Below are 72,089 nucleotides of genomic sequence, written 5' to 3' on the forward strand. Positions count from 1 at the left end.
TGAAAAAAAAGGAGAGAGAGGATGCATAAAACAAATATTTAAAAAGAGTTGAGTGTTTGAAAAAAAAAATTGAGATTATAATTTTAATACTTGATTATAATTTTTTTTCACTAATTTAGTTTATTAGTTAAAATTACTAAATCAATTATATAATTAAAACGTGCCTATATATTTGTAATATTTAATGTTTGAAGTTGTGCATATATATATTTTTATCCCCAAATATATATGAAGCTCCACCATTATTACAAATGTTTATCTATCTTAATTCTTTTCTCTTTTCTATTATATATATTTCTCTCCTAATAAATATGTTTAAATTAATTATTTTATAAATTATATAATTATATATTGTTAGGATCTAGGTCGCGGCTGGGGAACCGGGGTCTGGTCGGTCAGCGCATCTCACTCAAAGGATGGTGATTAATCCGGTTAGAGATTAATACCGGGGTTTCAATACTACACAAACTGTCACAAACCCTTGAACCGAGTTCAAGCGCGGAAGTGGTTTGTTTCAGGTTAAAGCAGCACACACACGAGATAGGCAAAACCGGATTTTAATAAGACAGGTTTGGAGATTGCTGGGTCGGTTTTGTTGCTTAGTAATTCGGTTTAGATGATGTTGAATCGGTTGGAGCGGTATTAGTAGGTTAGTGCAGATCGGTTAGAATGTAAAGCAGGCGGAAAGTAAATGACAAGACAGCTTTTTATGGATGTTCGGAGATGAAACTCCTACGTCACCCTTCCTCTCGAAACCGCGAGAAGGATATTCATTAAGGAATACACACACAATCCGATCGAGACTTATTTTCTGTTCGATAACACCCGTACAATTTTAACCGAAATTGTAAATACTCTTCAAATAAACTTTTAAGCTCTTTTGAGAGATAGAACACGATTTTTGACTTAGGCTGTAGAAAACTTTCAGAACTTGTAACCGCATTTATTCCACTTCAGCTCCTTCTTTTATAGGTGAAATGTGTCAACGGTCACATTTCATTTCCTTGAATTTGATTGGTTGAGCAGAGGTTCAATGATTCAGACATGACAGTCTAGTCTTCAGACCTGGCGATCTAGTCTTCAGACCTACGGTCTAGTCTTCCGGTGTGTAGATTTCCAGTTATATATATATTTAATATATAATTGCAAATATACTATAAATTAAATTATTTGATGTTGTTATATATATATGTTCTTTATCCCCAAATATATATGAAGCTCCACCATTATTACAAATGTTTATCTATCTTAATTCTTTTCTCTTTTCTATTATATATATTTCTCTCCTAATAAATATGTTTAAATTAATTATTTTATAATTTATTAACAACATATTTAAAAATTAATTTATAGTATATTTTAAAAATAATTCTCTCTTTATATAATATATATACACATACAAAAAAAATTATAAAATAACTTAAACAATCACAAGTAGGAATAACAACGGGTAGGATACCCGCTGGGTAGTGAAGTACTCATCCCCGAACCCGGTTTTCAATTTACTACCCGACTCCGAACCTGACAGGTATCTTTATTTATATCCTCATCTTTGATTCGTCGGATACCCGATCCCCGACGTTACCCCATTACCCGATACTAAATATTAAAAAATTATATATTTTAATTAACTCATTTAAACTAAAATTATATAAATTTAATATATTATATTAACTAATATGTTACACCAAAATATAATTAGAAGAATGTCAATTTTATTATTGAACTATAACGCAATATTCATGTATATGAACTAATTGTTGTTCGTTCATACCATTGAAGTTGAGTTTAATGTTTATCTATATCACTATTTGAAAGAACATTCAAGTCCGTTAAGTTTTCTGTTAAATTAGATAACATGTGTGATTGACATGTCATTTTTTTAAAAATTAATATATATATATATATATATATTATTTATTTTTATTTACAATTCTAAATAATAAAACATATTTTAGGAGACAATAACAATAATTCATTTTTTTTAAAATTAATATATTTTTAACATTTTTTTATTAACATTCCTAAATATGTTTTTTAATTTATTTTAGTGAATTAGGCTAACAAAAATGAGAAAAGTAAAAAAATTGTTTTATTATTTAGGAATGTGAATAAAAATAAATATTGAAAATGTATTAATTTTAAAAAAAATGAATTATTATTGATTGATAAAATGTTGTTTGGTTAATTTTCTAAAATGTAAATATTTTATTATTTAAAATTTTGAATTATAATGCATATTAATTTTAAAATAAATGACAGGTCAATTACACGTGAATTTAACGGACTTCAATGTTTTGTTAAACAGTGACAAAGATGAACATTAAACTCAACTATAATGACATGAATGAATAAAAATTAGTTCAGTGATATACGTGAATATTTCGTTATAGTTCGATGATAAAATTGACATTCTTCCCAAATATAATTAACTTAAAACTATTAATAAATATTTTATCCTTAAACAATAGACCGCTAATCATCTACACTATATAATATAAATTCATTTATATTACAAAATACAAATAAATTTAAAAATGATAGTAGAAAATTCTTAATTAAACACAAACTTAAAAAATCATTAAATTAGTTTTCTCACAAAAAAAAAAAAACATCCTTCTTGAATACACTTCTTTAACACATAAATTACAACCTACAAAATTAATAAAAAAAACAATCAACATTAACAAATAAAAAATAAATAAATTTAAGATTAAAGTATTTAACTAATAACCTACTTCAAATCTTCTACCAACAATTCATTACTAATATATAATATTTATAAAAATAATAAATAAATAATATATTAAACTTTTATTCTCTAACATAAACATAGTAATAAAAGAATTAGGTGTCTTGACCCATTATTTTTTTCATAAAAAATTAAGCCTTTATTTTTGGCTTAAAAATTAAGCCTTTATTTTTGTTTTAAAAAATTGACCTTATTTTTGCCTTAACAAATTGACTATTTATTTTTGTCTTAAAACACTAACCCTTTTAAGAATTAGTTTATCTTAAATGAAAACAATATAAACATGTTATGAGGAAACAACAAATTAGTTATTTTTAATCAATAACTTTAAAAATAACAATATTGAAATTATAAAAATATATAATAAAAGTATTACTTACCTTTATATGTATCTTGTAATTTTTGTAGGAGTTACTGAGGAAGAAACTATAAAAATAAATAATGAAGATTAAATTAATAAAAAAAGTATAAGATTGTAAAAGTTGAAGAACAATTATAACTTTATTAAATAAAATTAAAAAAATAATATCAAATTTTAAAAACATAAATGAAAACATTACTTACAATTTGTTTTGTTATTAAAAACTTGAAATTGAACAAAACTTAGAGAAGATGAAAATAGAAGTTGAATAAATTAAGAGTATTTGTTTATGAGAGAGAAACATTTATTACAAATTAATGAATGATGTGTGAGTAACGATAAAATAATTAATATATTTATTTAATGATGACTATGACTTATTATTTGGAATTTGAAAAGACATTTAAATTTTATCATTATATAATATATATATATATATATATATTTGTAGACACCCCATTTTTACACCCTAGATACCTAATAGAAAAACCCGGCCCAAAATAATACTCATGTTTGTTTATTGAACCGGAAAAACAAAAATAGAATCACCTCGTGGAAAACTGACCCGGTAAAGCTTAAAAGATAACGATCCAAATGTCGAGTTTCATAACGACTCTGTTTTCCCAACCCGAGACACGTTCATGTTGTACGTTTTGAAAAATCTTGAATTTTGAGTATAATGTTATTGTTTGCAAATTTGTGCAGAAAATGCTCAAAAAGAAGGAAAAACTACCGATTCAAGTCCTGGGAGCTAGCTGAAGTTATGTTGTACTTCTAAAAATCATATCTTTTGCACCAATGATCCATCTTCAGTGTATGAGCTACCGTTGGAAAGCCCATTGAATTACCTTTCCAACGACACCAAATACTTCTCCCAGTTCTCCCTGAAGCTCAGTCCAAGTCGGCCGCAGCGAAGGTGATGCGTGAACTGACACGTTTTTGTGAGGCTAGTCTCCTGACCAACACGGACCATTTCGTAAGCAAAGGAGAACATGGGGATGTAGGCAAGAGTCTTTCCTTTCCAATGGTACCAACCTCATTGTGGGGAAAGCTCTGTGCACAAAGTTATGGGCTATTAAAGTTATGAAAGTGAAAACCACGGGATTGAAAAGATTGAAATGGAGGGGTGGCTTTAAAATATCATAACTTTGGATAGGAAGGTCCGTTTGGGTTCATTCAAAAAGGAGATTCATGTTCGTGGTGTTAAGAACTGACCATAAAATTTTCACAATTTTCTGAGCAAAAACGCGACCGGGGTGATTTGTTTAGTGTGAAGGTGCAAAGAAAGAAAAATGGAAAAGGAGTAAAACGAAAAGAAAAAAAAGGGGAAAATATATATTTTTTTTTCTTTTCTTCCAAGCGTGCCCTTCAATTTTTGGGCTAATTAGAAATGAACCCCTGTAATAAAATTAAAAAGGGGGGAAGTTGGTGAGTTTTAGAAAAAGAGGGCAGTTTTCAGGAGTAGAGGGAAAGTTACAAAAAATCCAGGGAACGGTTCCATCGCGAAGAAGAAGCAGTTCCGATTCCGTCCAGAGAGAGAAGAACTCCATTTTCGGATTTGGTCAAAGGAAACGAATACAGCACGACAGCAGAACTAGAAGGAGTATTCACGCGGAAGATCCAGGAGAGCTCCGATCCGTTATCCATTCTGTCGATTTCTTCACTTCAGGTAATTGTCTATTCGATGTAGATCGTAGTACTATGTTTGAGGCATCGGTTTTGTACACCGATGCCAGTCAGTATTGAAGCTTGAACCTGCAGTTCACTTGAGTTCTTATTGGATTGTTTACTTTGCTGAATTAACATACTGTATTGGTTAAACTTTAGCTGTTAATTGCATTGATTGAGAATAGCTTAGGTCGAGATTAGGATTAGAATTCTTCTGTTTTAGGATTCCAGTCCATTTTTGCTGGAATTCCGAAATCTGCGTTCGCCAAAAGGAAAGAGGTGCAGGTGCTGTGTTCTAGTTATTCTGCAGTGTCTTCTTCAGCTGTGGAAGATTAGGTGCGACTTCAACTTCAGGCGGCTAGGCGAACTGTCGCGGTGATCACAGCTGCGATGAAGGATAAAAAATTTAGGTTGCGGCGGTCTTGCAGTTTGAAGAAACAACATCAAGCTCTCTCTCTCTCTCTCTCTCTTTGAGATTCGTCGAATCAACAGGACGAACTACAGTGGGAAGAAGATGGAACTCAGACGGGATGAACGAACCAGTGGAAGATTCGCCTTCAGAACGATCTTCGATCTCAGGCGCAGTGTCGCCGGAAATCGTCTGGCCGGAAATCGCCATTGCCGGAGGGGTCGCCGGAGACGAGGAGTATTTCTGTTATATCCTCTTCCCTCAACTTCTGTTGAAGTTGCAAAGAAGCCCCCAGGCCTCTTTTATTTTTAAATATGCCTAACAACTTTAATTTCGAATTAATTATTTAATTCGAAATTAAAGTAGTCCCTGAACTCTTTCCCTCCTTTCAATTGGACCTCTAAACTTTCTTTTCCTTTTATTTTAATTTAAAACTTTCAAAAAAAAAAAAATTAATATAAACTTAGGTCATGTTTGTTTCCCAATTTTAACAAACCACCTTAAAATGATGATTCTAACATTCAAGCCACTTTCAAACTTTCTCAAATTTTCCCAAAAACTCCAAAATATTATTTTCTTCAAAAATGATTTTTCTCGGAATTTTTAGGGCCCGTTTGGAAAAATGTCTATCTTTGCAGTGTCATATCGGGGGTTCTATAACTCCGAAAATTCCAAACTCGATTACTATGAGCTTTTAATAATATTTTTGACTATCATATGAAACTTTTAGGAATTTTGGGAATTATTTTTGAAAATGACTCATTTTAATGTGTTGTGTTCGGAGTTCTCTTTAACTCTGAAAATTTTAAATCGGGAAACACTTGGGACCTTAAGTTAATCCACTCCCTTCTCTCCTTTGAGCAAAAGAATAAAATTCTAGTCCTCCAATCGAATTGTCATTCTCCTCATCTATCCTCATTTGATTTTTCTCGGGAATTCTGATTATCATTTTTCTTTGACAAGGTTGCTCTATGCCTTGCGATGCTCTTTGATGTCTTTCAATGCCTTTTAATACTTTTTAATGCCTTATCCTTGTCAGATACCCCATGAATAGGACTAGCCCCTTGCAAAATGATCAAGATTTCTCACACAAGCAAAAGAGTTCTGAACTCAAAATGAAAACGTAATAATCTTTCAAACATCATATGGCCAATTACTTAGGAGTAGAGACTGTCTGTAAAGACAGACGTATAGGACATAGCGTCGTAGGCCCTTTCCTAATACGTAACCAAACACCGGACTCTTAAAATGAATCTCTGATTTTTCTTTTCCTTAGTTTCTTTGGGAAGTAAACTAAGGTGGCGACTCTCAAGTCAATTAGATCGACAAATATGCGAGTGTGTCGATTTAAAACCTGTACGGGCCAATTCAATTCGAAAAAAGGGAGCGTATGCCAATCAATTAAAAAAATGGGCACGCGCGCCGGAAAATCGAAAGGGAACGAAACGAACGCGTACAGAAAACTGGCGACTCTGTTGGGGATTACCTGAGATGTTTAGCTCAAAACATGTAGTTGGCCAAACTACCACAAAATTTCCGAAGGATGTTACGTTTATAACTTCACAACTTTTTTTGCTTGAGGGTGTGAGAACCTGTGAATAATGTGAATCTTACATTCACATTTTGCTTGATTGCTTACTTGTTCAAATTGCATGGGGGTAAAACCCGACGAAGCTCGACGCTTTTAATTGAAGGGGTGTGCAAACAGAAGCGTTGTCGTAAACACTGTTTGTACATGAACGGGCTCAAACGCTCATTTTACTTCGAAGTCGTGTAGTCAAGGAGTATCTATAGGATGCTAACTACACCGACAGGCTGTGTGCCCAAAATGTATCGACTGAAACACTAAGATACATTAGTCTCTCTCATCTTACTTCTTTTTTATTACAACGTTCTCCACGCCGTAAGCCAACCACAATGTTTAAAAGATGAATGTTGAGCATGTTAGTGGAAACGTAGGCATTTATAGGGCTATCCTTAAAACGAAAAAGAGAAAAGGGGTGTTAAAACGTGAGAGTCTATTAAACTTGTGTTCCAAAGAGCGTCATGGATATATCAGAAGAAAGACTGAGGAGTTTTAGAAAGTTGTTCGAAGGCAACACTCTCACATTTACACCTGTTGGTGTGAATGAGATTCTACATTTGATGAGCACCATGATAGACGAGCGGCTTATGGCGCACATGCAAGGGCATTGGAGCACTGCATCCCGGGCATTCATCATTGGTGGGGTGCACATATGCCCTACTATGGAAGACTTCCAAGCCATTCTTCGGCCCACATCTGAGGACTTGTTGCTGATCCCCCGCTCGACTACGTGACGAGACACATACTTCTTAATTTCTCCAGGTGTACTCGCACTTACGTTGCACGGTCCATCGTAGGTAGGACATGCTTATATTGGTAGCCTATTTCTTATTGTGTCCCTCTAAGGGGACGCTCCTGTTACTTCGCCTCGTTGGGGTCATCCATTTCGTGGAAACCTACACTTAGAGAGCCTAGTCGGTCTCTTCTTGTTCGAGACCCTTCAGGGTCTCCAAGTGTTCTCTTCGGGACCAGCTCACTATTCTCAATGGGGGTCTCCCCTCGTGCTATTGTTTGAGTGGTGGATAGACAATCTTTGCTCGACTCCCCACTCTATCTTTACCCTATATTCGCCTCATGCAGCAGGCAAGACTTTCTAAGACCATGATGGTCACAGTATCTTAGACGACCATCATATCTTTTTCATCATCTTGTAGTATCACTTCGATGTCGTGAGGTTCTAGATGAGTGGTCTCTCGTTTATCATGATTCTAGAGTTGGAAGTGATCACCATTTACGATATCGCCCGTTTATTTCGCCAATTCAGCATGGTCCACACGTCTTTGTGAAGATACGTCTCTCCCAACAATAAGAGTCCCTCCTCTTAGGAGCTCTACTTCGATTATCAGTACATGTGGGAGACCGTTACATCTGTCTTGATTCCCGCAGAGCATGTTAATGCCATTGTTTATGCACTTTCACTTCATCAGCTAATAGTAGAGGGGACCATTGACATCAATTCCGATAGTAAGAAGAATCAGATTTCATGGGAGGACTCGAGGAGCTTTTCCGAGAGTCCCATACATCCCCACAAAGTCGAAAGCTGTCAAGAAGCGCTCCGAGGCCATGCTCAATGGAAGCCGACCCTGATGTTTTGATCAATTCCGACTCAGATGATTCAAGTGACAATGAAGAGATGACACCTACATCTAAACAAGTTTCCAGATCCACCATGGCACTTGTCCTCGACACTAGGAAAACAATAATTGAAGAGGTCATATCCGAGAAGTTCACCAAACAAGAGTCTTCTTCTGTTGCTTCCTTTTCTTCTTCTTCATTCTTTTCCATCTTATTAAAACTCCAGTTGATTCTCACTCTTCTACTCTCCTTTCATTTCTGAGTTGGATGTCGTTATTGAGGATTCTAGTGTCAATTTTAATGCAATGCATGATTCTTCTTCGAATTCAAATGATATGTTTGTTGATAACGATTTTCCGTTTGAAATTAAACGATTATTAGAAAATGAGAATCAAGTCTCTTCTGCGGAAGAAACTATTGAAATTAATTTGAATTCGGGGGAGGATCCACAAATTGTCTTGATAGGCCAAAGCTTAGATGAAAACGAGCGTCATCATCTAGTTGAGTTGTTGAAGCTTAAAAAAGACGTCTTTGCATGGTCCTATGAAGACATGTCGGGCATTGACCCCGAAATTGTCCAACATCGTATTCCGTTGTACCCGGATGCCAAGCCCGTCAAGCAGAAGCTTCGGCGTATGAAACCTGACATGGTCGACAAGATTAAGGAAGAGGTGCATAAACAATTGGAAGCCGACTTTCTAGATGTTGTCGAATATCCAGAATGGGTCGCCAATGTGGTCCCCGTGGCTAAGAAAGATGGAAAAGTCTGTGTGTGCGTGGACTACCGTGATCTCAACAAGGCTAGCCCCAAAGATAATTTCCCACTCCCACACATTGACGTGTTGGTTGACCACGCGGCTGGTCATGAGCTCCTATCATTCATGGATGGTTTCTCAGGCTATAATCAAATTTTGATTGCGCCTGAGGACAAAGAAAAGACTATTTTCATCACTGAAGTTGGCACCTTCTGCTACCGTGTGATGCCCTTCGGGCTGAAGAACGCTGGAGCCACGTATCAGAGGGCGGCCACCACTATTCTCCACGACATGATCCGCAAGAAGTTGAAGTCTACGTCGATGATATGATTGTGAAATCCAGGAATCGAGCGGGACACATTGTAAACCTAGAGAAGTTCCTTCAAAGGATTTGGAAATACTAACTTCGTTTAAATCCAAAGAAATGCACATTCGGTATTACTGCCGGTAAGATGCTGGGATTTCTAATTACTCAGAGAGGAATAGAAGTCGACCCTAGCAAAATTGCAGCCATCACGGCCATGCCAACATCCCGGAACGAGCGAGAGGTTCGAGGATTTCTCGGGAAAATCCAGTACATTAGTCGCTTCATCAGTAAACTCACTTCCACTTGCGATCCTCTCTTCAAGCTTCTGAAGAAGGATCAAAAATTCGTCTGGAGTGACACTTGTCAACACGCCTTTGATAAGGTGAAAGCTAATTTGCAATCCCCTCCTATCCTCATGTCTCCGAGGCCAGGAGTTCCTTTGATTCTTTATCTCACCGTCACCGAGTCATCCATGGGGAGCATGTTGGCCCAAGAGAACGAGAACAAAGAGGAGGTAGCCATCTACTACTTCAGCAAAAGGATGACCGGTTACGAGTTGAACTATTCTTCTGTGGAAAAAGTTTGTTGGGCACTAGCCTGGGTAACGAAGAGGTTGCGCCACTACATGCAAGCCCACCCAATCAAGCTAGTGTCGAGACTCGATCCCATTCGTTTCTTGTTTCAAAGAACTCTTCTTTCGCCGCGTCTTGCTAAATGGATGATGATGATTTCAGAATATGACATCACATATACCGTGCAAAAGTCGATCAAGGGGAGTATAGTGGCTGATTTCCTAGCTGATCAACTAATCACCATTGAAGACGATGACAAAGAAATGGTCTTCCCAGATGATGAGATCATGGTTGTTCAATCCGAAACGTGGAAGTTAATGTTCGATGGCGCGTCGGGCAGACATGGTTACGGCATTGGTATCCTTTTGATCGATCCTGCTGGCACGTATAATCCTACTTCTGTTAATTTGAGTTATAGTGTCACCAACAACGAGGCTGAGTACGAAGCATGCATTGCTGTGATCAAGTTAGCTAGCGAGAAGAGGATTAGCAGATTGGAGGTTATTGGAGACTCGAATCTTGTAATCTCACAAGCCAATGGGGATTGGCAGGTCAAAGGCGACAATCTTAAACCTTATCATTCTTTTCTCATGCGTTTAATCGCCAAATTCGAAAGTGTTGTTTTCATCCATGCTTCAAGGAGTCAGAACCGTTTCGCTGACGCACTTGCAACTCTCGCGGCAATGACTCAAATTCCCGAAGGAATCAAGATCAAGCCACTCAAAATCCAACAAAGGTGCAATCGCATCTATGAGAAACTAGTGGTTGCTAACACTAGTATCTCAAGCAAACCTTGGTTCGAGCCCATTCAATCATATATCAAAAGGGGGGAATACCCTGCCCACTTTCAGAAGAAAGAGCGTCGCGCTCTCCGTCAGTTTGCCACTAGCTATGTGGTTGTGGCGGGATGTCTCTATCGACGATCTTTTGATGGACAAAACATGCTTTGTGTAGATCAGGCGGAGTCTACTACCATCATGGAAGAAGTGCATGCTGGGAATTGCGGTTCCCACATGAATGGCATGGCTCTTGCTAAGAAAGTTCTTCGGCTAGGCTACTTTTGGCAGAACTTGGAACAAGATTGCATTGCGTTCGTCAAGAAGTGTCACCAGTGTCAAATTTATGCTAATCTAAAGCATACTCCCGCTTCTCTCCTCTATAACATGACTTCTCCATGGCCATTTTCTACATGGGGAATCGACATCATTGGGAAAATCCACCCTCACGCATCCAATGGCCATGAATTCATATTGGTCGCTATCGATTACTTTACCAAGTGGGTTGAGGCTTCTTCATTCAAAATCCTCAAATCCTACCACGTGGCAAAGTTCATTCGCAATAATATCATTAGTCGATACGGGGTTCCCCATTCGATGATTTCCGATAATGGACGACACTTTCAAGGTAATGTGCTCGAACTTTTAAGAGAATTCAAAATCGAGCATCATAAGTCTTCACCATATCGACCGCAAACCAACGGGGCAGTCGAGGCTTCTAACAAGAACGTGATCTCAATCTTGAAGAAAACCACACAAACATATAGGGATTGGCATGAGAAGCTACCCTATGCTCTGTGGGGTTACCGAACCACCGCTCGGACCTCTACAGGCGAAACTCCTTATTCGTTGGTATATGGCATGGAGGCAGTTCAACCCATTGAGTTGGAATTGCCTACTCTCAGGGTTCTTTTGGAGAGCCACGTCATCGAGGAAGATTGGCTGAAGTCCAGATACGATCAACTATCACTCATGGAGGACTGAAGGCTAGATTCCCTATGCAAGACACAAGCTTATCAACAACGCATGGCAAGGGCGTTCAACAAGAAGGTTAAGCCTAGGCATCTTGTTGTAGGGGACCTTGTTCTTAGAAAGACCCGAGAGCTGCAGGACCCTAGAGGAAAATTTCAGCCGCCATGGGAGGGACCTTTCATCATCAAGCAGATTTTTTCAGGTGGAGCTGTTCGCCTCGGCACTCTCGATGTCGATGAGTGTTCATCACCCTTTAATCTTGACACGCTCAAGAAATACTATTCCTGAGATAAAGAAATCAACGACATGGTTTTGATTTGTTTCAAAAAGAAAAAAAATCATGGGGGTTTTCTCATTTCACGTGTTCCGTGATTGTCAAAGATGTTCCAAATGAGGTGAACGCCTAAGCCCATTTGCTTTCTACAAAAGGCATTTCCGGAAAATGCATATCATGAATTCAACATCTTTTCTCTGCATTCGCATACAAGCATGCATTTCATGACATTGTCGTCGAACCCCTAGTTTCTATACTAGGGGCATTTTTGCAAATGCATTTAAAAACAAAAACGAAAAAAAACTTTCAACGTGATTGTTAAAGTCAAGTTTCTAAAAAAAAAACATGTTGAGGACCTGTTAACTAGCACGTTGAGAGAATTTCTTTCATTTTCCTTTCAATCCATTGCACTCAGAATTGAAAGAAGAACTATTGAACTACCTTTGGACCTGATTCCCCATCCTCAGGGGATAGGTAGGCAACCTATCAAATAGGTTCGGTCAAAATCGTTCAAAACATTTTTATCCTTAGTGTGAAGAAGACAGTGATCTCTATTGTCATGAACCAACGAGGACATTATGAAATGAGTAAGCGTTAAGACCAATTCTTAATCGAGGACTGTTTCCAAAAGCGATTTCGAAGTCTTTCTAAAAGACTCACGTAGGGAAGTCTAGTCTGTCAACTGCCTTCAAAAATACCTTGCGATTGTTGAAAAATCTTTGTTTTCAAACCCTTTGAGACACAGCAGAACCCGAACCTAACCTGAAAGCTGAGTGGATTAGGAGAATTGTCTGGCTTCGCGAAAAGAGACATGCTCAAAAGAAAGAAATCAAGGAACAAAGTATTCATCAAAAGGTTGAGACCTTAAAATCACCGCTGAGCGATCTTGCTAGGCGTATCGATTCGGTCAGATATACCGATGATGCTATAAAAAATCAATGAGCAAAGTATTCATCAGAAGGTTGAGACTTTGAAATCACCGCTGGGCAACCTTGCTAGGCGTATCGATTCGGTCAGATATACCGATGATACTAAAAAAAAGAGAAGAGAAATCGATGAGCAAAGTATTCATCAAAAGGTTGAGACTTTGAAATCACCGCTGAGCGATCTCGCTAAGCGTATCGATTCGGTCAGATATACCGATGATACTAAAAAAAAATGTTGTGAGGGAAGCAGATGAAACTCTGAAACACTCGGCTCAAGGTGGTTCTAAAAAATGAATACCAAAGCCCTACCTCGAGCCAGAAATTCGGTCACTTGATGACCATTTCACAACAAATCGTTTGTGCAAAATGCGAGGTTTTATCAGTCAGATCTTTCTGCGTTGAGAGGAAAAGAAAGAAGTCGGATTTCGTCTTGGCTGAGACAGTCCAGAACCTTCCGCAAGTCTTATTCGCTGAAAATGTTTTGATCCAGAGCTAACCACGCGACATAGAGATCGAAGTCTTCTTTCACTGTTTGTGCATCATTTTAATAAAAGACCCTAGTCTTCACTAGAGGCATTTTTTTAAAAAAAAAAAACAAAAAAAAAACATGCATTCACATTTTCAAATCCTTGTGCAAGCTGCTTCATTGTATTTGCATCACAGAGGTAAAATGCCCTAGTCTTCACTAGGGGAATTTTTCAAAAAAAAAAAACATTCATTCACATTTTCAAAGCCTTGTGCAGGCTGCTTCATTGTATTTGCATCACAGAGGTAAAATGCCCTAGTCTTCACTAGGGGCATTTTTCAAAAAAAATAAATAAAAAAAAACACGCATTCACATTTTCAAAGCCTTGTGCAAGATGCTTCATTGTATTTGCATCACAGAGGTTAAATGCCCTCGTCTTCACTAGGGACATTTAAAAAAAAAAAGCAACAACATGCATTCATATCTTCAAGCCACGTGCTGATTGTGTCTTTATCTTTCACTTCATGTGGTCCGAATACTCTAGTCTTTGCTGGAGCCATTTTCAAAGTTCCATGCTAATACTAGTCTTCCGTTTTATGTGTTTCTTTTGTAATCCTTGGTTTAGAACCTAGTCTCTGCGATTCGGATGTTCTAATTCCTTTACTCGAGAAACTCCCACTTCGATTGTGCTTATGGTCATGAGACGTTGTTCTCTTTACCCTTGTCCGTGAACTCCATCTTTTGGGGTGATTACGCATTGTTGTCCCTGAGACTCTACCATTAATTGGAGAAGACCCAAACTCCGATCTGCTCTTGCAGTCGGAGGGGCGATTGACTTCTTCATAGCCGTTCATTGGAGAAAACCCCTACTCCGATCTGCTCTCGCAGTTGGGGAGGCGATTATTTTCTTCATTGCCGTTCAACGGAGAAAACCCATGCTCCGGTTTGCTCTCGCAGCCGGGGTGGCGACTGTTTTCTTCGCTACCGTTAATTGGAGAAGACCCAAACTCCGATCTGCTCTTGCAGTCGGAGGGGCGATTGACTTCTTCATAGCCGTTCATTGGAGAAAACCCATGCTCCCATCTGCTCTCGCAGTTGGGGAGGCGATTATTTTCTCCATTGCCGTTCAACGGAGAAAACCCATGCTCCGGTTTGCTCTCGCAGCCGGGGTGGCGACTGTTTTCTTCGCTACCATTAATTGGAGAAGACCCAAACTCCGATCTGCTCTTGCAGTCGGAGGGCGATTGACTTCTTCATAGCCATTCATTGGAGAAAACCCCTGCTCTGATCTGCTCTCGCAGTTGGGGAGGCGATTGTTTTCTTCATTGCCGTTCAACGGAGCAAACCCATGCTCTGGTTTGCTCTCGCAGCCGGGGTGGCGACTGTTTTCTTCGCTACCATTAATTGGAGAAGACCCAAACTCCGATTTGCTCTTGCAGTCGGAGGGCCGATTGACTTATTCATAGCCGTTCATTGGAGAAAACCCCTGTTCCGATCTGCTCTCGCAGTTGGGGAGGCAATTGTTTTCTCCATTGTCGTTCAACGGAGAAAACCCATGCTCCGGTTTGCTCTCGCAGCCGGGGTGGCGACTGTTTTCTTCGCTACCATAAATTGGAGAAGACCCAAACTCCGATCTGCTCTTGCAGTCGGAGGGGCGATTGACTTCTTCATAGCCATTCATTGGAGAAAACCCCTGCTCTGATCTGCTCTCGCAGTTGGTGAGGCGATTGTTTTCTTCATTGCCGTTCAACGGAGAAAACCCATGCTCTGGTTTGCTCTCGCAGCCGGGGTGGCGACTGTTTTCTTCGCTATCATTAATTGGAGAAGACCCAAACTCCGATTTTCTCTTGCAGTCGGAGGGGCGATTGACTTCTTCATAGCCGTTCATTGGAGAAAACCCTACTCCGATCTGCTCTCGCAGTTGGGGAGGCGATTGTTTTCTTCATTGCCGTTCAACGGAGAAAACCCATGCTCCGGTTTGCTCTCGCAGCCGGGGTGGCGATTGTTTTCTTCGCTACCGTTAATTGGAGAAGACCCAAACTCCGATCTGCTCTTGCAGTCGGAGGGGCGATTGACTTCTTCATAGCCGTTCATTGGAGAAAACCCATGCTCCCATCTGCTCTCGCAGTTGGGGAGGCGATTATTTTCTCCATTGCCGTTCAACGGAGAAAACCCATGCTCCGGTTTGCTCTCGCAGCCGGGGTGGCGACTGTTTTCTTTGCTACCATTAATTGGAGAAGACCCAAACTCCGATCTGCTCTTGCAGTCGGAGGGGCGATTGACTTCTTCATAGTCATTCATTGGAGAAAACCCCTGCTCTGATCTGCTCTCGCAGTTGGGGAGGCGATTGTTTTCTTCATTGCCGTTCAACGGAGAAAACCCATGCTCTAGTTTGCTCTCGCAGCCGGGGTGGCGACTGTTTTCTTCGCTACCATTAATTGGAGAAGACCCAAACTCCGATTTGCTCTTGCAGTCGGAGGGGCGATTGACTTATTCATAGCCGTTCATTGGAGAAAACCCCTGCTCCGATCTGCTCTCGCAGTTGGGGAGGCGATTGTTTTCCCCATTGTCGTTCAACGGAGAAAACCCATGCTCCGGTTTGCTCTCGCAGCCGGGGTGGCGACTGTTTTCTTCGCTACCATAAATTGGAGAAGACCCAAACTCCGATCTGCTCTTGCAGTCGGAGGGGCGATTGACTTCTTCATAGCCATTCATTGGAGAAAACCCCTGCTCTGATCTGCTCTCGCAGTTGGGGAGGCGGTTGTTTTCTTCATTGCCGTTCAACGGAGAAAACCCATGCTCTGGTTTGCTCTCACAGCCGGGGTGGCGACTGTTTTCTTCGCTAACATTAATTGGAGAAGACCCAAACTCCGATCTGCTCTTGCAGTCGGAGGGGCGATTGACTTCTTCATAGCCGTTCATTGGAGAAAACCCCTGCTCCGATCTGCTCTCGCAGTTAGGGAGGCGATTGTTTTCTTCATTGCCGTTCAACGGAGAAAACCCATGCTCCGGTTTGCTCTCGCAGCTGGGGTGGTGATTGTTTTCTTCGCTTCTATTCATTGGAGAAGACCCGAACTCCGATCTGCTCTTGCAGTCGGAGGGGCGATTGACTTCTTCATAGCCATTCATTGGAGAAAACCCCTACTCCGATCTGATCTCGCAGTTGGGGAGGCGATTGTTTTCTTCATTGCCGTTCAACGGAGAAAACCCATGCTCCGGTTTGCTCTCGCAGCCGGGGTGGCGATTGTTTTCTTCGCTTCCATTAATTGGAGAAGACCCAAACTCCGATTTGCTCTTGCAATCGGAGGGGCGATTGACTTCTTCATAGCCATTCATTGGAGAAAACCCCTGCTCCGATCTGCTCTCGTAGTTGGGGAGGCGATTGTTTTCTTCATTGTCGTTCAACGGAGAAAACCCATGCTCCGGTTTGCTCTCGCAGCCGGAGTGACGATTGTTTTCTTCGCATCCATTAATTGGAGAAGACCCAAACTCCGATCTGCTCTAGCAGTTGGAGGGGCGATTGACTTCTTCATAGCCATTCATTGGAGAAAACCCCTGCTCCGATCTGCTCTCGCAGTTGGGGAGGCGATTGTTTTCTTCATTGTCGTTCAACGAAGAAAACCCATGCTCCGGTTTGCCCTCGCAGCTGGGGTGACGATTGTTTTCTTCGCTTCCATTAATTGGAGAAGACCCAAACTCCGATCTGCTCTTGCAGTCGGAGGGGCGATTGACTTCTTCATAGCGGTTCATTGGAGAAAACCCCTGCTCCGATCTGCTCTCGCAGTTGGGAGGCGATTGTTTTCTTCATTATCGTTCAACGGAGAAAACCCTTGCTCCGGTTTGCTCTCGCAGCAGGGGTGGCGACTGTTTTCTTCGCTATCATTAATTGGAGAAGACCCAAACTCCGATTTTCTCTTGCAGTCGGAGGGGCGATTGACTTCTTCATAGCCGTTCATTGGAGAAAACCCCTGCTCCGATCTGCTCTCGCAGTTGGGGAGGCGATTGTTTTCTCCATTGCCGTTCAACGGAGAAAACCCATGCTCCGGTTTGCTCTCGCAGCCGGGGTGGCGACTGTTTTCTTCGCTACCATTAATTGGAGAAGACCCAAACTCCGATCTGCTCGTGCAGTCGGAGGGGCGATTGACTTCTTCATTACCGCTCGATGGAGAAAACCCATGCTCCGGTTTGCTCTCGCAGCCGGGGTGGCGACTGTTTTCTTCGCTTCTATTCATTGGAGAAACCCCATTGCTCCGATCTGCTCTTGCAGTTGGGGAGACGATTGTTTTCTCTATCCCTAATCGTCGCGAGTGTCATTGTTCCGGCGTTCACAAAAATATAAATAAATAAAAAAAAATAAAAAAAATTCTTATGAATGTTTGAAGCCACAAGGATCCTCCACGGATTTTGGCATGTTGCCTTCTTCATCGAGACCATCTAAGACTCGATGATTTCAATCCTTTGAAGACAAAGGGTTGTGTTGCTTTGTTGAAGAGTACCCTCGGAGGGGTACATGGTTCTAGAAGGTCTCAACGAACGACTATTTTGTCAATCGGTGAACCTAGGAGATTACGTTTTGAGTTGTAGGGTTCCTTGATGAGGATATACCACAGAGGCTTGTTAACTGATTCTTAAACTGACAGCCTATTGGCTTTATCATTGTATTTCTCTTGTTTTGCAGGTTTTTACTTGTGAACTTTCACTTGACAAGAATTCACACGAGATCGGCTGTGAAAAGATGACTCATGACGGTCTATTATTGAATCTGATCGTGACAAGATGCTGCTTCCCAAAATTCCTATGTAAGCTTTGATACGAAACTTGTTCTAATGTCTCATTCTCTCTTACAGGCACGCCACGAGGATCGCTTCATGGCTCATACTTCTGGTTTCTTCACATGTGAAAAGGGCTAAAAGAGAAAAACCAATGAAGAACACTGTCAGGTTGTATCTTTCTTTTCTCTTTCATTCATTCAACTCGGGCTAAAAATGAGAAAATAAAAATGCGGCGCCTATTTGTTCAGGCTTGGACACATGTTTTATGAAAACAAGATTTTTTTTTCTCCAAACTCTGTCCAAGAGGGGCATTCTGTAGACACCCCATTTTTACACCCTAGATACCTAATAGAAAAACCCGGCCCAAAATAATACTCATGTTTGTTTATTGAACCGGAAAAACAAAAATAGAATCACCTCTTGGAAAACTGACCCGGTAAAGCTTAAAAGATAACGATCCAAATGTCGAGTTTCATAACGACTCTGTTTTCCTAACCCGTGACACGTTCATGTTGTACGTTTTGAAAAATCTTGAATTTTGAGTATAATGTTATTGTTTGCAAATTTGTGCAGAAAATGCTCAAAAAGAAGGAAAAACTACCGATTCAAGTCCTGGGAGCTAGCTGAAGCTATGTTGCACTTCTAAAAATCATATCTTTTGCACCAATGATCCATATTCAGTGTATGAGCTACCGTTGGAAAGCCCTTTGAATTACCTTTCCAACGACACCAAATACTTCTCCCAGTTCTCCCTGAAGCTCAGTCCAAGTCGCCCGCAGAGAAGGTGATGCGTGAACTGACACGTTTTTGTGAAGCTAGTCTCCTGACCAACACGGACCATTTCGTAAGCAAAGGAGAACATGGGGATGTAGGCAAGAGTCTTTCCTTTCCAATGGTACCAACCTCATTGTGGGGAAAGCTCTGTGCACAAAGTTATGGGCTATTAAAGTTATGAAAGTGAAAACCACGGGATTGAAAAGATTGAAATGGAGGGGTGGCTTTAAAATATCATAACTTTGGATAGGAAGGTCCGTTTGGGTTCATTCAAAAAGGAGATTCATGTTCGTGGTGTTAAGAACTGACCATAAAATTTTCACAATTTTCTGAGCAAAAACGCGACCGGGGTGATTCGTTTAGTGTGTAGGTGCAAAAAAAGAAAAATGGAAAAGGAGTAAAACGAAAAGAAAAAAAAAGGGGGAAATATATATTTTTTTTCTTTTCTTCCAAGCGTGCCCTTCAATTTTTGGGCTAATTACAAATGAACCCCTGTAATAAAATTAAAAAGGGGGGCAGTTGGTGAGTTTTAGAAAAAGAGGGCAGTTTTCAGGAGTAGAGGGAAAGTTACAAAAAATCCAGGGAACAGTTCCATCGCGAAGAAGAAGCAGTTCCGATTCCGTCCAGAGAGAGAAGAACTCCATTTTCGGATTTGGTCAAAGGAAACGAATACAGCACGACAGCAGAACTAGAAGGAGTATTCACGCGGAAGATCCAGGAGAGCTCCGATCCGTTATCCATTCTGTCGATTTCTTCACTTCAGGTAATTGTCTATTCGATGTAGATCGTAGTACTATGTTTGAGGCATCGGTTTTTTACACCGATGCCAGTCATTATTGAAGCTTGAACCTGCAGTTCACTTGAGTTCTTATTGGATTGTTTACTTTGCTGAATTAACATACTGTATTGGTTAAACTTTAGCTGTTAATTGCATTGATTGAGAATAGCTTAGGTCTAGATTAGGATTAGAATTCTTCTGTTTTAGGATTCCAGTCCATTTTTGCTGGAATTCCGAAATCTGCGTTCGCCAAAAGGAAAGAGGTGCAGGTGCTGTGTTCTAGTTATTCTGCAGTGTCTTCTTCAGCTGTGGAAGATTAGGTGCGACTTCAACTTCAGGCGGCTAGGCGAACTGTCGCGGTGATCACAGCTGCGATGAAGGATAAAAAATTTAAGTTGCGGCGGTCTTGCAGTTTGAAGAAACAACATCAAGCTCTCTCTCTCTCTCTCTTTGAGATTCGTCGAATCAACAGGACGAACTATAGTGGGAAGAAGATGGAACTCAGACGGGATGAACGGACCAGTGGAAGATTCGCCTTCAGAACGATCTTCGATCTCAGGCGCAGTGTCGCCGGAAATCGTCTGGCCGGAAATCGCCATTGCCGGAGGGGTCGCCGGAGACGAGGAGTATTTCTGTTATATCCTCTTCCCTCAACTTCTGTTGAAGTTGCAAAGAAGCCCCCAGGCCTCTTTTATTTTTAAATATGCCTAACAACTTTAATTTTGAATTAATTATTTAATTCGAAATTAAAGTAGTCCCTGAACTCTTTCCCTCCTTTCAATTGGACCTCTAAACTTTCTTTTCCTTTTATTTTAATTTAAAACTTTCAAAAAAAAAAAATTAATATAAACTTAGGTCCTGTTTGTTTCCCAATTTTAACAAACCACCTTAAAATGATGATTCTAACATTCAAGCCACTTTCAAACTTTCTCAAATTTTCCCAAAAACTCCAAAATATTATTTTCTTCAAAAATGATTTTTCTCGGAATTTTTAGGGCCCGTTTGGAAAAATGTCTATCTTTGCAGTGTCATATCGGGGGTTCTATAACTCCGAAAATTCCAAACTCGATTACTATGAGCTTTTAATAATATTTTTGACTATCATATGAAACTTTTAGGAATTTTGGGAATTATTTTTGAAAATGACTCATTTTAATGTGTTGTGTTCGGAGTTCTCTTTAACTCTGAAAATTTTAAATCGGGAAACACTTAGGACCTTAAGTTAATCCACTCCCTTCTCTCCTTTGAGCAAAAGAATAAAATTCTAGTCCTCCAATCGAATTGTCATTCTCCTCATCTATCCTCATTTGATTTTTCTCGGGAATTCTGATTATCATTTTTCTTTGACAAGGTTGCTCTATGCCTTGCGATGCTCTTTGATGTCTTTCAATGCCTTTTAATACTTTTTAATGCCTTATCCTTGTCAGATACCCCATGAATAGGACTAGCCCCTTGCAAAATGATCAAGATTTCTCACACAAGGAAAAGAGTTCTGAACTCAAAATGAAAACGTAATAATCTTTCAAACATCATATGGCCAATTACTTAGGAGTAGAGACTGTCTGTAAAGACAGGCGTATAGGACATAGCGCCGTAGGCCCTTTCCTAATACGTAACCAAACACCGGACTCTTAAAATGAATCTCTGATTTTTCTTTTCCTTAGTTTCTTTGGGAAGTAAACTAAGGTGGCGACTCTCAAGTCAATTAGATCGACAAATATGCGAGTGTGTCGATTTAAAACCTGTACGGGCCAATTCAATTCGAAAAAAGGGAGCGTATGCCAATTAAAAAAAAAAGGGGCACACGCGCCAGAAAATCGAAAGGGAACGAAAAATGAACGCGTACAATATTAATATTAATATATTCGGGTATCGAGTTTGAGTTTCTAATACTCCTCATTCTTGACCCCGAACACCCGATCGGGTAACATTTTTTACTCCTCATCTCCGACCTTGACCCCGAACCCAATTTAAAATATCCAAACCCGATCATCGGGTACCCACGAGTATTAGGTATACGGGTACCCATTGTCATTCCTAATCACAAGTGGTGTAGTGGTTAAAGTGTTCACATTTCAAATTTGAGATTAGAGATTAGATAATTATTTATCAAAATACCTAAAATGAGTTTGTTAGTGCATAATGTTCAAAATGAGGTTATGTGATGGTGGAATATATGAGTGTGAATTTGAGGAATTAAATAAATAATCGATCAAAATGTCTAAAATGAGTTTGTTAGTGCATAATGTTCAAATAAAGTTATGTGATGGTGGTATATGTGGGTGTAAATTTGAGAGATTAGGGGAATGCTCGATAAAAATGTCTAAAATGATGGTATAATGTGACCAATAACTTTACTTTGAGCGATTTGAGTGATTTGGATCTTTATGTTAGACAAAATGAATCGGGTTGATTAATATAAATATAAACTCAACCGGAAGTTAATGGATAAGTTATACCAAATATTTTTTTTAATATATATTTAAAATAATAACTAATACATATTAATTATTATATATATAACAACATATTTAAAAATTAATTTGTGGTATATTTAAATAAAAATAAATTCTCCATTTATATACAATATATACAAATACACAAAATTATAAAATAATTTCAACAATCATAAATGGTTTGTGTCCCACCTAATGCGAATTGTGGAGGGATATTATAAATATTAAAATGTGATATATGTGTGTGAATTTGAGGAATTAGAGAATTATCGATCAAAATGTCTAAAATGAGTTTGTTAGTGCATAATGTTCAAAATAATGTTATGTGATGGTGGAATATGTGGGTATGAATTTGAGGAATTACATGAATAATTGATCAAAATGTCCAAATTGAGTTTGTTAATGCATATTGTTTAAAGTGAAGTTATGTGATTGTGGTATATGTGGGTGTGAATTTGAGTGATTAAGGGAATGATCGATAAAAATGATAAATGATGGTATAATGTGACCGATAATTAGTGAGGGTAGATGACTAATAATGATGAATTTGTTAGTGTATAATTTTCAAAATAAGGTAAGTTTGGTGATGATTATATATCTTTGATTGGTCATTTCTAGATCAAAATAATAAATATATTTACATAATAATACTTTAATTTTTTTTCATTCATGGTGATTATATATATGATAGTTACTAGGTGTAAGTCTTTCAGTATTAATAAATTTATAATTTATATAATTATATATTATATATATATATATATATAACAACCTATTTAAAAATTTAATTTGTGATATATTTAAATAAAAATAAATTAATTTTTTTTATTATTTGTCTTTCTTTAATATTAATTTTTTCCTTCATTTATATTTATTAGGTTAAAATATGTTTTTATTTTTTTCTTCATATTTATTAAATGCGTCATTATATTATTTTTTATTTTTTAACTTTTAATCTTATACTTTATTTTACTTGAATTTTTTAATAAATAATTATATATATATAAATAATTTTATTTTTATTAATTATATTATACTATATAATTAAATTTTAAATTTTAAAAATTGTAAGAATAAAAATATAGGATACCCTAATTTTATAAATAATATTATTAATTTATAATAATATTAAAATAATATTTTGAATTTTTAAATTCAAAATAAACTAAAAATAGATTAAAAAATAAATTATGGTTAATTATTATGATAATTAAACTCTAATTAGAAAAATTAATCCAAAATCAAAAATTAATTTGAGGTTAAAATATTGTATTTATTTTACCCAAATTAAACCAAAAGGGTTGAAATTATTTAACAATGATTTTAAACATAGATTATATATAATTTATGGCTTAAAACAATTAAATAAATACCCTAAAAATCCCAAAATTACCTAAAAATAAAAATAATGAACATAATTTATATTATGTTTTCTAAAATATTTTTGTGGAATTTTGGTAAAGATAAATGAAATAAAGTGTTAAAAAATATTTTTCAAAATAACTCTTTTATTAAAAATATAAACTGATAATCTTGTGTGGTCGAAATTATGTTTAAACGTTGTAGCAAGATTCAAGACCATCGGATTGGCATTGGATTTTCATCTAGCACCTAGAAACGTACCACACATTCGGATGTAACAAAGATAGTGCGCGCCCGGGTCAACATCAAAACAACTAACGGGGACGCTAACCCCATTAGTCCAAACGCTCCAACGATGACGGATCTCCAACGGAACGCAACATCGCGTTTCAATTAAACGAAACGACGTCGTTTTGTTCATCTTTTCTGATCAAACAGGGTGAACGCCAAAGGTCGCGCTCGATGCCTATGATTTTTCCAGAAGGCCTATCTCCTTTGATACTCTACTTTATCCCTTCGTTTTTTCACTCATGTGCACATCTCCTCCTCGCCATCATTTCCCTAGGTCTAGAAGTCAAAACACACGCTCTACCTAGGCTGGAAAGAAGAAATATGATTGAAGAAGAAGAACTTCGAAAGAAAAATCAAAGTTGAATTCGATGATCATAGTCGACATAGCTTAGTGTAAATAGTCTTTAGGTGCTAAGCTTTCAATCCATCAAACAATAATCACACATTACGGTCTAATTCGAAGAATCAAGAATTCTGGCGAAACTAGATTTTTGAAAAATCTTTTTGGCAATCACAAGTTCGATCCAGGCTTTAGAAAAGTTTCTTACACATCATTGGAGTATTCTCCAATTGTTGGTAAGCTTCTAGATCCACTATAATTCAAATTGTATCCCCTCTTCTAGCCTAGTGGCAACAAGAGGTGGATATCCCCTAGGCCTCCATGAGGTCCTAGGTTCGAGCCCGTCAGGCGGCAAGTTTTGCGCCTGGTTAATTGGTTAAGTATGTTTGCGGGCTATGTACTTGACCCGCGGGGATTAGTCGCACTCCATAGGAGCAGCGGAACCCAGCGTTCTCAAAAAAAAAAAAAAAAAAAAAAAAATTGGAATTGAAAATTGGAATTTTTCAAGTTTGATCGGGTTGATCATTTTAGGGCTTAATTTCGTGTTTTCTTTATTTAGAATCATTCTCTAGATGATTTATAAACTTTTTGTTGAAAAAGATTTGATCAAACCAACCTAAAACAAAATTTTGGTTTGAAAATCTGGATTTTTTGGATTTGATGTTCTTGAGCTCTTAAGATGGAATTTTGGTTCAATTAGCTACCTAACATATTTGTAAGCATATTGGGATGATTTCTAAATCATTGTATCAACATCCCGATCATGTTTGATCCAACTGATTTTTTTTTTAAATGAGTTTAAATTTCAGTTTTAAAAATTGTTAAGAGTTTGAATGATGTTCTTATTTTGGTTGTGTTCGACTATGTTCATCATTTCAAAGCTGTTGGAACAAGAATTAGGCCATGAGATGACCTAATTCAAAAGATCCCAAATTTTCCCCTAAAAACGGTTTTAAGAAATTGATCCTTGTAAGCATCGATTGATCGGGATTAGGGTTAAGGGTTTTAATCTCCACAATCATATGAGTCATTTGCAACTTACATATCATATTTTCATGATCTATATCAAAAGATATGGCACCTAGAGTTTTTGACCAATTCAAGAACACTCAGTCCTCTTAGACCACGAAAAAGACCGAGGTTCTTAGCTTAGGACCGAGAACTAGGACAGAGAATCTTAGCCGAGACCGAGAAAACCGACTGAAAATACTAACCTAGGTCTAAGACCAAGGACCAATGTTCTTGAGTCAAAACCGAGAGCAAGGAAAGATGTTCTTGAGTTAGGACCGAGAGCAAGGACCGATGTTCTTGAGTCATGACCGAGAATAAGGATCGATGTTCTTGAGTTAGGATCGAACCCAAAGATCGGCGTTCATAGCCTAGGACCGAGAAAACATACCGACTAACCTATGACTGAGCACTCCCTTCAGCCTAGGACCAATTTTTCTAACATAGGACTGAGTTCCCTTTTAGCCTATAACCGAGGACCACTTAACCTAGGATCGAAGAACTAGGCCAATAAACTTAACTTGGGACCGAGCCTCATAGACTAAGGACCGGGCAATCCAAGTTCGAGATCGGGCCTCTCGAACCCATGAACGAGCCCTCTGGATCCATGGACCCATGCTGCCGAGCCTTGATTCAGACACCCTGGTCTAGACCGAGCCTGTCTGGGCCCATATCGGCAAAATTGGACCAAAGCCCTAGGACTCTAGTCCTAAGGCCTGTTTGGTTCCTCTTTTCAAAATTCAAAATTATTTTTGTAATTTTGGAACCCAATCCATTTTCAAATAATCTTGAAAGGTTAGAAATGATATTTAAATATTTTTAGGATATTTCCTAAACAAATATTTTGGTTAAGGCCCCGTTTGGAATTTATTTTTAAATTCTAATACTTTTCTGATACTTTTCAGGTATTATACTTAATCTTATATCAACGCAATCGCAGGTACGTTCTTTAAAATAATTTTGTACAATTATTTACGTAATCTAAACATATCCTTGTTTAGGACCCCGGACTAATAATTAAAGGAAATAAATGTTATAAATAAATCTTTCGATAGCCAGACTTTTACTTAAGAAATAAAATCGTCATTTGACGGGCGTGAATGACGTAGCACGAAAGCCCTTTCCCGAGCGTAACCACAAAACGAACCCCTTATAGAAACTCTAGTACAAAGTACATTTATACATGTACCTTTTATTGATTTTTCTAAAATCTTTTGGCGACTCTATATTCAAATAAATAATCTTTTAAATTTATTATGTTTGATTAATTTAAATTGGGTTTTAAATAAATTATTATTTGGTCCCCAGATTATTAAGATTTGAATATAATTAATTAGTAAAGCAGTCAGGTATTTTCAAAACATTTTAAAATAGTTTTTTCTTTTAAAAAGATGCATGGCATGCAAACAAAATTGAAACGCATCAAACCTAGAGTCATCTCGGGTCTCCTCCCATATTGCCACGTGTCATCCAAACATGTGTTGAGCTACGAAAGGGACCATCGCCCGGGGTTACAAAAATATTATTACCTCTTTAATTAAAATTTTCAAATAATTTATTAAAAAAATAAATTTTTATATATTCGAGTTTATATACAAAATATATATATACACAAAATTATAAATTGAATTCAGTAATCACAAGTGGTGTATTGGTTAAAGTGTTCACATTTCAAACTTATGATTATGTTATGTGCCTTAGTTGATGCACATTTTAAAGTATGTATTATAAAGATTAAAATGATTATGATTATGGTATATATGAGTGTAAATTTGAGAGATTAAAAGAATTGTCAGATTTTAGATGGGATGGGTGCGACTTTGTGGGATTAAAAGAATAGTAGTTCGAATTGAATCAAATGCACAAAATGAGGATATAATAATGTGATCGATAATGACGAATTAGTTGAAAAAAAATGTTCAAAAGTGAAGGTAGATGTTGGTCGATAATGAGATGGAATAAAATGTACAATGTGTGGGTAAAAGATAGTCGCAGATGTAGTAAAATGTTAGTATTTGGTGTTCAAAATTTTTATTATTTACTCATTTTCATATATGTTTTATGGTTACAAACTTTCAATTGCACCATATTTAAATGTCTATTTAATAGTTTCTCTTATTTTATAATGATGACTTTATTTGGAAATAATCTCACTTTGAACAACAATTTTTTTTGGTTACAAATATTATTATTTTTTAAATATTTATTTCAATTTAATTGAAATGATGGTTTAGAATATACTTTAATTATATATTAATATTTTTTCATTTAAACACAATTTCAATTCTATCTATTTCTAACTAGATTCATATAAAATTAATCAATTTAATTATAAATTTGTCTGTACATTTAATTTGAATTTGAATTTGTTTAAAAATTATAAATTAATTCTGAAAACATATGATTTTAAATATTAATTTTAAAATGTCTTTTTAAACTTTAATAGAAATGATTGAGGTTTATAATAACATTGATTTCTTATTGTTTAACTCTTTAATTTTAATCTATTTAACTAATCTATATAAATTTTAACATATTTAATGAGTGACAAGGATCTATGCTAATTAGTAATAAAATAGAGAAAAAAAACAGTATTTTCAATTAAAAACAATTATTATTATTAATTTAAATAACTATTTACATTTTTAAATTAATTTTAAAAAATATTCTCAAAATTAAAATAATTATATTTTGAATAATAGTACAAATTTATAAGAATTAAATTTATAAAGAAAAAAATTTAATAAATTTTTTTCAAGTGATTTCAAAGATTAAGTATAGTAAGTTCAACAAATCAATCAAAGGGTATATAATAAATTTCTACCCAATATTAATAGATGATTCATAAATAACACTGAAAATAATTATATCAAACCATAACTAATATGATAAAAAAAATGAGAAACTCATAAAAATGATGAAGAATACAAGTAAGAGTGCATCAAATTGAAACATTAGTCAATAACTATGATACAAGGAAAAAGGATATTAGGGTTACATATATGGCAGGAATAAAATGACAGTTATAATGTAGTAGTATAAATAGAATAGTTAGTTGTTAAGAATAGTTATGAGTAGTATAAATAGAACAGTTAGTTGTTAAGAATAGTTATGAAATGATTTAGCTAAAAAAATCATTCATATCATAATTGGTTGATTCTAATGTTTTCAATAATCGAAATACAAATTCTGCAGTATGCACAACATCATGCTTCTCTCTCGTCTTTCAATCAAGTATCAGATTTATTTCAGAAATGAAAATCAGAGCAATCTGACCTTATTTATGTCTTCTCTAAGATTGGCGTAAATCGCTGCTAATTTGTTAGACTTATTGGCCAAAATTGCGAAATCACCGCGATTTGTGATGAGGTTGTGATCCGTCAACGGATAACCGATCAATTGCAATCACTATCGATTCTGCTCGATCTTCTTCCGATTCTGTTTCCAATAAGTGACAACCATGAACTCCTAGGCTTTGGCTCGTTTCTAGATGGATTTCATTCCAGATTGACGACAGACTTCTTTTTTCCACTTCCAATCAACTAGCTAATAACTCACGACAGACCTCATTAATTTTCCAAAATCATGCTCTAATACCACCGTTATACCTTATAATAGAATTAGGTATAAATCTTGAACATAAAAGGATAAAAGAATTATATTGAGATGAGGAATGGAGAATTAAAGGATCAGAGATAAAATTCTAACCAAAATGGACGAGGGAGAGAAATTCTAATAAAAAGTTTCAACTAAATCATTTCATAACTATTTTTAAGGACTAACCGTTCTATTTATACTATTATATTATAAATGTCATTTTATTCCCGCCACTATATTTAACCCTTATATTATTTTTGCTATACCTTATAGTATAATTATGTATAAATCTTGAACATAAAAGGATAAAAAAATTATATTGAGATGAGGAATGAAGAATCAAATGATCGGAGATAGAACCCTAACCGATAGGGAAAGTACAATAGAGATGAGGGAGAGAAATTCTAACAAAAAATTTCAACTAAATCATTTCATAACTATTCTTAACAACTAACTATTCTGTTTACACTACTACATTATAACTGTCACTTTATTCTCGCCACTATATTTAACCTTAATATCCGTTTCCCTTGTATCATTGCCCTCTCCTTCAATTCGTTCGTACGCGAACGACAATAGACGAAAGTTCTGCTGAAACTCCCAAGCATCTGGTGGTTCTTCGAACCATATAAATTACTCAAATTGTTTCCATAGACTATCGAGTGGTTCTTCAAACCATACAAACTGTCCCATAAGATTTATCGATTGTAGCCTATAAGAACAATTACAAAACTATGCATTAGGTGGCTCTTCAAACCATAATAAGTACTTGCATCTCATCCATGTTTTATGCCATAAAATTTTCTGAAAGCAATACCCAACTTTTTGTGGTTTCTTGAACCACAAAAAATGGACGCAATTAGAACTTGGCTCTAAGTATGGTTAAGAAATGGGATCAAAAGCCAACATCTTATCTTCAAGGCCCAAAATATCTTCAAACAATCCTTCAATTTCAGCTTCTCCCAAGTCACCCCAATAATGATCATCCTTTTCAACGTAGGTTGCCTTCATCTTCTCTCGGTCATCATACACTAGGGAGACTTGTAAATGAATAAACGAAGAACATGAATTATCATAAATTTCTTCATCATGATTGAGATTGTCGTGTTTTGTATCATTAGTACGTGGAGTCTCCATTTCTTCATCATGATTTAATAAATTCTCTTACTTTATAATGGTGACTTTATTTGAAAATAATATTACTTTTAATAATATTTTTTTCTAGTATTATTATTTTTTAATAAATTTCTTCATCATGATTTAATAGTTTCTCTTACTTTATAATGGTGACTTTATTTGAAAATAATATTACTTTTAATAAAAAAAATTTCTAGTATTATTATTTTTTAAATATTTATTTTAAATGATGATTTAAAATATATTTTAATTATATATATTAACAAATTTAATAACATTTTTTTCATTTAAATACAATTTCAATTATATTTATTTCTAAATAGATTCATAAATTAATAAATTTAATAAATTTAATTAATTTAATTAATTTAATTAAAAAATTGTCTGTATATTTAATTTGAATTTATTTAAAATTTATAAATTAATTCTGAAAACATATGATTTTAATTATTAATTCTAAAATGTTTTTTTAACTTTAATATAAATGATTGAGGTTTATAATAATATTGATTTCTTATTGTATAACTCTTTAATTTTAATATATTTAATTAATATATAAGTTTTAACATATTTAATTAGTTGCAAGGATCCCTACAATCCTTGAAATATATCAAGAAAAGTGTTAAAATTTAGAAATAAATTCCAAACGGGGCCTTAGCCAAAATATTTGTTTAGAAAATATCCTGAAAATTTTAAATATAATTTTTTGACCTTTAAGAATTATTTGAAAATGGATTGAGGTTCCAAAATTACAAAAATAATTTTGGATTTTGAAAAGTGGAATCAAAGAGGCCTTAGGACCGGAGTCCTAGGGTATGGGTCCAGTTTTGTCGATCTGGGCTAAGACGAGCTTGGTCTAGATTAGGGCTCGGAGCATGGGTCCATAGGTTCGGAGGTTCGGTCCTGGGTTCGAGAGGCTCGATCCCGAACTCGGACTGCTCGGTCGAGGGACTGGAGTGCTCGGTCCTGGGGTTTAGGAGACTCGGTCTTAGGTCTGGGAGGCTCGATCCCAGGTCTAGGTTTCTCGGTTAAGGACCTTGAAGGCTCGGTCCTAGGTCAGACCTCTCGGTTCGAGGTTAGAAATCTCTATCGGATTCTTCGGTCCCTACTCATAAACATGCATTTTAAAAAATTCAGAATTTCAGTTCATTTTTTTTGTTGAAGATTGATTTGATTAGATATCTTTCAACATAAAGTTCATATAACATCTAGGAATTGATTCTAAACAAAGAAATCATACAATCGAACCCTATAACAGATCAAACCGATCAAACTTAGGAAAAATTAATTTTCAATCACAAATCGAATTACAAAGAATCTGGATGCTTATAAAGAGTTGGAGAATACTCCAATGATGTATTAGAAGCTTTCCCAAAGCCTGAATCAAAGCTTTGATCACCGGAAATGGTTTTCACAAAAACTAATTTGGGCGGAATCTTTGAATCTTTGATTTAGTTTGTAATATGTGTTGATTGTTTGATGGATTGATAGAGAATGACATAGAGAATATTTATACTAGATTTAGGTCAGTTGAGGAGGAAGAATTTGACTTCAATTTGATGATCGAAGTTCTTATCTCTAATTCTATCTCATTTGTGACAACCTAGTTCTAGGGGAAGATAAGGTTAAATAGGTATATGGTTAATGATGATGATGATGATAGGGCAAGCACGAGGGAAGAAAAACGAGAGTATAAGGTAGACTAACGAAGGAGATAATCCTTCTGAAAGGTCGCCAAAGATCGTCGCGACTGACTAGAATTCGCGAATAAGACAATAAAATGACGCTATTTTGATCAGTCCAAAACACGTCGTTTGGCGTTCTATGGCGTTTTGTTGCGTCTGGGCAGCTGGGCTAACAGGCATCAACATCTCGTTAGTTAGTTCCATGCGGCTCGGGCGCGCTTTGGTTTTGTTACATCTGGTTGTGTGAATGATTCCTAGGCGCTGATGGCTGATATTATGGCTGCAACAATTAAAATAATTTTGGTTACAACAGATTATCAATTTTATTTTTAATAAAAATGTTTTTTGAAATCGAATTTTAACCACTATTTTGCGTTTTTTTTCTTCACTAAAAATTCCAAAAAAATATTTTTGGAAACATAATAAAAATTATGTCCATTATTTTTATTTTTGGATATTTTTGGGTATTTTGGAATACTTATTTAATTATTTTAAATCATAAATCATAACTCAAATCATTAACCAAAATACTAAAATACCCTTTATTTTAAATTATTATATTTTTTTTATTTTATTTATATATCTCAATACTCTTTTAAGTCTTTTTATCAAAAGTTATCATCATCTCTTCAAAATCATCACCAATATTATTTTTTTTCTCCATTTAGGTTTTTATAAAACCCAAATCCAAACAACTTCCAACCCTAATTTGATTTTTAATATATTTTTGAGTTATTTTGAATTTAAAATTCAAAATATTATGATAATTTTATAATATTATTTATATAATAGGTTAAATCAAAATTTAATGCTTACATTATTATATATTAATAATTTTTAAATATTTTTATTAAAAAATATATTTTAAAATTTAAAAATAATTCAAGATTTATTTAAATAAGAATTCACATGGAAATGACTTGGCAAGAGAGGTAAAGTCAAAATCATCTTATGATATGATGGATCTATAGGATTCGAAACAAGAGTCTTGACCATCATATCACCCAACCATTCCTATTTTTCTTTTTTTTTCTTTTCATTCTACTTTTTACTGTCTTTTCACTTCATTTTAACCCATTCTTTAATATTTAAAACAGCCTCATTCTCATTTTTTTTTATTATTATTATTAATATTAATATTGTTATTATGTTACTTATTTTATTTAGATGCAATTAATCTACATTGCATCAATTTATTATTTTAAATAAATATTAAAAATAAATATTTTTATAGAAATTTAAATATATATATATATATTTATATAAATTTATATAAATTATCTTTTAATAAAAAAATAAAACACATATAACATAATTCTTAAAACCACTACATAAAATAAAGTACAATTATGACTTTAATGAATAATTAAAATAAAAAAATAACATTTCACTCCACTCTTATTTATTACCTCACTCAATTAATTAAAAAAATATTAAAATACTTTATATTTTAAATTATTAATTTTATTATATTATTATATTATTATATATTAATACTTCTTAAATATTTTTAAAAAATTCAAACATTCTCACAATCATAATCATTTTTTTTAATCTCTAACTAGACATATATTGAATTGTATAATTTATTATATTACTTAAATAATTTTGTTAAGTTAAAATATTTTAAAAATATATATTTTTTTGAACAAAAGTTTATTATTCTAGGCTTCAATTTATGACAATTTTATTAAACGAGATTATAACTTTAAATTGTGCCGTATAAGGTGCAACTATCATAACTTTAGTCTTTTGAAACTTTTTCCAAATTGACGACGTTTATAATGTTATTTGAACATATTATTTTTTATTTTTTTTAAATTAATTTGTTAGATTTGGTGATGGTGGCTGGTTCATCCTCAAGGCGATACCAAATAATATTTCGGAAAAGCAAAAGACAAATTATAAAAAAAATATAGCTGAACTAATTCAAAATTATGAATATAAATGATATTTAAAATGATTTGAATGTATGTTTTTTAAAATGAATATTGTTTTTTTGAGATTTACATTTTAATTCAACTAATGATTAAAAAATGTGTGATTTGATAAAATTCGAAAAAATAAATTTAATATTTATTTTTCATAAAATTTTGAAATAACATTACTTTATGTACGGTTTATCAAATTGATAAACGAATTTAAACTAATTTTTTTAAAGATATATTAGTTTCAAAGTATTAATTCAATTTAAATATGTTACGAACTATTATAAGGTTTGAAAATAGTTGGACAAAAATGGATAAAGAAATAATAATTATATTTTTTTTATAAATATAATAAATTAATTAAATAAATAAAAATACGACCATAAAGTAAGAAAATGACAAACATTACTCAAATCATTAAAATCTATGATACTTCAAACTCCAAAGGATACAGAATTCAAATTCAAGACATGTTCTTTTTTAGTTTTTTAAAAAATTCATTCAAAATTAATTTTCTAATCAATCACTCCTCAACAATCAAATCACTCATTTCATTAATCAAAATACTAAAATACTCACTATTTTAGATTATTATTTTTATTTTATTCATATATATCAATACATTTAAGTCTTTTTACTAAAAATAATCCAAACATCCTCAAAATCATCACCAATCATTCCTTTTTTCCTCAAGTCTTTAGGTTTTTTCAAAAACCCCAATCCAAACAAGGCCAAGGAACCAATTCCCAAACTAATATTGTTTGACGTTAAACTTTCTAAACTAACCTACTTTGTTCATTCATTCCCAAAATAACCTACAAACTCAGTTTTCATATTTTTATTTTATTTTATTTATTTTCTTTTATTATATTTAAACTTATTATTAAATATATATATATATTAAAATTATTATTTTTATAAATTAGATTATTTATATTTTGATGTATATATTTATATTATTATTATTTATATTTTGATATATATTTTAAATTATTATTTTTATAAATTTTATAATTATAATTTTAATATATATATATATATTTAAATTTCAATTATTATTTATATAATATAATATAATAAATATTTACTTTACCATACTCATAAATAATTGATAAAAATTATTATTATCATTCTTCTCTAAATTATTGATAATTTTAGTCCATGCATCTTTGACTATTTTTTATAATTTTTTTAGCCACACATCCCATAAATTATGGTTTTCTTGAGCTATTCATCTCAATTTGAATACACTAAGCTTTTACTTCATTAGTTTTTATTTTTTTCAAAATTTTATTAGAAATAAAATTATCATATTTCTCTCGATCATATGTTATTTAGAAGGTACAATATTAATTTTTTTGAGCATATCTCAAATTCGTTAACACTATATTTTAGGTTAGGTTGGTTCGTTTATAAACATTTTTGACTTATGATTTTATTATTGTTTCTAAATCTATAATCTTGTTATTTTTCACTTTATTTAGTAATATTTTGAACTGTTTTTTTTATAAACTTTTTAAAATAAAAATGAAATGTTATATAAAATAATAAGTAAAAGTAAATATATATTAAAATATAAATAATCAAACTTATAATAATAATTTAAATATTTTTAAAAAAATAATAAGTTATATATATATATATAATAATAAATTTAAATATAAATAAAATAAAAAAATAAAATAAAAATAAATAAAAGTAAAAAACGGAGTTGAATAGTAAAGTATGTTAGTTTGGAAATAAATGAACAAAGTAGGTTAGTTTGAGAAGTTGAACGTAAAACAAGGTTAGTTTGGGAATTAGTTCCAAGACAAAGGGTCAAATAATTAAATCAAAATTTATAATTTTTATTTTTAAAAATTATTTAAATAAATCACCAACTAATCAATGTCACTCTCAAATATACCATCTCCAATGTTCAATGACAATTTAATGCTCTAAACAAATACATCAATTTCTTTATGTTTATATGGTCCATGATGATTTAATGATAAGAAACAAATTCATACAAACTAATCAAATTTATTAATCTTACACACACAAAAAGAAAGAGAAAAACTAGTAAACCAGTCAAAACTTATTGATCTTAGAATGTTCTAGAATATTACTTAGAAAGCTAGAAACTTCTGTTATTATTTTTGTGGTACAAAATTTGTGTTTCTTGTGTTGAGGAAGAAGTCGCCTCCTTTTCCCTAAACGCGAGGTCAACTCTAGTGCGCTCGAGTAATATGTCTGACTTCGCTTTTGAGTTCTCCTCCTTTTCATGCACGATTTCATTAAGCATTGCGGCCACATCCTTCATGGCAGGTCTCTCCTCCGGAGATGAACTTACGCATAATAAACCAATCCCTAAAGCTTGCATCATTTCGGATTCTAATCGACCCAATAAGCTTGTATCAAGAACTTCCATCCCTCCTTTTTTTAACCTCACCCAATCAACCAAATGGAGCCCATTTGGAATGGTTGGATCGATTGGTTGCTTTCCCGTCAACACTTCTAGTATGACCACTCCATAGCTGTAAACGTCGCTCTTTTCAGTTATCTTCGTCGTATAGCCATACTCTAAAGACATATAAATTGAGCATAAATGAAATTAGTTTTTGAAATAATTAAGGTGGTCAAAGTAAAATAAATCATTATTCAAAAACCTAACCTGGTGCTATGTATCCATAGGACCCGGCAACCATATTGGAGGACCGACCAAAACCAACATCATCGACTAGCTTGGCTAAGCCAAAATCAGCAATGTAAGGCTCATATTCAAGACCGATAAGTATATTATTAGCCTTAATGTCCCTATGGACTATCGGTGGTACACAATCATGGTGCAAGTAAGCGAGCCCTTGAGCCGCGCCTAAAAGGATTTTGTATCTTAACTCCCATTCCAAAGGGCGGTTGTGATTGCACCTTTCATGTAAGAGGCTTCCCAAGCTTCCATTAGCCATGTAATCGTACATGAGCAATCTCGTGTTTCGGTTCCAACAACAACCTAGGAACCTTACAATGTTCTTGTGGCGAATCGAGCCGAGCGTTCTAACCTCAGCCGAGAACGAGTCGCGAACAACCGCACACCTCTCTTGACTACACCCGTACGACGTGGACCATAGCTTCTTAACGGCAATAACATCCCCATTTTCCATATTAGCTCGATAAACAACCCCCGAACTTCCACGACCAATGACATTCGTTTCCACTAGACATCGAAGAACTTGATGGACAGAGAAGTTTAGTTTTTGGAATGGAGTGAATTGCCAAGGCCACGGGTCGTCAGTTTCCGACCCGTGGCCAGAGTTTAACCTTCTTTTTGCCCTGATCACGGCCAATAATCCAATAATTACCATAGTCATTATCAAAGCAATTAGAAAACCAATAGCCAACTTAATTCTCCTCGACCGATGGCTTCCAGTCTTGGAAACGTCGCTGAAGAAACAAGAACCTAACCGAGCATAACCCATCGTTTCCAGCAAAGTCCGAACGCGATAGCTGCCGGAAAAGCTTGTTATCGGGAAGATAGCCGGAAAAATTATTATACGAAATATTTAGAGAAACAAGATTTTCAAGATCGGAAAGAGGATTCAAATCCCCTTCAAGATTGTTATGGGATAGGTCGAGAATGGAAAGTTTGTTGAGCGATGAGATTTGAATTGGGATCACTCCGATTAGGCGATTGAAGCTAAGGTTGAGAGCGATCTCGAGAGCTTCGATTTTACACAATTCGATTGGGATATTACCGTTGAGGTGATTGCTGCTGAGATCTAGTAACTGGAGGCTAGAACAGAGTCCAAGCGATGAAGGAATTGAACCAGAGAATGAATTGCAGCTTAAGATGAGCTTGTTAAGCGAAACAAGACGACCAAAGCTAGCAGGAATTGGACCTGTAAATTGATTATTTGAAATGTCCAAAACTTGTAGACTTGACAAAGATGAAAGAGATTTAGGCAAGATGCTTTCAAAGGTATTATTACTAATGTCGACCATTTGAAGCTCTAAACAATTCCCGATTTCATCTGGTACCGACCCAGATAACCTATTGCCGGACAAATCAAGAAAGTTCAAACTTGTTAAAAACCCAATTTGATTTGGAATCTGACCCGATATCCGATTACTCCCAAGTCTCAATCTAACCAGAGAGTTACAGCTTCCAATCTCTTCTGGGATTGAACCAGAAAGATGGTTTGATATCAACAGAAGCTTCGTTAGATTCTTAAGCTGAAAAATCCCATTAGGGTGTGTTTGATGAGATGGAATTGGAATTGGAATTGGCATTGGAATTCTAATTCCAATTCCATGAGAATTGGCATTGAATTACAATTCAATTCCTATGTTTGGAAAAATTATAGAATTGTAATTCAATTCCAATTCCTATGTTTGGGAAAATGATAAAATTGTAATTAAATTCTAATTTCTATGTTTGTAAAATAAAATACCGGTTCAAAATTTTAACTTTTTAAATATGTTTTTCACGTTTTTGATACGTTTAATACGTTTTTGATATGTTTAACACGTTTTTAACATGTTTAACACATTTTTACACGTTTTTGGCACGTTCAAACACGTTTTTGACATGTTTAACACATTTTCACACCTAAAACATATTTTCACACGTTTAACATGTTTTTCACACAATAAACATGTTTTTCACGTTTTCACACGTTTTTCACACGTTTTTCATACGTTTTAACACGTTTTCACGTTTTTCACACATTCTTCACGTTTTTCACACGTTTTCACGTTTTTCACACGTTTTAACAAGTTTAACACGTTTTTGGCACGTTTTACACGTTCAAACACGTTTTTGGCACGTTCAAACACGTTTTTGACATGTTTAACACATTTTCACACTTAAAACATATTTTCACACATATAACATGTTTTTCACACGATAAACATGTTTTTCATGTTTTCCACATGTTTTCACACATTTTTCACATGTTATAACACATTTTCACGTTTTCACACATTCTTCACGTTTTTCATACGTTTTCACACGTTTTCACGTTTTTCACACGTTTTCACACGTTTTCCACGTTTTTCACACGTTTTAACAAGTTTAACACGTTTTCACACGTTTTTCACATGTTTTAACAAGTTTAACACGTTTTTCATGTTTTTGGCACGTTTTTAACATGTTTAATATGTTTTTCACACGTTTAACATGTTTTTCACTTTTTTCACACGTTTAACACGTTTTTTCACATTTTGGCACATTTAACACGGTTTTCACACGTTTAACACGTTTTTTACACTCCTATCACAATTTAAAACGTTTTCACACGTTTAACATGTTTTTCACGTTTTTGGCACGTTAAACACATTTTTGACATGTCTAACACGTTTTACACATATTTGACACGTTTAATATGTTTTTCATGTTTTGGCAAGTTTAACACGTTTTCACACGCTTTTCAGGTTTCCACACCTTCTAACACGATTTTTACGTTTTTCACACATTTAAACATTTTCACGTTTGTTAACACGTTTTTCACGTTTTGGCACATTTAACACGTTTTTGACATTTTTCATACGTTTAACATGTTTTTCACACGTTTTGATAGGTTTAAAACGTGTTAAACATGTCAAAAACGTAAGAACGTGTTAAACGTATAAAAATGTGTTAAACATGCCAAATAAGTGAAAAATTTATGAAACGTACCAAAACATGAAAAACATGTTAAACGTGTTAAAAACGTGTTAAATGTGTCAAACGTTTCAAAAACGTAAAAAACATGTGAAATGTGTCAACATCTTAAACGTGTTTAATGTGTTAAAAACGTTTTAAACGTGTTAAAAACATGAAAACGTGTAAAAAAATGTGTTAAACGTTCCAAACATGTGAAAGACTTGTTAAACATGCCAAAACGTGAAAAACGTGTTAAACGTGTCAAAAATGAGGTGAATGTGTCAAAAACGTAAAAATATGTGTTAAAGGTGTCAAAAACCGTGAAAATCGGTTAAACGTGTCAAAAATGTAAAAAAAATGTGTTGAATGGTCAAAAACGTGAAAACATGTTAAACATGTCAAAATGAGGTAAATGTGTCGAAATCGTAAAAAAATGTGTTAAATGTGTCAAAAACGTAAACAAATGTATTAAATGTGTCAAAAATGTAAAAAAAAACGTGTTAAATGTGTTAAAAACGTGAAAACGTGTTAAACGTGTCAAAAACGTGTTAAATATGTGAAAAACTTATTAAACGTGCCAAAACGTGTAAAATGTGTCAAAATGTAAAAAACGTGTTAAACGTGTTAAAAACGTGAAAATCATGTTAAACGTGTCAAGGACATGTTAAACGTGTTAAGGACGTGAAAAACGTGTTAAATGTGTCAAAAACATGTTAAACGTGTCAAGGACGTGAAAAACATGTTAAATATGTCAAAACGTGTTAAACGTGTCAAAAACGTGTTAAACGTGCCAAAAACGTGTTAAACGTGCCAAAAACGTGTTAAACGTGTCAAAAACGTGTTAAAAACGTGAAAATAATGTTAAACGTGAAAATAATATTAAACGTATCAAAAACGTGTTAAACGTGTCAAGGACGTAAAAAACGTGTCAAGGACGTGAAAAATGTGTTAAATGTGACAAAAACGTGTTAAACATGTCACGAACTTGAAAAACGTGTTAAATATGTCAAAACGTATTAAACGTGTCAAAAACGTGTTAAACGTGCTAAAAACGTGTTAAACATGTTAAAAACGTAAAAATCTTGTTAAACGTGTTAAACGTGTCAAAAACGTGTTAAACGTGTCAAGGACATGAAAAATGTGTTAAAAGTGTCAAAAACGTTTTAAATGTGCTAAGGACGTGGAAAACATGTTAGATGTGTCAAAACGTGTTAAACGTGTCAAAAACGTGTTAAACGTGCCAAAAACGTGTTAAACGTGTTACACGTGTTAAAAACGTGAAAATCATGTTAAATGTGTTAAACGTGTGAAGGACGTAAAAAATGTGTTAAACGTGTCAAAAACGTGTTAAACGTGTCAAAAACGTGATAAACGTGTCAAAAACGTGTTAAACGTGTCAAAAACGTGAAAAACGAGTTAAATGTGTCAAAACGTGTTTAACGTGTCAAAACGTGTTAAACGTGCCAAAAACGTGTTAAACGTGTTAAAAACGAGAAAATCATGTTAAACGTGTCAAAACGTGTTAAACGTGTCAAGGACGTTTTAAACGTGTCAAGAACGTGTTAAACGTGTCAAGGACGTGAAAAACGTGTTAAATGTGTCAAAAACGTGTTAAATGTGTGAATGACGTGAAAAACGTGTTAAATGTGTCATAACGTGTTAAACGTGTCAAAAACGTGCCAAAAACGTGTTAAACGTGTTAAAAACGTGAAAATCATGATAAACGTGTTAAGCGTGTCAAGGACGTGAAAAACGTGTTAAATGTGTCAAAAACGTGTTAAACGTGTCAAGGACGTGAAAACGTGTTAAATGTGTCAAAACGTGTTAAACGTGTCAAAAACGTGTTAAACGTGCTAAAAACGTGTCAAAACGTGTTAAAATGTGAAAATCATGTTAAACGTGTCAAAAACGTGTTAAACGAATCAATGACGTAAAAAATGAGTTAAATGTGTCAAAAACGTATTAAACGTGTTAAACGTGTCAAAAAACATGTTAATTTGGAATTACAATTCCGACCTAAAAAGATTGGAATTGAAAACTATCAAATTACACTATATTGAATTCCATTGGAATTCTAATTCCAATTCCAATTCTTAATATTAAAGTGTCTAACAAACATAAGAATTGGAATTGGACCCTCCAATTCCAATTCCAATGCCAATTCCAGGGTCATCAAACACACCCTTAGGGATATTACCAGTGAGAGAGTTGTGCGATAAGTCAAGTGCCTGAAGGCTACTACAGTTGGCTAAACTTGAAGGTATGCTTCCTTCAAGATTGTTTTCCCAGGCGAAGAAGACAAAGAGATTCGATAACATACCCAGCTCCGGCGGTATCAAACCAGAGAGCTGGTTCGTGTCAAGTTGTAGTTGTATCAAACTAGTAACGTTTGAAAGAACAGATGGGATTGAACCAGAGACATTGTTATCACTCACCATTAATTCTTCGAGCTGAAATAACCCACCAAATGTTTGAGGAATTGACCCAGAAAGAGAGTTCAGAGATACGTCAATTGAAATCAAATTAGAACAGTTTCCAATCTCGTTAGGAATGTTACCCACCAAATTGTTCTGCCATAGAAGAAGCTTTTCTAGCTTCTTTAGTTTTCCAATCTCAGGTGGGATTGAACCAGATAAACCATTTTCATACAAATAAATTTCCACAAGCTCTGTGCAGTTACCTAATTCGGGAGGAATCTCTCCGGTTATCATCGTGATATACATTGACAATGTCTGGAGCTTCTTCAGCTTCCCTAACGTAGCTGGAATATTCCCTGAAACTCTTGTATCCGCTAGACCGAGTATTGTCAAGTTACCGCAGTTTCCAATCTCATCGGGGATAATTCCGACAATGTCCTTATTGCCGCCGGCTCGTAGAACTTCTAGAGAAGACAATTGGCCCAATTCGGCCGGGATTGGTCCGGCTAGCCTGTTATCGAACAACAAGAGGTTTTTCAACCCCTGACATAATTTGAGTTCTAATGGTATTTTTCCGGTAAGCTGATTCGAGTTAAGGATCAAGTGTTGAAGATTTTGAAGCTTCCCAATGGCCGGAGGAATGATACCCACGAGAGTATTGGAGCTGAGATCGATGAATTGAAGCGATTGACAGCCGTGGATGTCATCAGGGATTGTACCGGTGAGGTTAGCGCCGGAGATTGAAAGCTTAGTCAGGTAGTTGAAGGAGGAGAGATTGGAAGGTAATGGAAGGTGGAGAGAGATGGATTGGATGTTGATTTCGGAGACGAAACCAAAGGAGTTGCATGTTATGTAAGTCCAATTGCATGAATTGTTGTCTAAGTTGTTCCAGTTCGAAAAGGAAGGTGGAATGACAGAGGCGGAATCTAGCCAAGAGAATAGTAATGAAGCTTCTTCTTCTTCGGTATTAGCGGTGGCGGCGGAAGTGAGGATAGAGAGAAATGTGAGAAAGAAGGAGAGATTTAAAGATGGTATTGAATGGGGAAATGATATAGGGTGGCGCCTCGAGGTTGGCATCGACATTTGCCTCAATTTCGATCTTCTCCTTCTCCTTCTCGGGTTTGCACCATTTGGGTTTCTGGTTTTCTCTCTAGAAATTAGAAAATTTGTTTGGGGATTGCTTGGTTTGAACTCAAAAGCTCTTCAGGGAAGGTGTGAGAGAGAGAAGAAAGTATTGATGAGGTTCAATTCCCTAAGCTTTGTTCTAAGTGGTGGGTGGGGGAAGAAATGAAAGCCAAAGAATACATTGAGATCGGCGACCTGCAACTAGGGGTGGCAATTTGAAACCGCCCCGCTGAAACCGAGCCGAACCGAACCGATTGGTATGGTTTTTCCCCGCTTTGACTGGGGATCGGGACGGATCGGGGAAAACCCGAAATATGTTGACCGGGGTTCGGGGCGGGGATGGTATTTACATGCACCGAACCGATCCCCGAACCGATAAAATATAATTATATTTATTTAATAAAAATATATTAATTAATGAAATCATTAATTAATGTCATCATTACTTTTCTCTTTTTCATTGAAAATCTTTTTATCTTCCATCCTTTACACGCTATCTTTAATACACAATGTCTCTAATTATTTTTTACTTTTTATCTCTTCATCTTCCTCTCCTCTTCCTCAATCCTCATTACCATTTCTCTCTCTAGAATTTATTTTAATTTTAGTTATATCTTCTTTATTCTACATACATGATCCATGATTCTCTCTTGAATCTTTTTATCTCTTCATCTTCCTCTCCTCTTCCTCAATCCTCATTACCATTTCTCTCTCTAGAATTTATTTTAATTTTAGTTACATCTTCTTTATTCTACATACATGATCCATGATTCTCTCTTGAATCTTGAAGGTGTTTTCAGTTTGAAGGTTAGTTAAACTCTTTGCTAATGTTATTTTACTGTTTTTTACTAATCAATATAAACAAAATGGCATCACGTCTTTTTGTAGGGTGTTTTCTATATTCGTCTTTGTCTTTCACAATCTTTGTTACGTCTTCTCTCGACTTGACGATGATATTTTCGATTTTATTTAAATATGTAATATATATAATAATATTTCATTTTATTTATTAATATATTTTTTTTATTAATACAGAATGTGATCCTAACCATAACCATTGAAGAATGAAGATGAAGAATGGAGATTTAATTGGATTGAAGAATGAAGATGAAAAATGGAGATTTAGTCCAATTAGAATTTTTGTTATATTTTGAAACATTATTATTATTGGAAGTTTATTTGTTTTGGTATATAATACTTTAAAATTATTATTATTGAATGTTATTTTTGTTTGGTATTTAATATTTTGATAATTTATAACTCTAAATATATGAATTATTTTATTTTATTTTATTATTTATATTTTAAATTTAAATTGTTATTCGGTTTCGGTGCACCGCGGGGAAACCCCGTACCCGATCGGGGCGGGGATGGTTTATATTTAAAAACCAAATTGGGAATCGGGGCGGGGATCGGGGCGGGGTGGGTAAATTCGGGGCGGGGATGGTATTGTCATTCACCGAACCGAACCGCCCCATTGCCATCCCTACCTGCAACTCCCCGCCCACCACCATCCCCGGTTTGATTGTCTTCTCTCTCCTTCTGCAGATTCAATATTACGCTTTGTTTTGTTTGTTTGATGATAGAGAACGGGAAATTTGATGAAATGGCCCCATAACAGGGGAAATTTTAAAAAGAGCCCCCGCCTACTAAAGTTGGCAAAAAGGGCCCTTTTGCCCTGCGAAATGTCGGAAATACCCCTTCGGCGCCATTTCTTACGCTCAAAGACGCGAATTACCAATCACGCGATTTAATCTAAATCGCGTGAGTTCATCACCGCGATTTAGATGAAACGCGTGATTCGTAATTCGCGTTTTTAAATGTACGCGATTTACCATGCACGCGATTTAATCTAAATCGCAGTGATGAACTCACGCGATTTAGATTAAATCGCGTCCATGGTAAATCGCGTCTTTAGTCTTATATATAATTTTCAGGCCCTAATTTAAAACAAAACCTCCCCGATTCTCCCTCCCACTCTGACTGCGGCCGACTTTCCATTCCCACATCCATCAAGATCATCGTTCCTCAACATCAGCGTTCCTCAACATCATTGTTCCTCAACATCATCGTTCCTCAACATCATCGAGATCCTTCCAACATCATCGTTCTTCAACATCATCAGGTCAGTTTAGGGCTTAGGGTTTAGACTTAGGTTTTGATGTATATTTACCGTTTATATTCATGGATATGGATGTATTTAGGGTTAAAGGATTGGTTTTGATGTATATTATGCCGTTTCCTATGTATATCGAAGTATTTAGGTTTAGGGTTAGGTTTTGATGTATATTTACCGTTTATATTCATGGATATTGGTGTATTTAGGGGTAAAGGTTTGGTTTTGATGTATATTATGCAGTTTCCTATGTATATCGAAGTATTTGGGTTTAGGGTTAGGTTTCGATGTATATTCTGCCATTTATATGGATGTATTTAGGTTTAGGGTTTGGTTTTGATGTATATTATGCTGTTTATAATGGATATTGATGTATTTAGGTTTAGGGTTAGGTTTTGATGTATATTTTGCCATTTATATTGATAGATATTATAGTATTTATGTTTAGGGTTAGGTTTCGATGTATATTCTGCCATTTATATTCATGGATATTGTTGTATTTAGGGTTTAAGGTTTGGTTTTCCTATATATACTGATTGATTGTTGATTTTCAATTACATGAATATTGTATGGTTAGCTATTGATGTATATTCTGCTGTTTATAATGATGGATATTGTAGTATTTAGATCAGGAGCTGCCGTTGTGGTTTTCTCAGTTCGTTCAACAAAATGGTATGTATTAAAATGGTTGTTAATAAAATTGTTTTCTCAGTTCGTTCAACTCTTTTTTTTTATAATATGCAGGCAACAAACACTGTTATGACCTTATGTCCCAATCAATTATCACCTGAAAATAATGTATGTTCTATTCTCTCTACTATGTCCATATTAACTAGTTTTGTATGTAATAACCATTATATTATTGTTTTACACAGTTGTTGATAGTTGAATTTGCTCGCACTTTTGGTGCAAGGGTGTCTCCGAAGTGGAGAGAAGATGTAACTCATGTTATTGCTTACACTGATCCCAATGGTGCATGCGGCCGAACTCAAAAAGTATTGAAGGCAATTCTGAACGGGAAATGGGTCCTTACTATTGATTGTGAGTCTCTGTTAACACGATTATTTTCATACATATGTCTGTTAAATTAGTTTAAAAATTATTTTCATACACATTTGTTTAGGGATAAAATCATCATTGAAAACCGAAAACTGTGTTGATGAGGAACCTTATGAGGTTAAACATGATAATCATGGAGCCCAAGGTGGTCCTAGAAAAGGCAGACTTCTGTTGTTGAATAATGTGAGTTTGGTATTATTCCTCCTATCTGTACTTTTTCTTATTTTGCATGATAACTGAAATTATCTTCTTTGTTGGTTTTTCAGCGTTCGAAACTGTTCGACGGTTACATTTTTATATTTGTAGGGAATTTCAACACACTTTACAAACAGGATCTCATTGAGTTAATAGTTGCTGGAGGTGGTAGTATTAAAGAATCGGATAATCCAGATTATCCATTTGCTGAGCCAAGGGATGCGAAAACTATAATAGTATACTTCGAGATAGACAGCAGGTATCGATCAATTGAAAAGGATTTTGATGTTCTCCCCGACAATTGACTTTTTGAGACAGCGGCTGCTATGTCAAGCATATTAGATGAACATGTTGTTCCTCATACAAAGTTGCTTCAATCTGTTGCTGCTTGTGATTTGCAGCATTTGCTTACTTAATTTGGAGTTGTTTAGACTTATTGTTCTTCTTCTATTTATGGGTTATTTATGATATTTATGATATTTATGATATTTATGGTTTATAACAATACTTAATTTGGATATTTATGATTTATGGTGGTTTATATTACTGAATATTCTTCTGTTTATGCTTTATTTTTTATGTTAACAATATCATAACTTATCCTCATAACTCACGCGTATTGTGTATAATCAAACAACAAGGAACAATGTTGTTATTCGCCACATAACTCAAACAACAAGGAACAATGTTGTTATTCACGCATATTCGCCACATAACTCAAACAACAAGGAACAATGTTGCTATTCACGTGTTTCATCTAAAACGCGTGAATAAACTCACGCGTTTTAGATGAAACGCGTGAATGCATTTCACATTAAAACGCGTGAGTTTATTCACGTGTTTTAGATGAAACACGTGAATGCATTTCACATTAAAACGCGTGAGTTTATTCACGTGTTTTAGATGAAACACGTGAATAACAATTCACGTCTTTCATCGTATATATTAATTTTGTGCCCTAATTTATAACAAAACCACGAATCCTTAATTTCCCCTTCTCTCTTCTCTCGCTTTCGCCACTCCGACTCGACCCTCCCCTGAAGAACTCGACCACGAGCAGCAGCAGCGGACGACTACGACGACACCACGATACCCTGAAGAACTCGACCACGAGCAGCAGCAGCTTACCCACTATTCTTCGTTCTCAAAATGGGTATGTTTATTTAATATTTAAAATGCTATTCAAATAAAGTAAGGGTAATTTGTGGATGATTGAAATGATTTGATTAAATCTAAATAACCCTTCCTCAAACGAGGCTTTGATTTGGGTATTAGCTTTGTTTTAGTGCATAGAAAGTCTTATTGAGTTATTGTCTTGGAATTTGTTTATCAGTACGTTGTTTAAGTTCCATAGTTCTTATAGTTACAAGACCTTTTTGTTTAAGTTCCACAGTTCTTGAGTTATCTTGTTATTCTAGTATTAAGGTTTAGGGTTTGCATGCTGGCATAGTGTAGCTGATTTCACTCAATACTATCTTGTTATTCTAGTATTGAGGTAGAGTTTACTGGTATGTTTCGTGGAGATACAATGTTCCAAGAATTAACCACAAGTTTGCTTCAATGGACCTATTGGATAGGGAGCTCTTATCCCATTAGATTCATTGAAGCAAACTTATGGTAAAAAGTTGCGGCATTGGATTTCCTGAAGCTCTACGAGCAAACTCTCCTCGGTTATGGTAATGTTGTTGAACTTTTTTCAATTCTTGTGATGTTGTTGAACTGTTTTCAATTCTTGTGATGTTGTTGAACTGTTTTCAATTGCAGCTCAAGTACCTGTACTTCTTTACTTTGATGGAGAGTGGAAAACTACGGATGATCTTACTCATTTTTCTGCAAAGTCAAACAGCGGTATGATTGTTCCCCAAAATTCTACTTATGCCCAATTAGTTGATCAAATTTATTCTGCTACCGATGTTGACAAATCTAGATATGATTTATTGCTTCAAGCCAAGTATAATGCTCCTGGCATGATTGCCAAATTTTCTTATATAACTGATATAAAAAAAGATGTGGATGTGGAGTTCTTTTTACATGAAGCAGTTTCAGTCCACAACCGCACTCCATTGTGTGTATCCTTAGTAGAGAAGTCACTACCAACTCAAGAAAGTGTAGCGGTTCCAGAATTTGATGACCCCGACGTCTTCCCGATGCAGCGTGAGGTTTTCTTTGAAAATGACATTGAAGATGAACATTTGCGTCTGAATGTGGGGGATGATGCTGATGATGATTGGGTTCCTATTACCCAACCTAGTAGTTCTGATTGGGTTCCTAGTACCAATCCAAATCCAAGCGGTTCTTGGGTTCCTAGTACACAACAAAACAATGTTGTTGTTCGTACTCAACCAAGCTGCAGTGAATGGGTTGCTAGTAGCATACCAAGTAGTGAAAATCCTTTACATGAGGCAGTAAGTACCGGAATCGGATTGGAAGTCGGTTCTTTGTTTGAGAATAAAAAAGAACTTCAGCTGAGGTTATATAAATATGCCATGACTAATCATTTTGAATTCAAAGTGGTGAAGTCAAAAAAAGAACTTTGGGTTGTGAAATGTTTGGATAAGAATTGCAAGTGGAGACTGCGTGCTGTCAGAGTAAATTCCTCGGAAATGTTTGAGATTCGTAAATTCGTAAAAGATCATACCTGTTCAATTGTGACGAGGCAAGAGAATCAAAGGCCAGCACCAGCATGGGTGTTTGGCGAATGCATGAAGAGCAAGTACATGGACCATCACCATGACCACATGCCCAAGAAAATAATGGAAGACATACAGACTACTTATGGAATAAAGTTGTCTTATAATAAGGCTTGGCGGTCTAGAGAAAAGGCCCTAATGGCGGTGCGAGGAACTGTAGAAGATTCTTACGGTAAATTGCCATCATACCTGTACATGTTGGAGAAGAACAATCCGGGTACCATAACAGACATCCAGACGGATGAGCACGGTCATTTCAGGTATATGTTCATGTCCTTAGGCTGCTCAATTAGGGGTTTCAAAAACTGTTGTCGTCCAGTATTGTGCGTCGATGCCAGTTTTCTTAAGCACAAGGTTGGAGGTCAACTATTGGTGGCGATAGCATTAGATGCGAATGAACAACTCTATCCTGTTGCATTCGGCGTTGTTGATTCTGAAAATAACAACTCCTGGACTTATTTCATGCAAAAACTTAGAGATGCAATTGGATTGGTTGATGATCTCGTGTTTGTATCTGATAGACACCCAAGCATCGCCAATGCCTTGTGTGCTGTTTTTCCAGAAGCTGACCACGGTGCGTGCACATATCACATCAAGATGAATATTATGGCCAAATTCAAAACCGATCACTGCCACGCCGAGTTTGGTTTGGCTTCTCAAGCATACACAATCTTGAAGTTTAATCAGCATTTTGACAAGATCAATGCTAAGGACCCTCGTATTGCTATGTATTTGGCAGATATTGGGTTTGAGAGATGGAGTCGTGCATTTTTTCCGGGTAAACGATACAATCAAATGACAAGCAATTACGCTGAGAGCTTCAATAGTCAAAGTAGGGAAGCTAGAAAGTATCCCATATCAATCTTAGCTGATTATTTAAGATTCACATTACAAGATTGGTTTAACAGTCGAAGAGAAAAAGCTTCCAATCACAATGAACGTTTATCTTCTTATTATGAAAAGTTCTTACGTGATCAAGCTGAGAAGGCCAGATTATATAACGTTCATCCACTTAACCGTTTCGAGTTTTATGTCCATGACGGTGAATCTGATTATAAAGTTGACTTGAGAGGAATGAGTTGTAGTTGTAGGGTATTTGATGTATCTGGTCTTCCTTGCACTCATGCCCTGGCTGCTTCCCGTACCCATAGATTGGATGCCTATGAGTTCTGCTCAAGGTTTACTTTAGATTATTTGCTATTGAATTGTTCTAACTTTATTTCTCACATGTTCAATTGTTATCTTTCAGGTATTACTCAAGTGAAATGTGGGTCAATGCTTATGCGGAAACAATATATCCAGTTTGTCATGAAGAGTATTGGGATATTCCAGAACATATCAAGCAACGAGTGTGCCTTAAACCACCTGTTAAGGTTAAGAAAGGGCGACCTCAAACAAAGCGTAGGTCATCCCAATGTGAAATTCGTAAGGTGCCGAGAAGATGTAGCTCATGTGGTGGTCAGGGTCACAACAGGGCAACATGCAAATCAGTAATGCCTGCACCCTCTACTGCAAGAGCTGCAAGAGCATCATCATCTCAGCCGCCATCATCTCAGCCACAAACATGAATATTGTCTGTGCAATTTTGAATATTGTATACTGATTATTGTTGTTGGTTTTCGAATATTGTATGCTGATTGATTGTTGTTGGTTTTCGAATATTGTATGCTGATTGGAAGTTGTATACAGATATTTCCATACAGGTTGGCCATACAGTGAGTGACTCACGCATATATATTGCACAATGCTAATTCACGTGTATTGTAATATAATTCACGTGTATTGTAATATAATTCACGTGTATTGTAATATTACAATACGCGTGAGTCATTTTGTAATACACGTGAGTTATGAATCACGCGTATTACAATACACGTGAATTATATTACAACCACGTGAATTATATTGGGATATTCCAGAACATAATACACGTAATACACGTGTTTACATAATTCACGTGAATTATATTACAATACACGTGAATTTCATGATACCTATTACAACCACGTGAATTATATAAACACGTGAATTTTATGATACCTATTACCACGTGAATTATATTACAATACACGTGAAATAATCCAGTGTTTACAAAACAATATACAACAATAATTCAGTGTTTACAAAACATGTTACAACAATAATTCAGTGTTTACAAAACAATATACAACAATAATTCAGTGTTTACAAACAACTTCATGGCTCTAAAATCTGGTGGTACAACCTGACTGCCCACTTTTCTCTATATACTTGCATATTCTTTGATATGCAATGTTCTAGACCAAGTTTAGCAGTCAGGTACTCTAAATACATTAATACAAAAACGCCACAGTCCCCACTCCATTCTGCTTTTGGTACTTCAGGGTGTGGGATTCTATGAAATCTAAAAGTTTCATTTATCATGTTAGGATACCTGGCCATTTCAACTTTAGACATTGCTTTATGAAGGAAGGGCGGCAACATCTCACAAATGGCTTTCATGTATTTTCCGAATTCTTCATCCTTGAAAATTGTCTGATCGCAATCATAAACATCAATTCTCCATTCTTGCAATCGAATAACACACAGTACCCAGTGTAGGTTGTTGAGGTTGAGGGGGAAGTAAATAACATCAACACTGCTCCAACCGGGCATATGTTTATCTTCTCTACCCCAGTGGTAGTGGTAAAAGACTTCAGAGAAAGTATGGCCAGCTGGTTTTTCTGGATCAACCGAGTCAGCAACAAAATCGTCATAGTATGAAGTAATCAAAGGGCCAAACTGGCAATCTAAGATGGTGAAATCCGTCGGGTACGACTTAGGGTAGGCGAATGCTCTTGCTCTTAGCAGACAAATTGCTGCATTCATCTCCACATCAGTTAGTCACTTATTTAACCTCAGAATTGTAGTGAAGAACTTAAGGTCTCCAGCACCATCAGGGAGTTGAACCTCTTTAAATCTAGCCCCTTTCGCAAATTCTTTCTTGAACTCTTTCCTCAGTTTCTCATTACAAGTCGACATAGGATCGAGAACAATCGTCTTCTTTCTTGGACGAGGGACGATGTAGGGACTAAGTAAAGCTTTCGACGCCGTCCTCTTTCTCTTAAATAGGATGTGGGATGCATCTTCCAGTACCACCACATCCTCATCTATCCGCTTGTCCTCCTTCTTCTCTTCCTTCTTCTGCACAACGAAATGATCGTCCACCTTCTTCTGCACCACCCTCCTACCCCTCTGCACCCCCTTCCTACCCCTCTGCACCCCCCTCTTACCCCTCTGCACCCCCTTCCTACCCCTCTTCACAACGAAATCATCGTCCACCTACAAAGAAATCATTGAATTAGGCAACAAAAGTCTTCAATTAGTCCAAATGCAAGAATTGCATACCTCATCTTCATTATCCTCCACCCTCTGCACCCCCCTCCTACCCCTCTGCACCCCCTTCCTACCCCTCTGCACAACGAAATCATCGTCCACCTACAAAGAAATCATTGAATTAGGCAACAAAAGTCTTCAATTAGTCCAAATGCAAGAATTGCATACCTCATCTTCATTATCCTCCACCTTCTCTTCCACCTTCTCTTCCACCTTCTCTTCAACCTTCTCTTCCACCTCCTCTTCCACCTCCTCTTCCACCTTCTCTTCAACCTTCTCTTCCACCTCCTCTTCCACCTCCTCTTCCACCTTCTCTTCAACCTTCTCTTCAACATCATCTTCATTATCTTCCACCTGCTTCTCCACCTGCTTCTCCACCTGCTCCTCCACCTGCTCCTCCACCTTCTCCTCCAAATTCCCAACATTCTCCATTTCCTACAAAAACCAGAAAAGCACTTCAATTAGTCCAAATGCAAGAAATAGGCAAAGTGCGCGAATTGCACCAAATGCAAGAAATGCATACCTCAGTATTGTTTTCCCCATCTTGAACTGTCTTCTCCATTTCCAACAACGGCCCATCCTACAAAAACCAGAAAAACCCTTCAATTAGTCCAAATGCAAGAAATAGGAAAAGTGCGCGAATTGCACCAAATGCAAGAAATGCATACCTCAGTATTGTGTTCCCCATCTTGAACTGTCTTCTCCATTTCCAACAACGGCCTATCCTACAAAACCAGAAAAACCCTTCAATTAGTCCAAATGCAAGAAATAGGAAAAGTGCGCGAATTGCACCAAATGCAAGAAATGCATACCTCAGTATTGTGTTCCCCATCTTGAACTGTCTTCTCCATTTCCAAATTCCCAACATTCTCCATTTCCTACAAAAACCAGAAAAGCCCTTCAATTAGTCCAAAAGCAAGAAATAGGCAAAGTGCGCGAATTGCACCAAATGCAAGAAATGCATACCTCGAAATTTTTTTGCCCATCTTCAACTGTCTTCTCCTCCAAATTCCCAACATTCTCCATCTCCAACAACGGCCCATCCTACAAAAACCAGAAAAGCCCTTCAATTAGTCCAAAAGCAAGAAATAGGCAAAGTGCGCGAATTGCACCAAATGCAAGAAATGCATACCTCGAAATTTTTTTCCCCATCTTGAACTGTCTTCTCCTCCAAATTCCCAACATTCTCCATCTCCAACAACGGCCCATCCTACAAAAACCAGAAAAACCCTTCAATTAGTCCAAATGCAAGAAATAGGAAAAGTGCGCGAATTGCACCAAATGCAAGAAATGCATACCTCGAAATTTTTTTCCCCATCTTCAACTGTCTGCTCTTTATTTTCATTGTCCTCCCCAACAGTGGTTTTCTCCAAGAGCCCAACAATGTCTTTTTCCTGTCCATCCTACAATAAACAGAAAAGCCCTTCAATTAGTCCAAATGCAAGAATTAGGAAAAGTGCGCGAATTGCACCAAATGCAAGAAATGCATACCTCAGTATTTTTAACACCATCTTCAACTGTCTTCTCTTCATTTTCATTGTCCTCCTCAACATTATTTTTCTCCACAAGCCCAACATTGTCTTCCTCCTGTCCATCCTACAATAAACAGAAAAGCCTTCAATAAGTCGAAATGTAAGAAATGCACCAATTATACAAATGCAAGGAAATGCAAGAAATACATACCTCAACTTCATTATCCTCCACAAGCCCAACATTGTCTTTCTCCAAAATCAGCACATCATTGTCTTCCTCTTGTCCATCCTACAATAAACAGAAAAGCCTTCAATTAGTCGAAATGCAAGAAATGCACCAATTATCCAAATTCAAGGAAATACAAGAAATACATACCTCAACTTCATTCTCCTCCACAAGCACAGCATTGTCTTTCTCCAAAATCACCACATCATTGTCCTCAGTGTTCACCTCAAAATCCCCCTCGTCCTTTTCTTCTTCATTCTCCTTCTTTTTCTCCCCTTGCTGTAGTTGCTTTAACATCCGTTTAATGAGAATTATGTCATCTCTCATTTCGGTTTTGATGAGACTTATTTCATTTCTTATTTCAGTTTTGAAGAGAGTCATTTCGTTTCTCATTACAGTTTTGAATTCATTTAGCTCCTTCGTAAGTTGATCCAATCTACATCTATCGTGGGGAGTTGTTGTTGTTGGAGTTGGGGGAGAGGATTCTTCGTCTTCGTCTTCTTCTTCTTCGTCTTTTCTACTCGTGGCGCTCTCGACAGAATAAGAGCTGCTGGTGCTGGTGCTGGTGCTGGGGGTAGGGTTGCGGGTTCTTCTTCTTGTGGAAGGTTTGGCTTTGGCTGGAGTAATTTGTCTTTTCTTCCTCATGACAGTTTTTTTATGAGGAACTCCATCGTCAATATCTCCAAATTTCCTCTTTCTGCAGTCAAGATCAAAAAAGACATCATAAACATTACCTCCCATATCTTCAAAGTCATCCCCAGCATATAAGATCTTCTCTTCTTCAGACAATTCCATTTTCTTAACAATCGTGCCTTGCAGGGCAGTTTAAAGATCAGAGGCAGTGCTCTTCCTTTTTGATTTGTACTGTATTATTCTTAGGCAGACAGGCTCTTCAGTTTGAAGCGTCGTTTTAATTGCAAGATTGGGGACAAACGTTTGGATCACCTCATAAGTCCACACTTGTAAGGCTAGTGCGAACCCATATACGGTATAAGAAACATCTTTGTCTTTGTCTTTGTTCTTCTTCCCCGAGGCGGCATCCTTCTTCTGCAGATACAGCTTCCTGTAGCGATCAAGGTCTCTGGTCAAACCCTTCATGGTTGCTCTAAAGGCCACCTTTCCCCATGGAAAATTGAGGAAGGTGTCGATGTCATCGACCATGCTGAAGAGTTTCATATTTATTATCCTCCTCGGGTCAAGGGCAAAGAGATAATGGGAAACAAGGTATACCAGCCCCAATTTCCATGCATCTTCCCTATCAGAGCAGGACAGGAATTTTGAATGAAGGTCTCCTATTCTAATAAGTGGAATACGTTTAAAATATTTAAGAACCAAAGTTGGAGATTCTTCAACCTGGTTGAAAATTGTTTGCTCAGTAGGGAATTTCCCAAAATTGAGACCTGTAACCAATGTAAACTCCCTCATCCCGAAGCACAGCTCTTCTCCATTCACAAGGAACTTCATCTCCATAGAATTTGAGCTGGACTTCCTGAGGAGCATGTGGTGTATAATCATTCCTGAGAAACGCAGTAACGGGTGCCCTTTGAATAAGAATCTGAATTGGGTTTCCTCTACCCTTTCAGTTAGATTCATCTTGGCAAACTTGGCAGCAATATTTCCCATATTGGTTTTCCAGGATACCCTCCCAGCAAACTCGGGTATTGTAGTGGACTCCATCTACAAAACAATGAACAAGATGGGAATAAGCAAATCGAATTAACCATTGAGAGATGCTTGCAAATTTCTTAATACATTAAGGTGCAGTAAAGGTGCAGTAATACATTAAGGTGCAGTAATGGACAGTTCTAAATACATTAAGCATATGATGTGTCATTTCTTAAATCAACAACTCATCCTGTCTCATTGGCATTCTATTAAACGTAAAGCAGTAAAGCAGAATAAGAACAGACGAAAATTAAGCAGTGTATTATGCAGTAAAGCAGCAAAAGTTAAACCCTAAGCCTACACAGTCAAAGAAAACACAAAAAAACCATTTCTTCACAAGAACATAACAAACACGAAAATGCCATTTCTTAAACGAGAAATGAATGAATAAACGTGAAATGCATGCATGCAGAATAAGAACATTGATACAATACTCGTTATATACACTAAAAGCATTTACACACATAAACGAAACCAGAACCAAACCCTAAACCCTAAATACATCAATATAAATCAATATAAACGGCATAATACACTTCCAAAACCTAACCCTAACCCTTAAAGCCCTAAACTTACCGGAATATGTCGAATAGACGGCGGAAAAAGACGACGATGTCGAATAGAGTGGAAAGTCGATGACGTTGAAAGAGGAACGATGTTGAGTGAACGATGATCTTGATCGATGTTGAAGGAAGTCGGCAGTTGAGAAGACGTGGTTTTGGAAGTCGGAGTGGGAGGGAGAATCGGGGTGGTTTTGTTTAAAATTAGGGCCGAAAAATTATATATACGACTAAAGACGCGAATTACCAATCACGCGATTTAATCTGAATCGCGTGAGTTCATCACCGCGATTTAGAAGAAACGCGTGGCTGGTAATTCACGTACATTTAAAAACGCGAACTACGAATCACGCGTTTCATCTAAATCGCGGTGATGAACTCACGCGATTTAGATTAAATCGCGTGATTGGTAATTCGCGTCTTTGAGCGTAAGAAATGGCGCCGAAGGGGTATTTCCGACATTTCGCAGGGCAAAAGGGCCCTTTTTGCCAACTTTAGTAGGCGGGGGCCCTTTTTGGAATTTCCCCTGTTATGGGGGCCATTTCATCAAATTTCCCTAGAGAACCGTAAAAAAAAATTTAAAAAAATGTATAGGAAAAATCACTTTTTAAGTATATTGAAAATTGAAAGGAGAATGATTTTTCAAATTTTCGATTCACCTTAGAAGTGTGATGGAGTTTTTGGGATAAAACCGTTTTTATCCCAAAACCCAAACATTTTATCAACCATCAAATCAAATAATTTTATCATTTAAATATCAAAATTACCCTCTAATTTTATCTTCTCTCTTTAAACCATCGTTCTTTCACCTACATCATATCTTCTAAAGTTAAAGGGCAAATTAGTTTTTAAATTTTAAAAACCAATTTTTTCCTACTTTTTATTAAACAAGAGTTTTTTTGGATAAAACCCAGACAAAATCTAAAAAAACCTCTTCCTCAAACAAGGCCTACACATTTTTCTCAAGGATAAATCTTCTCTAAAAAGGGCAATAAAAATAAGGTCACTAATCCTATGGGACCTTTGTAGAAGAAAGAAAAAAAATCATTCTTTTTTTACCTGTTGGTCGAGCTTGCTTTCCAGATTTTGTATTGAACACAGTTTAAACGGGGCTGGCTTTGACTACAATATGAATGTTTGTCATCTCTCAAGTACAGGAAGAAAGTTTATCTTCCCACCCTATTCGCTTTCTCTTTTGTTTCCTAAAAGGGATATTTCTAAAATATCTTTTGTTCATTTAAATTCGACAACTGATGACTTATTTCTTTGATGCGCCGACTTTCTTTCTCATTCGAAATTATAAATAGGCGTTGAACATTAGAAACCCTATTTTGGTTTAGATTCGAAACCATATTTTCGTCTGTTTTTTCCATTTTAATTTAAAATAAAAAGAATTTTAATATTTTGGTTAATAAATTATGTGATGTGATGGAAAAGAGGGAGTGAAATAATGTTTTTTGAATTTGATTTATTTAAATAATCCAAACAGGCCTTAGAATGTTGCAGGTGCATTTGATAATTCGAATATCATTACTCTGACTTAATTAAGTCTAGAATAAGTTTAAAAACAATCTTGTGGATGTCCTCTTCTCTGACCCTTATTTGATGAAAATCCGCAAATAAGTCGATGTTGATGAAAACCGTTGCTTCATGAAGATCATCTAGAACTCGTCCACTACATGTATATGATACTTATCCTTGATTGTGTTTCTTATAACAAGAAAATAACGAAAATCAAACATTAAACCGACATACTACTCCAACTATTAGTAATATACACTATAGTTATTAGGTAATAACACACATTTAAAATAATAATAATAATAAGATAATACCATAAATGTAAAGACTTGTTATTAGATTATCAATGATATTAACTATTATTAGTACGGAATAAATTTAATTTTAAAAATTGTTGACTCACACTCTCTTAGTGTGAACTCTCTTAGTGTGAACAGTTTCCCAAACTAACCTTGTTTGGCGTTCACTTTCCCAAACTAACCTAGTTTGTTCATTTATTTCCAAACTAACCTAGTTTGTTCATTTATTTCCAAACTAACCTAGTTTACTATTTAAACTCAGTTATTTTATTTTATTATTTTTTTTTTATATTTCAAATTTATTATATATATATAGATATATATATTTAAATTATTATTTATATAAACTAAATTATTTATATTTTGATATATATTTTAAATTATTATTTTTTATAAATTTGATTATTTATATTTTGATATATAATTTAAATTATTTTTTTATAAATTTAATTATTTATATTTTAATATATATATATATATATTTATATTTCAAATTTATTATATATATATATATTTACATATATATATGTGACAGTATGATTTTCATCCCCATAAATTTATTTTTTTTACTATTCAAATTAAATTATTATTTATATTTATTGGGTTGTCTTTTAGTAAAATAATTTTGACAACTTTTCATTCAAATTATTATTTATATTTATTGGGTTGTCTTTTATTAAAATAATTTTGACAACTTTTCATTCAAATTATTATTTATATTTATTGGGTTGTCTTTTATTAAAATAATTTTGACAACTTTTTATTATGATATAATTTTACAATAAAAACTTTATCAATTTTTAATGTGTTATCTTCTTAACTTAAGGGTTGTAAAAAAATATGTCTTAAGTTAAGGAACCATTAAATATTTATATTAAAATATAAATAATTAAATTTATAAAAAAAATAATTTAAATTATATATCAAAATATAAATAATTAAATTTATAAAAATAATAATTTAAAATATATATCAAAATATAAATAATTTAGTTTATATAAATAATAATTTAAATATATATATATATATATATAATAAATTTGAAATGTAAAAAAAAAAATTGAGTTTGAATAGTAAACTACTTTGTTTGGGAAAATGAACGCCAAACAAGATTAGTTTGGGAAACTGTTTCTCTTAGTGTGATGTTTAATAAAAAAAAATATCTTAGCATAATACATTTGTGTTTTTTGAAATCATGTTATAAATTATTAAATTATTTTCCCAACCTTATTCTTATTCGTAATATTTATATATTCTTTTAATTTGTTTAGAGAAATTCGTCAATGGATCAAACCGATTAAACTGACGGAATCGAATCTTCTAACCGTTCAAATAGAACCGATCAAATTGACTGTTAAAATTTAATAAACCGACGATAACGATTTAAATATACATTTTGTTCAATAAACGGATAAAAATGAACCACGTACACTTAATACAAAAATAAAATAAGATATAATATTTGGAAATGTGTCATGAAGTGAAACTAATGCATGATTTGACAATTTTATCAAGAAGAAAAAATATAGGTTAAAAGTTTAATATAAATTTATCAATAAAATATATATTTTTTTTAAAGTGTAAAAAGTTATGTTTTAAAAATTAAGGGGTTAAAATAAAAAATATTAGCGATAAATAAAATGATTCACCGCGTGGAATAACCGGCACGTGAATCCTACGCTAGTACGCGTTCTACATTTTAAAGCTATAAATACAAGGAAGCCGTTGTTTGTATCTTTCATATTTCTCCCTTCTCAGCAGTTTTACGCAGTGGACTCCGATGATGATGATGATGGCGATTTTGAGTTATAAAACTTGATTCAACAGACGCCATTTGAAACGACTTTACACCAAAGGTGTCATCTGGAAGCATCCAGGTGGAGATTCTTCTTCGTCTCAGATCAGATCGGCAATTTTTAGGCTAACGCACGGAGGAGATGTAGAGGCGGACGGTAACTGTCTCTTCACGGCGTCTCAGAAATCGATGAGATCTTTGGAAAACGGGAGAGAACTCCGGCGTAGGACCGTGAGGAGGTTCTTGGAAGATCTTAAATCTGTTAGCGGGGATGAGAGAAAAGCGATAGATGCGGCTATAAAGCATCTGTATTCACCGGATCTGAAGTTTGGTTGGGGGATTCACGTTGTTCAGGAGGTTAAGTTATTGGCTAAGAAGGCAGATCGTGAATCCTTGGATGCAGCCATTGACGAACTTGTTCAGCTGGGATTGCAGAGGTAAAGAAGTTCTTGATTGTTTTATAATATTTATTTATGTTGGATCTTGAGACATTTGCTGGATTTATCTGTTATTAAGAAATTCGAACAAATCATGATATTGTTTGTTTGATTATAGGAAGAGAAATGGCTGCTGAGTCTATCTATTTACAAAGAGAGATGTGATGCTGTTGATGATGGTCCTAGTTGGGCAAAGTACATGTCCATCTCAGGTTGTCCAGACGACGAATTCAACATCATCACTCTGCAATATACAGAGGAGGGTTTATTAACGGTAGATGAGAACCGAGCTGGTCATGCTGCTGCATTTGGGGATGATATAGCTATTGAGTGCCTTGCAATTAAAAGTATCAATACACTCCTCCACCACCGAATCCTCCGCGTCTCTCTTCTCGGTCGGTCGGAGCTCTGCGCCAGTTAAGAGGAGAAGTGTGATCGGAGAGTGAAATCCACCACACCGTTCCATCCAAATCATCCTCAGGTCGGTCAGTTCTTCTCATCTCATTTCATTTCTAATAATTAATGGCTCAGACAAACCCTAATTTCCTAAACTTTCATACCCTGTTTGATCAATCAATGTATTCGAGTCAATCAATAATCATGTTTCTTTAATTAGTTTATCAATGAAACTCTTTCTTGACGGAAAATGAATGAAGGTTCGCTCCATTGCACCTCAAAACATTATTTGGTTTAAGGGTTTTTTTTGGGGCAAGCTGATATTATTTTTTGGATATGATCGAGATTTTTCATTTGGTATAAGAATTAGTTTCTGCATCAATATCCCCAAATTGTAGTATAATGTTCTGCTTCAATTGAGAATGTTTTGTTTCTGATTTTTTACCAAAATGACAAATGTATCTTTTTCATATTCATGTCTTGCTGCTGCGCTAAGAGAACCTATGAGTGCACTGTTCATAGTTGCAGTCTGGGTTTGATGTACTATCATCCATGCAAAATGGCAAAAATGGAGGAAGATACATCTGTCACCCAGTATGAAGATTACACGAAAAAAGTCCAATTCAGGTTCATACCCTTTATTTACTAGTCAATTTTCAGATAGATTTATGCCTTGCTTTTGTATTCTCACTATTGAAAGTGGTTTTCTTTATCAAAATTAGTCTTTATGTTCAACTTTTTGTTTTCTTTATTATGTTATCATTCAGAATTAAAAGTATCAATACACTCCTCCACCACCGAATCTTCCGCGTCTCTCTTCTCGGTCGGTCGGAGCTCTACGCCAGTTAAGAGGAGAAGTGTGATCGGAGAGTGAAATCCACCAACCGACGACCGTTCCTTCCACATCATCCTCAGGTCGGTCGGTCATTTTTTCTCATCTCATATCATTTCTAATAATTAATGGCTCAGACAAACCCTAATTTCCCAAACTTTCTTACCCTGTTTGATCAATCAATGTAATCAATCGAGTCAATCAATAATCATGTTTCTTTAATTAGTTGATCAATGAAACTCTTTCTTGACGGAAAATGGATGAAGGTTCGCCCCATTGCACCTCAAAACATTATTTGGTTTAAGGGTTTTTTTTTGGGCAAACTGATATTATTTTTTGAATATGATCGAGATTTTTCATTTGGTATAAGAATTAGTTTCTGCATCAATATCCCCAAATTGTAGTATAATGTTCTGCTTCAATTGAGAATGTTTTGTTTCTGATTTTTTTACCAAAATGACAAATGTATCTTTTTCATATTCATGTCTTGCTGCTGCGCTAAGAGAACCTATGAGTGCACTGTTCATAGTTGCAGTCTGGGTTTGATGTACTATCATCCATGCAAAATGGCAAAAATGGAGGAAGATACATCTGTCACCCAGTATGAAGATTACACGAAAAAAGTCCAATTCAGGTTCATACCCTTTATTTACTAGTCAATTTTCAGATAGATTTATGCCTTGCTTTTGTATTCTCACTATTGAAAGTGGTTTTCTTTATCAAAACTAGTCTTTATGTTCAACTTTTTTTTTCTTTATTATGTTACCATTCAGAATTAAAAGTATCAATACACTCCTCCACCACCGAATCCTCCGCGTCTCTCTTCTCGGTCGGTCGGAGCTCTACGCCAGTTAAGAGGAGAAGTGTGATCGGAGAGTGAAATCCACCAACCGACGACCGTTCCTTCCACATCATCCTCAGGTCGGTCGGTCAGTTTTTCTCATCTCATATCATTTCTAATAATTAATGGCTCAGACAAACCCTAATTTCCCAAACTTTCTTACCCTGTTTGATCAATCAATGTAATCGAGTCAATCAATAATCATGTTTCTTTAATTAGTTGATCAATGAAACTCTTTCTTGACGGAAAATGGATGAAGGTTCGCCCCATTGCACCTCAAAACATTATTTGGTTTAAGGGTTTTTTTTGGGGCAAACTGATATTATTTTTTGAATATGATCGATATTTTTCATTTGGTATAAGAATTAGTTTCTACATCAATATCCCCAAATTGTAGTATAATGTTCTGCTTCAATTGAGAATGTTTTGTTTCTGATTTTTTTACCAAAATGACAAATGTATCTTTTTCATATTCATGTCTTGCTGCTGCGCTAAGAGAACCTATGAGTGCACTGTTCATAGTTGCAGTCTGGGTTTGATGTACTATCATCCATGCAAAATGGCAAAAATGGAGGAAGATACATCTGTCACCAGTATGAAGATTACACGAAAAAAGACCAATTCAGGTTCATACCTCAATTCAGGTTCATACCCTTTATTTACTAGTGATTTACAGATAGATGCCTTGCTTTTGTATTCTCACTACTAAAAGTGACTTCTTTATCAAAACTAGTCTTTATGTTCCAACTTTTTGTTTTTTTTATTATGTTACCATTCAGAATTAAAAGTATAAATACACTCCTCCACCACCGAATCCTCCGCGTCTCTCTTCTCGGTCGGTCGGAGCTCTACGCCAGTTAAGAGGAGAAGTGTGATCGGAGAGTGAAATCCACCACCTGACGACCGTTCCTTCCACATCATCCTCAGGTCGGTCAGTTCTTCTCATCTCATTACATTTCTAATAATTAATGTCTCAGACAAACCCTAATTTCCCATACGAGCAACAATATAATCTTATATATAAAGAATGGTTAAAATTTATTCTCACAGCTTCCCTTATTTGTTATTGTTTCTATATTTGATGATATTGTCTTATTACTTGTTGAATAGACATTTATTTGGTTGAGATGCGAGTAATATTATAAACTTTTGTATTTCTTTATCTCTTTGTACGATCCTTCTACTGCACTTGGCCAAACTGATGCGACTGTTCTTGTATATTCTGCTAAGTCTGTTGTTGTGTCCCGATCTACAAAGAGGGCACAAACTAAACAAAATCTTTAATAGTAACCAGAATTAGCAAGGAGGGAGAATTATGATAGAAGATAATAAATATAAACGAGATAGATTGAGAATATGAACGGAGGGGGGCTGAGTTTCATTCCATTAGGAAGAAATTAGAAATTATTACATCATATTTGCCTACTATTTACACTACTCATATAATGACAGTTGGTTATCTAACTATCTATTCTATAATCTTTTACACTACTAACAACTTCTAGAATCTTCTATTAAAATAAAAATGCCTACCATAAAGGTAATTTCTTCAATTAGAAACTGACATTAATAATGTTTACAGTTTCCCGTGCATATGCATTACTGACTTCAAGTACCTTTTCGGGTCACAACGTTTGTCATTCCCCTATTGTACATTATGGTATAGTTCAATCCAAATAACTCTGATAACCATGTTTGTTGCCGGACTGTAGTGATAATTTTCTCCATCAGAAACTTCAAACTTTTTATCATGATAATGAAAATGCTTACCATAAAGGTAATTTCTTTACTTAAATAATGCCATTAATACTGCTAACAGTTTCTTCTCATGTGTAGAGAATCATAATGTGTCTTAGCAAGTGATTTGCTCAGATACGCGATGGGTATTCTTTTCTACATCAATACTGCGCCAATGTTGGCATCTATTCTTTTCTACATCAATACTGCGCCAATGCTGACATTTATTTGTACTTTGAGATCAATTGTAAAATCAGGTAATACTAATACCAGAGTGGTGGTTAGAGCCTTTTTCAAGTTTTAAATGTCTTCTCTGCATCTTCAGTCCATTTAAACATACCATTCTTGAGTAAAACCATGTAATGGTTTGTTAATAGTTCCAAGTTGCATACAAATCTTCGATAATACCCTGCCCAAAAAAACCTCTTCATGCTTTGATGCCCAAAAATGACCTAGATATTCCTGCTTCTTTAATCCAAATAAACATTTTGATCGCTTACGATTATACTGTTTTTTTAAAAATTTTCATAACTTTCTCAAAATACCTTAGATGTAGTTCCATATTAGAACTGTATATAAAAATATCATAAAAAAATATATTAATAATACCTTTTCTTGGCCATACTCGAAAATATTTCAATTATTAATACTTAGAATGTTGCAGTTGAATTTGATAATTCGAATGTCATTACTCTTGAATTCATACAGTCTAGAATGAGTTCTGAAAATAATTTTGTGGATGTCCTCTTCTCTGATCCTTATTTGATGATAATCCGCACATATGTCGAGGTTGATGAAAATCGTTGCTTCATAGAGCTCATCCAGTAACTCGTCCACTACAGATATAAGGTACTTATCCTTGATTGTGATTTCATTTTGTTATATGTACTCTACACAAAATATCCATGTTCCATCTTTATTCTTAACAAGGATAATCGGATAAACAAATAAACTTGTGTTGTTTCTTATAAACCCAACCCTCTTCATCTCTGCTATTGAAGCCTTTTTTGAATAGGGATAAAGGTATAGTCTCAGATTTGGTGGAATCGTTTGAGATTATTAGAATGATCAGTTTTTTGAATTGAAAAGTTTTTTGAATTGGAGACAGGCAGGCAGCTGGTTTGGTTCTATGAAAACAGTGAGGTACTTTTCAATTAACTTTTGAATGGACAAGTTTGGTTATCCTTTTATGATCGGTTTATTCTATTTTATGAAGATTGCTTAATTTCTATGTGGTATAATTGTCCTACAAAACAACCCAATCATTTCTTAATAGTTTTTAGCTCACTAACTTACACTCATCAAATTGAAAGTTCTCTTATTCTTAATCCCGTACAAACGTATTTTTAAATCATTGATCCTTGTCTTCATTCATTGCTTTGGATACTTCCAGCTTACTTGTTTAATCTTTATCATACAATCAACCCTAAACTATGTTGCAGCAATTTGAGTGTCCATACCTCGAGTGTAAATTAATTTTCCTTTGCACGATCCTATATAAAGAACCTTCATCTGCAATGGTAAATACTAACGGATTATTTTATCGTAGGTTAAAACCCAACCCAATTGGCGTGCATTTTCTTCGTCTATAAACGAATGAGTACTCCCACTATCAATCAAAATAAGATCTTTCCTTTTTTTGAGTTGTCCTAAAATTTTTAGTATAGAGTTATTGGTTGAAACGCTAATAGAACTTCATTCGTGAATACATCCCTCCACGTCGAAATCATGTGGTCCATCAAATAATTAGTAACCCATGTTCCAACTCGGCCCGTAAAAAATATATAGCATAATTCACCTTGTCACTATCTTCGATTGTGAAATTTTCGAAAAATTGGTTCGCCCTCCTAACCCTATCGAATTAGTTCTATCAAATTTGTCTTCATCAATTATAGGGTTTTTTAAAATAGGCTTCATGTTGTTTGTAGTCCTACTAATTTAAACTTCTATCTTTTGTTATAGTTGTTTGTTTGTTATATTTACATCTAATCGACAAAATATTTCATCTCCATCTACGTTCTCTTTTCGTGCTGAAGTCGATGATGACGCTCCTTTAAGTTCTTCCTTGATTTTGTTGACATGTATGTTTCTTGACTCAATTTTTCTGTTAGATTTGCCAAAAATGGTGACTACATTGATGTCTTCAAGTTGAATTTCACATTATCTTGTTGTAGTGCTACGGTCTTGTGACAAAAATTTTGGATTCGGTTAGATGTTGATGTTCTTGAATTTTTTATGTAACATGTCAATTTGATTTTCAACTGTTGTTTCTTGATGCAGATGGACTAAATGTTGGCATTTGTTTCTATTTTGAGATCAACCTGAAAAATCAGGTAATAATAAAATTGGAGTGGTGGTTAGAGCCTCTTTCAAAGTTTTAAATGCCTTCTCTGCATTTTCAGTCCATTTAGATATACCCTTATTGAGTTGCATACGAATCTTTGATAATACCCTGCCCATGAAAACTTTGATGCTTAAGAAATGACCTATATATTCCTACTTCTTTAATCCTAATAAACATTTGATCGTTTACCAATAGACTTTTTTTTAGAATGTTTAAAACATCCTGAATATGCCTTGGTTGTTCTTCCATATTAGAACTATGTATAAGAATATCTTAAAAAATACTAATAAAACCATTTCTTAGCCATTTTAGAAAATATTTAACTTATTAATTGCTTAGACCTTGTTTGGATTCAGGTAATTTAACAAATATGATTGGTGGTGATTTTGAGAAGGTATAGATTTTTTTTGGTAAATGACTTAATAAAGTATTAGTATATAATGATAAAATAATAATTATTTGGTATCAAATTATTAAAACACTACTATTGAGAATACTTTATTTCTGTCTATTCTCTTAGTTGTTTAGTCTTAAAAATAATTTGATAAACCTATTTTGTTACCCCGCATGTATAGAAACACAAAATCTCAAATAGAATGAAACCGCACTTATAAATGTTGGTTTTATAGTGATTGATATTTGTATGGCTTGAAATTTTGGACTTAGAGGTATTAGGTTTCAAATTACAAAAGTATTATGTTAGAGAATACTTAATTTCTGCATATTCTCTTGAATAGTTGATCTATTCTTTTCAAAAGTAATATTATATACTTAATTGGTTGTTTTTTGTTGCAATTACAAACACAAAGAATATTTCGAATAATATGGGGAATGGGGTGATATCACTTAATTAAGGTTGACTCTATAGTATTTTGATTTTGTTTCATAGAATTATAACACTATGGTTGAGAATACATCATTTCTGCATATTCTCGTTCTTAGTTGTTTTAATCTTTAAAATAATTTGTTAAAAATATTTTGTTGTCCTCATAGAATCACAAAAAAACTTTAAAAAGAATAGAAACAATATAACTTACTAATGTTGGTTTATAGTGATTGGTATTTTCATTCCTTCTGATTTTGAACTTTAGAGAAGTATTCAGTTTTAAATGATAGAAGTATATTATATTAGAGAATACTTCATTTCTACCTATTTTCTTGACTAGTTGGTCTATCATTTTGAAAATTAATTTTATAAATATATTTTGTTGTCCTTTGCGAGTATAGACACAAAAACATCATTTCAAAATAATGGGACGATATAACTTTAAAAGTTGACTCGATATAGTATTTGATTTTGTGATGAAGTATCAAATGATTGAAAATTGTGTTTGAGAATACTTCATTTCTTTATATTCTTTTACCTAGTTGTTTAAGTCTTTTAAAAATAATTTGACAAGTCTATTTTGTTGACCTTAATGGATAAAACTACAAAGAAAAGTTCAAAAGGAATTGGGCATTTTACTAATGTTAGTTGTCTAGTTATGATATTTTCGTGGCTTTTTACTTATGATTTGAGAAATATAATCAATTTTGTAATTCAAGAAACATCATGTTTGAGAATACTTCATTTCATTTATGCATATTCTCATAATAGTTGACCCTTATGGATAAAACCACAAAGAAAAGTTCAAAAGAAATTGGGACATTTTACTAATGTTAATTGTCTAGTTATGAGATTTTCGTGGCTTTCGATTGGTGACTTGAGAAATATAATCAAGTTTGCAATTAAAGGAATACTATGTTTGAGAAACTTTATTTCATTTATGCATATTCTCAAACTAGTTGACCCTTATAGATAAAATCACAAAAAAAAAGTTCAAAAGAAATTGGGGCATTCTACTAATATTAGTTGTCTAGTTATGAGATTTTTGTGGCTTTCTATTGGTGACTCGAGAAATATAATTAAACTTGCAATTTAAGAAAAACTATGTTTGAGAATACTTCATTTCATTTATGCATATTCTCAAACTAGTTGACCCTTATGGATAAAACCACAAAGAAAAGTTGAAAAGGAATTGGGGCATTTTACTAATGTTAATTGTCTAGTTATGAGATTTTCGTGGCTTTCGATTTTTTACTTGAGAAATATAATCAAGTTTTCAATTAAAGAAAATTATGTTTGAGAATACTTCATTTCATTTATGCATATTCTCAGACTAGTTGACCCTTATGGATAAAACCACAAAGAAAAGTTTAAAAGGAATTTGAGCATTTTACTAATGTTAGTTGTATGAGATTTTCGTTGCTTTCGATTTATGACTTGAGAAATATAATTAAACTTGCAATTTAAGAAGCATTATATTTGAGAATACTTTATTTCATTTATTTATATTCTCAAAATAATTTATCTATTTTTTTCATAATTAATTTGTTAAGCCTATTTTGCTGTCCGATATTAAACACAAAAAAACATTTTGAAAATTATGAGACAACATCACTTAATTAAGTGGTTCTATAATATTGAGATTTTAAATTGGTGAAATATATTAAATATCAAATGATTTAACTCACTGTATTTCAGAATAATTCATTTATACTTATTATCTTTGTTTATTATAAGGCAATATCACTTAAATTGTTATTTTGGACTTAAAACATATTAAGTATTAAATGATTAAATTATTAAGGTTGAGGATACTTTATTTATGCATATTCTCTTGTTTAGTTTCTTTGTCATAAAAATAATATAATTAATATATTTTGTTGTTTGGCGTGGATAGAAACACAAAAGTACAAAAATAATGAGAATAATATCATTTATTAATGTTGGTTTTATAGTGATTTATATTTTCGTGAATTGTATAGGTTTGGGAATTAAAAATATTTTTGGGTTGCTTGAAATTTGAGAAATAGAAATATAGTTTAGTTTGAAATTATAGAAATATTTCATTTTTTCTGTATATTCTCTTAATTATTTGGTCTACTCTTTTATAAGAAAATCATATAAGCTTATTTTGTTGCCATTGCGGTGACAAAAACAAATGAGGCGGTTTCATTCATTATCATTATGTTGCCTTTATAAATTGAAATTTTGGACATGAAAAATGTTGAATATAAAATTATTGAAAAAATGTTCGACAAAATTTTATATATGCGTAATCTCTTTTCAATAACGGTTCCTGACAATAAAGTTTCTCTCTTCCCTGGACGGTTTTAGGGGCCGATTTTGTCGCGAGGACGATCTGAAAATCATTAATATTTCTCGTAATAACAGAATTATAAAGGATTCGAGATTCAGGATAAATGATGTCAATCAAGGTATGATTTCTATGCATTCTAGCAATAATCTTGGTATAGACCATACTTATGGTAATGAGAATCCCCTGGCATTAAGGTAGATAAGGCAAAAACTAGTGTGGAAGAACTTTTATCTAAATGTTAAAATAGATACGATTGTACAAAATAATGTTGTTACTGTTGTCATACAAATTATATCTTCAATATAGCTGTTGGAGTTTGTCCCATTGGGGTAGCAATTATCTAAATGCAAGTGTGAATGCTAAAGAAAGTGATAGTCAGATCGTCTGTAATGGTTAAGGTACCACGCTAACGAAAGCAACCTGAGCAGAACTTGAACAATGAGAATCTTCAAGACAATTATGAAATAATAATGGCTAGTCTAAGCTTTCTACTTACAGCTGGAAGATGTTTGAATGACACTATTATTAGAACCAGTCTACCATGTGTATCGACTTGTTTTGCTTGACTCTTCGTTCTAAAAAATGTTAAATGTAAACAAACTCCATTGACATGCAAGGAGAGAATTATAATAGAAGATAGGGAATAGAGACAAGACAAATTGAATCAGAAATGGGGAGCAGAAGAACGCAGGTGCTGAGCCCCATTCTATTAGGAAGAAATAAAAAATTATTACGGTTTGTTATTGTTTTTGTTGTCATTTGGATATATTTTTGTTTTGTTGATGACTCTTTTATCTCAAGGCAAAAGCTGCCTTGTCTTGATTGAACCCTTGTATCTTTTTTCCTTTTTGGATTTTATTAAATGACAATAAGTCATTTTCCAAAACAAACAAAAATTCAGAAATTATTACATCATATTTGCCTTATCTATTTATACTATTCATGTATGGACACTCATAAACAATTAGTAACTACTTCTATAATCTTTTATACTACTAACAACTTTTATAATCTTCTATGAGGCTGGATCTTTCGTGTATATGCATTGTTGACTTCATGTACCTTCTCGGGTCACAAAATTTGTCTTTCCCCTATTGTACATTATGGTATAATTGAATCCCTAACTTTGATAACCATGTTTGTTGTGATATTTTTCTTCATCAGAACTTTTTATTTTTCTCATATATAGAAAAACATAAATGTCTCTTAGCTAGTGAGTTGCTCAGATATGCTATAGGTATTCCTTTCTACATCAATACCGCGCTAATGCTGGCATTTGTTTCTATTTTGAGATCAATCGAAAATTAGGTAATACTAATATCGGAGTGGTAATTTGAGCCTCTTTTAAAGTTTAAATGTCTTCTCTGCGTCTTCAGTTCATTTAAACATACCATTTTTGAGTAAATTTATGTAATGGTTTGTTAAGAGTTCCAAAGTTGCATACGAATCTTCGATAATACCCTGCCGAAGAAAGCCTCTTAATGCTTTGATGCCCAAAAAATGATTTAGATATTCCTGCTTCTTTAATTCAAATAAGCATTTTGATCGCTTTACCAATTGACTATTTTATAGAATGTTCAAAACATCCTCAATATACCTTGTTATGTAATTCCATATTAGAACTGTATATAAGAATATCATAAAAATTACTAATAAAAATTACTAATATACCTTGTCTGGATTGAACTCTTGTATCTCTTTGGGGTTTTAGTAAATGACAATAAGTCATTTTCTAAAAAAAGAAAACATAAATTATTACATTATATTTGTCTATCTATTTATACTACTCATATATAGATTGTTGATTATCTAACTATCTATCAACTGCTAACAACTTTAACTAGTACTACTTCTATAATCTTTTACAGTACTAACAACTTTTATAATCTCTTATGAGGCTAATCTCTCGTGTTTATGCATTGCTGACTTTATGTACCTTCCTAGGTCACAACATTTGTCTTAGGGAACTAGTATTTATATTATCCCAAGTGCTACTTTCCACTATTAATACATTATCCTGTTTTATAAATTGCCTTAAAGAACCTCTTAATGTAGTTCTTTAGTGTTTGTGTCATGAACAATGCTGTTGTTTTAGGCTAAACATTATTTTGTAATTTATTGAAAAAAGAACTTGAAATCCATGGCAACACTATGGAAAAAGAACTCACTCATAATCATGCTACTTTTATTGTACAGTCCAGTGGGTGACTTAGGGATACAGTAATCAAGCTTTTTCTTTCCTTTCCTTTCCTTTGATTTTATTTTGTTATTAATTTGATGTTGCAGACCACGGGTATAGCTTGATCTTGAATGACTTTTCTTTCTACTACATTACGGTTGTCTCCATAGATAACACTAAGGCAATGAGTCGAAGACACAAAGCTGTTCAATTGGCGGTATGAAGCTAGCTATACCATGTTGATTTATATAACTATTTTCAGTTTCAAATTTAGGAGTAATACATAGATCCGCCCCCTTAAAGTAGGAACATTTTGTATTACCATTTAAACTATTAGTCAATTTTGAAATCCTAATTTATTTAATAGCCCTCAAATTGATTTGTTGATGATCATGATCATGATGTGGATCCGTTTCAACTAAACTTGTAGAAGAAGAATGATCGTCTTAGTGAGTTGCCAGATGAAATTCTGAACACAATCATTTGTAAGTTGAACATAAAAGATGCAGTGAAGACAAGTATTTTATCGAAAAGATGGAG

At 34.6% G+C, this 72,089-nt stretch overlaps 1 protein-coding gene, 2 long non-coding RNA genes and 2 pseudogenes across 5 annotated transcripts; 4 read left to right on the forward strand and 1 right to left on the reverse strand.

Annotated features, from left to right (window-relative positions):
* Nucleotides 1-9,557: 9,557 nt before the first annotated feature.
* LOC124919043 lies at nt 9,558-11,744 on the forward strand. The gene has a single exon (XM_047459163.1). It carries the CDS (start codon nt 9,558-9,560, stop codon nt 11,742-11,744), a length of 2,187 nt encoding a protein of 728 aa, XP_047315119.1.
* Nucleotides 11,745-35,511: 23,767 nt separating this feature from the next.
* LOC124922547 lies at nt 35,512-42,766 on the reverse strand (annotated as a pseudogene).
* A 16,898-nt stretch (nt 42,767-59,664) lies between these two features.
* Nucleotides 59,665-60,527, forward strand: LOC124922546 (annotated as a pseudogene).
* A 713-nt stretch (nt 60,528-61,240) lies between these two features.
* LOC124922548 lies at nt 61,241-62,698 on the forward strand. Of its 3 annotated transcripts, none has more exons than XR_007097833.1 (4): nt 61,241-61,388; nt 61,809-61,939; nt 62,079-62,226; nt 62,675-62,698. It is a non-coding gene; the product is annotated as an uncharacterized LOC124922548 (long non-coding RNA). The 3 variants fall into 3 exon arrangements; XR_007097832.1 differs by having other exon boundaries at nt 62,643-62,695; XR_007097834.1 differs by lacking the exon at nt 62,675-62,698 and adding an exon at nt 62,366-62,411.
* Nucleotides 62,699-62,763: 65 nt separating this feature from the next.
* LOC124934793 lies at nt 62,764-64,254 on the forward strand. The gene is made up of 3 exons (XR_007099066.1): nt 62,764-62,790; nt 62,926-63,073; nt 63,983-64,254. It is a non-coding gene; the product is annotated as an uncharacterized LOC124934793 (long non-coding RNA).
* The last annotated feature ends 7,835 nt before the right edge of the window (nt 64,255-72,089 follow it).

The sequence above is a fragment of the Impatiens glandulifera genome, chromosome 1 (genome assembly GCF_907164915.1).
Source record: "Impatiens glandulifera chromosome 1, dImpGla2.1, whole genome shotgun sequence".
Taxonomy (NCBI): Eukaryota; Viridiplantae; Streptophyta; class Magnoliopsida; order Ericales; family Balsaminaceae; genus Impatiens; species Impatiens glandulifera.

Bases quoted from the DNA above. Each gene is read 5' to 3' on its own strand.
- LOC124919043 (XM_047459163.1), top strand. From the start codon at position 9,558: ATGCTGGGATTTCTAATTACTCAGAGAGGAATAGAAGTCGACCCTAGC.